The 72,089-nt window shown below is 41.3% G+C and overlaps 1 protein-coding gene across 1 annotated transcript; it reads right to left on the bottom strand.

The window, feature by feature from the left end:
• Nucleotides 1-20,800: 20,800 nt before the first annotated feature.
• On the bottom strand, nt 20,801-53,818 carry tgfbr2b (transforming growth factor beta receptor 2b). Its single transcript, XM_012870402.3, has 7 exons — nt 53,519-53,818; nt 46,062-46,200; nt 43,306-43,499; nt 35,820-36,580; nt 33,777-33,918; nt 22,538-22,662; nt 20,801-21,267 (listed from the first exon to the last, which is right to left on the bottom strand). The coding sequence occupies exons 1-7, from the start codon at nt 53,598-53,600 to the stop codon at nt 21,088-21,090; spliced, it is 1,623 nt and encodes a 540-aa protein (XP_012725856.1). The 5' UTR covers nt 53,601-53,818; the 3' UTR covers nt 20,801-21,087.
• Nucleotides 53,819-72,089: the final 18,271 nt, after the last annotated feature.

Below are 72,089 nucleotides of genomic sequence, written 5' to 3'. Positions count from 1 at the left end.
CTTGAAGAGAACTGTAAGAATCCCAAAGCATCCGAGCGTTATGAACTATTTATTTACTCGTAGTCAACAGAGCTATGTGCATGCAGTCTGTTTAAACACTCTCTAAAAACTCAGTCTAAAAGTCAGCTTCAAAGAGGGTTTTGATTGTATCTTCTTTAATTAGCGAGCATAATGAGGAGGAAGCATAATGACCTGAGATAGGTTCAGCCTGATGATGGAGAGCTTCTCACCGAGTAGACCGGGTTACCTGTTCAGGCTCATCAGCGATATACAGCATTTCACACTGAGCACGCCTCATTTCCCTAACAGCAGGCCCGGCCCACCGAGATAGTTACATTTACTAGACGTGGATCCGGCTCGGTCCCCCTTTCACATATTTGCAGGATACTCCACAACTCTGCTCGACGTGTAAATCTTGGCTTTGATGGAGGGGGGGGTGCTGGCAAACGTTCAGACATTTCTGCTCCTGGGGTGTGACGGAACTGTTAATCTCCATCCGCCGCGATCATCGACGGCGCTGCATTATTCAGGTATTTCATATGCAAAATGCGCAGCCGAGCTACCAGACTACATCTTTAAAGTAATTTGTTTGTTGTGATGGAATGTGAGATGGCACAATGAGCTTCTGTATTTTGGTCCGTAACGAGGTGTGATCTATCATCCCAAAGATCACACAAGTTTTTGCTCATTTCATAAAGGCTGCGCCAGACTCCAGATGCTTATGCATTCATTGGATTCCTGTCGTTTTTCAAAGCTTAATAGAAGCTGCGTCTCCCTCGGAGGGTGTGAACTGCTGAGGCAGAGGCAGTTCAATTGATAATATCTTCTCATACCTTTTACACGATTACAAGAATACCTTAATCAACCAGACAGCCAGAGACGCTATGATGAAAGCAGTGTCAATGGGGGTAGTTTTACTCTTATTGAAAAGGTCTCTGTTCACATTTGAACAAGTGGCACACCTGTAAAGTGCATCGTTTTAACTTCTAACTACAATGTCTTACAAGGGTACTCATACCCCTTAAACTTTATCACATTTGGTCACAGCAACAACAAGATCTAGCATTCGACTAGGCCATTCTAACTAATGGATGACATTAATTTTATCTCGGGCTAATTTTTTAAAGAGTTTTAATCTTTTATTGGCAAAAAGGCTGTGTATTAAAAGCTGGGAGTGAAGAGTTGAGAGTCCCTGGTTAATTTTTTTTTTCTGGCGAACCAGAGTCCCTGGTTTGCCGCTGAATTAGCAGGTCTCTTGCACAGAAGAAATCAGCTTTGGGCAGCCGGGCAGAAAATCTGTTTCTGAATTTGATTGGATTGGTAACCAGTGTATTGCTACCACGAAGAAAGCTATACTGATTATTATTATTTGTCTTAGACTGCAAAATGTTTAAATAAACCAAATAAGTTTTGGCAACTTTGATTGCTCAGAGTTTCCCCGATCTGTATAGTCACATTTCCATCAATGTTTTTTTTGTGTATTTTTTTAAAGTATCTTATTAGAAAAAGTTGAAAAAATTTGAATCAACTCACTAAATTTCACCAAAAAGTTTTTATGCTCGCCTTAATTGATTTTTGACTTTTTTTTTTTTTAAAAAAAGTAAATGCGCCAAAGAGGAGATGGAAACACATATCTCAAATTCATTCGGACATAGCGAACATTTACCTCATGTGACTAATCAGCTGTTTTGCAGCATTTTCCCGGATGTTCCCACAAAGCTCAAAAACAGGACAGGAAGCAACAAAAGATATGGGTGGACCGACATAGACTCGTACATTTCTTATCCTCCTCCATGAATAAACATAATAATGAATCAACACATTCATTAAAACCTCGCTTCATTACCAGTCTGTGGTTCGTGCTAGTTAGCATCCTCTACGTCCTTTTTTTTTTTAAGCCAATTATCAATGTACGACGACGTTGCGTCGCCTGGTTAATTCGCTACAAACCAGTGGATGGAAACATGTCTGAGTTACATTTTCATTTTTGCGACATTTTAAAAGTTTGCTCAACCACTTAAGTGAATCGGATGGACAGGACAGGTTTTCTTCCAGGATAGTCCTATATTCAGTGTCATCTATCTTTCCATCAACTGGCAGGAAACCAATCCCACACCATGATGCTGCTGCCACAGGTTTTTACAGTGAGTTTGATGTGTTTAAAGTGATGTTCATTGTTAGTTTTATCTTAACTTTAGACTTGTTTTGCTCATGAGTGGCACACAAACCCTGTGTCTTTGTTTAGCTTGTCCCGAGACCTTGACTTACCTCTTGCTAGTTTCCCCTTGGCAGAAAATGTTCCCCATGCTCACTTCAGGGTCTCCATTGCTCCTTTTCCACTGCTTCTCCGCATTTCCAGAATCTTCTGGCCACTCCCCTGGTTCCCTCCTGGAACTCACAGCTCAGATTCTTAGACCAATCATCTATTGCCTGTTCACCCTCCATCGTTATTCCCTTACCACCCCCATAAAACTAGTGAAGGATTAAGAGAAATCCCTAACAACCCCATTCTTCAAAATTCTGCCAGCCTCAGTCTGGATATACTCACCTCCTACTTAGTTTTCCACTATTCGACCACCAGCAAGAACTTTTCCTCATGTACAGGTACGTCTAAAAAAGATTTGAATATCGGGAAAAATGAATAATTGTGAGTCAAATTTTGATTTCTGGTACTTTTGATGATTATAACTTGAAGATAATGAAAATCTACTGTCTCAGAAAATTTGAATAGTTTGAAAAAAGGAAAATATTAAAAACTTAATGTGTCAAACCTCAAAGGCGCTTCGCTTAAGTTCCAGGATATTTGCTGACGTGACGTCTGCCCCCCTCTGGTGGCAAGTTGAAACGACACCAGTGTTGTGCACACGCATGGGAGTACATCCATCCATCCTCTTCCGCTCATCCGGGGTCGGGTCGCGGGGGTATAGCAGCTTCAGTAGGGAGGCCCAGGCGTCCCTCTCCCCGGCCACTTGGGCCAGCTCCTCAGGAGGAATCCCAAGGCGTTCCCAGGCCAGCCGAGAGACATAGTCCCTCCAGCTTGTCCTGGGTCTTCCCCTGGGCCTCCTCCTGGTGGGACGTGCCCGGAACACCTCACCAGGGAGGCGTCCAGGAGGCATCCTGACCAGATGCCCGAGCCACCTCAACTGGCTCCTCTCAACGTGGAGGAGCAGCGGCTCTACTCTGAGTCCTCCCCGGATGACTGAGCTCCTCACCCTATCTCTAAAGGAGAGCCCAGACACACTCGTTCTTGTTCTTTTGGTCATGACCCAAAGCTCATGGTCTATGTTCATGAGCACATTGGAGTAGAGAAAAAAAAGCTAGCCGTTAGTACTCCACCGATTTTTTTATTTTATTTTTTTTAGAAGTGTAATGTCTTCTGAGGTAAGAAAGTTACACATATTATTTTGCTATTTAACATAATATAGAAATAATATTTTATTTTGAACGAAAATGTTTCATATTGAATCAATAGTCATTTGACTCGATATGAAACATCGAGTCCGGTCACTTCAGCAAAAGCAAAGGTTCGGGTCGCTCGTGATAGCCAAAACAAACCATGCCTTTTCAATTTAAAGAATAATGAAAATTTGTAAAAAGTTTATGGAAAATTTTGGCATGAGGAGACTTTACAAACATGAAAATCTAATTTTTAGCATTATTTCCCCTACACTGTTTCTGACCTGCCGACAGTAATGAAAACTCCAACAGCTTTGCCTCAAATCCTTTTGGCACGCTATGGAAAAAGGCACATACAAGACTTCTAACTGACAGAGAGAGAGAAAGAAAGAGAGAGAGAGATGGATAAGCAAACCCGAACTGTCTGCAGGCAGAATGCCAATCACAGAGAAGCTGTCTTATTTCTGCCTTTTCGGAATAACTGCTGCTTTATCGACATCTCTCCGGCTGCGGTGGGGTTTGAGCACCCTCTCTGCAGCACCAACGTCCTTTGAGGCATTTGCTGTTCAGATATGAGAAATGTAATGTGCGGAACATTTGTGAACTCGGTTGAAAAGAGAAAAAAAAATATTGACTCGTGTTGAAAGTGGAGACAAGCCTCTCTGTTTCCCAGCTGTCTCTGCTTGAGAAATGACCTTTCTGCCACTTTCCTGAGTGACCAACACGAGGTTTCTCAGTTCATAAGAGGGAAGGTTTTTCTGATATTACTTTGACTGCGATGAAGCCTCTGAGGAAAAAATTATAGCTGCAGCAGTCAAAGGCAGTGGTGGAGACGCATGACGTGAGCATTTGAAGCATTTCAGTACTTTTTGCTCATACAATGGGGATGAGCGTACAACTTCAAATTATATCTCCAACTATTTTAACTCTTGGATGTCATCTAAGCAAAAAATAATTCAAAATTTAACACCTTTTTGTATCTTTGTTTAAATAAAAGATCATTTCAAGTTATGTTTTATCAATACATTCTCTTTTTTAAGTTGTGCTCAGGGAATCTTTGCAACTGAAATTCAGTACCTCATGTTTTAAACAAAAACCTGCCAAGGCTTTTCCATGTGTTTTTTTTATGTGAAACATAATAAAGAATTCAGCATCTCAAGAGGTTCTTCTCCTCAGACATTGTTAACAGTTTCAGATGTTGACTTGACAAGTTTTACTCTAGTGTTTTTTTTATATTATTTATTTCGAGAGATGCTGTTGCATTAAAAGCTGTGCACCAACTGCAGAACCCCCATCAAGCTAAGTTCAGGTGTCCCCCAAGGTTGTGCGCTAAGCCCACTGCTGTTCACTTTGCTCGCCTGTGATTGAGATGCAGACACTGAATCCAACCTTGTCATCAAATTCACTTATGACAAAACAAAAGAGATGGCTGTTGATCTGCATTAATCGCCTTTCAACCATGGCCCTCTGTTCATCTGTGGGTTTCAAGTGGAGAGTCAGAACCAGTTTTTGGCTTTCAGTTACACTCATCAAACCCAGGTTTTATTACTGCCTGGCCAAAAGAATAATAAAAAAAAAACTTTAATTACAACTTGTTTGACACAATGGAGTAGGTTAAAATACTTAAAATACCAATATGAATATGAAGACATTTGCAAGCAGATTAACAAAGTTATTTACATACAACAGTCTGGGAATGGTAACAATGGTTTGGGGCTCCAGCAAACCACACTGAGAACCATTTCACACAAATGGAGAAAACGTGGACCATAGCAATCGGTTCCAGGACAAGCCAGGCTTCTAAAATCACTCTAAGACCATTTAAAGCACTACAGGCCTCAGTTTCGGTAAAGCTCAATGTTCATGATGCGACAATGATAGAGATACTAGACAGAAATAGCCTTCATGTGTGATTACCAAGATCAAAACCACTGCTGATTAAAATAAATAAATAAACAAAGAAATAAATATAAAAACTAAGGCTTATCCCACGTTTACCAAAAAACATCTAACCTTGCCTGCAAGCTGAATTCTCGTGGTATTTGTGCGTTAACAAACAACAACAATCCATCTTGTCCCACTCCCACCTCAACTGTCTGGGCCCCGAACCAAAAACTGTTCAGCCCAATCACGTTGCAGTATTCTGGTGTAAGGCGGGACATACAGCTGTTGAGGAAAACAAGAGCTGCTGACCCCCACAGCTGACCTAAAATAAACACGGCAACGCAGGAGGACGCACGCATAGCTGCTGCCGTCGCATCCGCTTCATAAGAATCCATGATTTCATCTTTGAAATTAGAACAGCAAGAAGTGCCTTGATCAGCGTAAGTTGTTGTGGTTTCTCATGACGCTTGCTTACATTTTCATTTGATACCATGATTGGCTAAAATCAACCAAAATATTCTCTGGACTGACGAGACAAAGGTGGAGCTTTTGGGAAGGTGAGCATCCCGTTACATCTGGTGTCAAACAAGAATCAAGAAGAATCAAGAATCAGGATGTACACCGATAACATGCAACAGGTAGACACAACAAGGCATAATGTTTCCACAGATTTCTTTAATTCAAACTTTTTAAATGGATGAAATCAACTGATTTGCACTGACCAACACACTTCCTAAAATTTAAAGCGTGCAAATATTTTTCACATAGGGGCAGGCTGGCTTTGATAGCGTTTTACTCTAAGAAAACTGAAAACTATGTTTTATAATCAGGTTGCCATTGTCTTATAGTTAAATTAGTTTGATATATGAAACATTTATGTGTGACAAACATCAAAACCAGAACAAGAAACTTGTGGGGGTAAATACTTTGTCAGAGCGCTACATATGTTATGTACTAATGTCCAGTCAGTTGTATTCGTTAGACGCATACAGAGCCCACACACCGAACATTTCTTTCAGTATTGCCCATGTTTAGTAGAACGATGAGAAAGTTGAGTCGAACTGAGGGTTTTTTTTCATTATTCCGCTAAGATACAATATGGCTTTATAATAAAAGACATGGCCTGAATGGCAGTATATACAACCAGTGTTGACCATCCATGTTGAATACAAATGTGAATTACAATAACAAGCCAAATTTCCTTTTTTTTTCCTTTTAGGCACTGAGAATTAAGCTTCTTTCATTTCTAAAGAATAATTTAAAATCTTCATTCACTTCTCTTCTTTTAGCCTCTTGCTTCAGTCCACCTTGGAAGACCTAAGTGGGGAGGGGGGCGGCTGTAAATTGGCCTTTGGCTAGAAGCCCCTGTGCACGCTACATCAGCTGCCTATGGGTGATAGTGTTTAGTTGTACTATCCCTGTACAAAATAAATAGATAAATATATGTTGGCCCAGAAAGGCTGGCAGCACATCTTAATCTCTTTTTTTTTCCTATCTCTGTGTTCCTCTTTTGATGGGAAACTTTTTATAATACGCATTTGGAAGCGCTGCCCGGTGTTTATTAGAAGCCTTCCTTCGCCCATGCTTTGATTTTAATGCAATCTTTTCTTATGCTTGACTTGGTTCCGCCTAAGGGCCTGTGGATTACACAAAATCAATGTTTCCTTTTTGTCCCATTGAGCTTTTTTAAGAACTCTGGATATCTATGAATGATAAAACTCCCTGCTTCTTTGCTATGTTAAAACAAAATATTATATTGAGCCATTTGTCGTCTTCCACAAAAGAAAGGGAAACAAACGTCATCTCATTGGACAATTTTATTAACCACCTACCAATTAACCTCGTTAGCTCCATTATATTCCACATTGAGCATTGCAGATCAATACTACTACGTTTTAACATTAGGAAAATCAAGGTTTGGCTGTTTTCACTCATTATTCTCCTAATTTAGGCAAAATTAGCATTTTTGTGGTGCATTTCCACCATGTAAACACTAAGCAGTTTTTCTGCTCTTTTACCTTAATGCTCTTTTGCACATAGCACAAATATTTCACAGTACAATCCAGCTCAGGTTTGGTTTTCCAACCCAGGTGCTCTACCTGAAGGCCGTCCAATGTCAAGTGGCTTCTCATTTGGAAGTGTGCATCTCTGGGCTCAGTCTGGGCCCCATCGATTTCTCTTCTGGTTGTCCTCGATCGGGCCATCCAACAGAGCTCTAGTCATACCACTCATTTAAAGTTAAACTTAACTGGCTGGTTAGATGTGCTCATCAGGAAGGCCAGCTCTGTCCTAGGATGCCCCCCTGATCCAGTGCAAGTGGTGGGAGATAGGAGGCTCCGAGCAAAAATAGCATCAACCTTGGACAATGCTCGCTGCATGCATGAAGTCTTTGCAGAGCTAGAGAGCTACAGCTGCATCCTAAATGGACAAAGAGGCATTATCGCAGATTTATCCTCCAAGCTTAAACCCCTGCTGTTATTTGCACAGTTTTTCCCCATTTCTAAATACTCTGTTGTTGTTTTTTTTAATGCTCAAATTTACATGCTAGGCGTGCTATGGTGTGGCGCAGTGGTTAGTGCACATGACCCATGTATGAAGGCTTTCGTCCTTCACATGGCCGACCTGGGTTCGACTCTGACCTGTGGTCCTGTGGTCTCTTGTACCCCTCTTCCTGTCAGCCTACTATACAAAAAATTAGCCACTAGTGCTGTAAAAACCTAAAAAGAACAATTTACATGCTATGGCTGGGTGCTATGTCTTAAAAACAGTCTCCATTCTTATTTTACCAAATCCAGTTAATCGATTCCCCCCCTGCTTTTAATTAAAAAAAAAAAGAAATTAAAGAAATTATTTTTAAACGTTTTATTTCAAGCACTTTGTCTGGGAGTTAACCTGAATTCAAAGTGCAACTAAATGAAAACTGCGCAACATGCTTGTAAAACAAGATGGCTGCACTGCCAAAGTAAACAATGAAAATATAAGAAAATATGTGCTGCTAGTGGTAATACACAACGAGCTCAGAACAGGCTTCACTTCACTTATTTACTGTTTTTTTAAGTTAGTTTAAAGTTACACAAGTAAATCAAAGGACCCTTGTGTTATGTTAATATAAAGCTTTCTCTTAGCAGCAATCTTAAAATATCTTTTCCCTGAACATATACAGCATTGCATGCTATTCTTTTCAAGAAAATGAAATCCTGATTTTCCAAAAAGTAAATCTTAAGTAATTGTAAAATCAAATTATCGCCCAGCCCCAATACATGCACATGTTGGGCATTTTTAAGACGATTTTTCTTTTTTTTTTTTTTGAATCTGAAGATGCTATGTTCAATAATTTCGCAATATTTTTTTCCCTTATCTCCTAACCCTACTTTCTTATAACCTCTTACTTCCCAACTTAGAAGCCCCCATAGCAATAATGGTGGCAGCACCATGCTGTGAGGATGTTTTGCTGATAGCGTCTTTCCACAAGGTGGACAAAAAGCTGTGTGCAGGGGTTGAGCCTTTCTGCATTAGGAAGCCTGTACATATAGTGTAAAGCTGCTTTGGTGACAATCTACTGCCGTTTTGTGCAAACTGGATTCAGGTGAGGCTTAAAAACACAATACCAGCTGCTTAGCATGTGGGTGGCAGTCATGCTGCTGAACCATCTTGCTGCTAGTGGTACTTGTACGTTGCATAAGCAAAGGTTTTCAAACTTAAGAAGTCTGTACCAAATCGAGAGCTTTTGTGGAAAATTCTTACTTCATCCGTATGGAAAACTTTTTTTGCACTATGCTTAAAGCTAGGAGGCCAACCCGTTTAAACAACTCTACCAGTTCTGCCGGGATAAAGCAGTAAAATATGCAGCCAGAAGCTTGTTAGAGGCTACAGCGGGTGAATAGTCTAGCTGAACTTGATAAAGGCGTTAAACCAAAAAAGTAGAGGCGGCGTGTTTGCATACGAGCCCGGATGGATCATTTTCTTTTTAAATCTTGTGTGGGATAAATAAATAATCCGCCACGAGTGAACTGAATTTCCACGCCGTGTGATCATTCCGCTTAAAACGAAAACAACAAAAAACAAAACGATTCCAGCTTCGGTTGGAACTAAATCCCCGCATGAGCGGCGAGCGCTGTGAGGAACAGACAACACGACGACGGGTTCTTCCAGGAGGAACACCTTCATCTCCAACATAATGCCGTTTGTGACACAGCTGTGTTTGCCCTTCAGATGCTGTTCTTTTCTTCTTTTTTTCTTCTCCATTAAGCACTCTGAGAAGCTTATAGCTGTGAACGTAATGACTCAATAGTTCATCCAGGCATAAAAGAAATTAAAGCAAGATCGGAACCATCAAGCCCATTGCCGTGAAACAGAACTATCCGAGAGGACAGCGGGGGTAATGGCTCCTGATGCTCCGGCAGCCTCATCTCTTCATCTCTCCATCTCTCTGCCTGCTGCTCTTATCTTGGCAGGCGCATCATCCCTCTGGACAATTGCAGCGTACAATTTGCAGCTCAAAGCCTGACATTTTCCTCAAGAATTGGGGCTCCTGCTGCTGCCACTATTGATGGCAATCTCAAAGTTGCACGCCCAGAAAAAGAAAAAAAATAGAAGGAAAAAAAACCCTTAAAACCTGCGTGTTAGATGTCAAGTGAGCATCCAAAATCATACAAGGTAGAGAGGAAATGGATCTGTGGAAGGCCGAGGGGGAGGCCGCTGGTGGGATCTGGACCCCGAGAGGCCCGAGAAGATCTCCCATCGGGGTGAGGCGCGATTTGTCTTCCTCGCCATCTCCTTACTGGAGCCTAAAATGTTGTTTATAGGTTTCATCAAGCAACGCACTTCCCCCGGCAGCTTTGATTGATGCAGGAGACCTCACCATGGCAACGAGCGTGCTGGCGGGATGAGCGAATTTGGCAGGAGAGCATCTCCTTCTGGATTACCAGGACCACCTCACGGCTGTGTGAGCGTTTGCCTCTTCGCCAGCACCAGGGAGCGGAGACGAGTCGGAGGTTTTTTCTTTTTCTTTTTTTTTTGGCCGACCGCTTGGGCAGCCGACGCTGCCACCCACTCGAAGGGTTAATCAGGTTTGGCAGCGTGGAGCTGACAAGGACCCACAGGTGCGGGAATCTAAGCCGAACACCTCTGCAGGCTGAAGCTTGCCATGTCTGATGCGTTTTCACGGGTCAGTGACCATTACAAAATGAATTTACACGCACACCTTAAATAACAATATCAGAAAGCTGTGAATGTGGTTTTTCATGGCTTATGAATAACCTAAATTATAGAATGTTACATAAGACCAATAAAGTAAAACGCTTCTAATACAAAAAATGTCTGCTTGCAGAAGCCATATGTCCCAACATTGGGTAAATGCGTATGTATTGAATCCAGTAAATGCACTCAATACATGGTCAGGCTCCTTCTGTTTATGCATTTGTATGAATCACGGCATCAATGCAGCGCGGCACGGAGGTGGTCGACCTCTGGCTCTGCTGAGGTGAGGGAAGCCAACGGTGCTTTTATAGCAGCCTTCAGAGCATCTGCATTGTTTGCCCCTTTCTTTCTCTTGAGAATTCTCCACAGATTTTCTGTCGTGTTTAGGTCAGGCCATTTTAAGGATAAGGATAAGGTGCTTTATTTGTCACACATACAACCTCCATACAACATAATTTTGTAGATCAGATGGAGGGTTAGTGGGTTTTTCTCTGGTCAATCCAGTGAAAAACAATTGGCAGGTGTTGGTACTTTTAGCAGGGGGAGAGAATAATAACCAAGAGAGCAAGAGAAGCATGGAGTTTACTAACTTTTCCACTGTCTGGATAGAAAACGCAGTGAACCGACATCGGTAGATGACGTGGAGGTGTGAACTGGAGTAAAAACTTAGCAGGAATCAAACCTGATGCTTTTATTATAAAGTTGTTGTTTTTTCTCGCTTTACGTTTAATGGCTTCCTACACCTCTCTCTCAAACCATCTGTCCTCTCTGTCCAAGATGTGAACATTTTGGTCCTCAAACGAGCGTCCTTTGTCTGATTCCTGCCCAGTTTCACCCCAGTTCACACCTTCACACATATGACCACAACATTTCTCCTGTGAGCCGGGCTAACGACGAGCCTAACCAATCTCAAATTGTGAGGGGCGATCAGTTCCAGGTGAATTTAGACGTAAATCTAAATTCTAACGAGGCCAGCAGGTCTACAAAGCTGGGAACTCCACACTACTCCAGACATTTTGAATTTAAATGTCTTCAGCTTCAGAATAGAAGGCCAGTTGTTTTTATTTTTTTTTAACCATTCAATTGCAACTACCCACTTTTGCCAAAAGTCCTCTAAACTCTTTGACAATCCTCTCAAGGCTTTTCTACCACGTTTGTCCTTCCACTGAACTTTCCACACATGTGATTGGACACAGCACTGTGAAGAGTCTGCTTCTTTAGCAAAGGCCATTTGTTAGTCACCGTCTGCTGGACAACTGAAAGGCTGGCAGTCCTCCACATGATTGTATAAGCCATAACCTACATTTCAATATTGATAATCTTTTTTTGTTATAATTGGTCTTATGTGATATGCTAATTTTCCAAGAAACATAATTGTGTTTCCACTTGCCCGAAGCCACGATTATTAAAATTAACAGAAGCAAACAAAAAGATCAGTCTTGGTGTTATGCATGAATAAAAGTTGTGATGATATAGTAACAGTGAGATGCAGCTGCAGCTTCGGCCAGTCAGCTCTAGGGCTTCAGCTCAAAACATAAATGTTAGCTCTGAAGATCATGCACGTCCCAATTTCAAACTCCAGCTGAAGAAGACACGACTGAAGACACATTTTCTGCACACAGCGTCCAGAAGAACCACTACTCCCTCTACTGGTAAGAATACTAACTGCAGGCAGATTAAGACGCATCTGAATTCTCTGCAGCCTTTGTTCAAGCAACATCACTGGCAAAGATTTCCAATTGCTGACTGTTTTGCTTTTTGTCATCAGAAATTACGTAGTTTTTTTTTTAAATAATAATTTAAATTATGCAGAAATGTGGTTTGAAACATTCAGAATTAATTTCCCCCATACTGTCACCAAACTGCAGCTAAGAATATACTCTTCTCTTTTAAGTCGGTGTAAAGTTAAGTTTTCCACAGGGTACCTGGAGGCCTTTCCTGTTATCTCTATCTCCCCAGTGAGTGTCTGTGTTTTGTTTGAAAACTTGTTATTCGACGGTGAAGAATTATAAGAAAAACGCTCTCTTTGAGTCTCCTATGGTAATCCGCTTATAATGCAAAGATTATACGCCATCCATCACCAGTTTACATGTGACAACCTCGGCAGCGTCTGTGGTGTATATTTGGTGCAAACCCACGCGATGAATGCCTGTGGCACAGTTTATGTAAATAGAGCATTTGAACTGTGGGAAGGGGCAATCAAAGAAACTCCCTGTGAGACAGCAAGTCAGCTCACTGAAGCTGAAAAGAAAAAAAAAAAAAAAACGAAAAGAGAGAGAAAACTTTCCAACTGTTCCCAAGTGCATTTTTTCCACCGTTGGTGGATTTTCAATCCTCAAGAAACGCTGCCTTGATTCGGAGGCTTTGTATCAAACAAAGAGCATTTTTGATTGAACCGAATGAGTCTTGGAAAGTACAGCTTAGCGAAGAGAAGGAAACGTTCAGTACAAGTCTGGAGCGACGCCTCCATTCTTTAAACCTTCCTTCCAAGCAGCCAGGCTTTCTGCTGATCTCTCAGAGCGGCCTTATTTGAAAAGTCTGTCGGGCTTTCTTGGGGGCCTTAAATTCTTTTCTTTGGGTTTAATTTACTTTTTAACCCATGCCCATTTACCGGAGGGATGTTTTTGGTTTGCAAGTTAGCTCTAGCAGTGAATTATTTGGGGGGGGTAAAATAAAGGCGGTTAAAACCCAAAAGGATGGGTTACCTGTCACAAAGATGATAATAGCTAATAGCATTTGGCGTAGATTCATCTCACAGATCTTTTTTCAGGTCTTCACTGAATGTTTCCCTACTTTCTTAATCCGGTTAAATAAAGAAATGTGTCACTTTTGATACGCACATTTCTGTCCCCGTATTTCTTTAACAAAGTTGGCCATTTCCTGAAAAAGACCCAATCAAATAATGTTAAATCCTATACTTGTCTCATGGTGGCAAATTGTCGTTGTGCACATAAATCCAAGATGGCGGCGCACCCTTCAAAGATGCTGGTGTTAGACTTTGACTCGGACAACTTTGTTTGTCATTTTGTATGCACAGAGTGCGTACAGAACGAAATTTCGTTGCATACAGCTTGTAAATTGCAGTAAGATTAAATTACAGTATAAGGTGCAGCGGTGATTTAAAAGTAAACAATTTAAATGTAGACAATGCAGGAGAAGTCACAGTGTACAGGTGAGTATTTTTAAAACCATTTGTATGTGCAGAGGGCATTTGTGCAAGAATGCAGCTTTTAAATTATGGTACATTTAAAATACAGTTTAAATCTACTGTAAAATAGGGCTATATTCAATAGGGCTGGTGTCCTGCAAGTTCTACATGTGTCTCCACTTCAACACCTCTGAATGAAATGATTAATTCATTAGAAGACTGCCTGCTGAGGAGGTAGCTCAGCCTTTTGATTCAGGCGTGTTGAACCAGAGACAACCTGAAAAGGTGACAGGGCGATGACGACTTGGCAATCTTTTTTTCCCTCCCGCAGGCGTGCTGCTGCGATCTGTAATAGTAATATAGTAATAGTAATATCATCTTTATTGTCACATTACCATGAAATTTATTCTCTGCTTTTAACCCATCCCCTAGGGGAGCAGTAGGCTGCCATGTGCGGCGCCCGGGGAGTAATCTGGGGTTAAGGGTCTTGCTCAGGGACCCAGAGTGCCGGCGCTGGGGATCGAACCGTGTACTTGCATCCTTCTCTGAGTGCAAGCACACTGCTCTACCCACTAGGCCAACACTCCCCCAAATCTGGGGACTCCGCACCCATCAATGCAATTAGAAACAGTGAAATCAAACCATAACTCTATGATTGTTTCACAGCATTTGTGGTTTAAATACAACATTCTGACACTCAGAGTGGTATGGAAATTTATTGATTGAGTGGATTTTAAATGAACTGCGCCAAACCCAACCACCACTGCATATTCTCCACTGCAGGACAAAGTTCCCGGATTAGATTCAGCTAACTAAAGGCGCGATTTATGAACGTGTCACAGCAGTTAAACGCTGAAGTCAAATTAAAACTTTGAACCCGTGGATTTAAGGTCCACAGATCTTCAATAATTAAAGCCTGTGAGATGTGTTTCCTAGGAAGGAAAGTATCTCAGAGCATAAAAGCTGTAGAATATTTGAACTTTACCGGTTGAAATAATAATAAAAAAAGGCTTCTTATAGTCGGTGCCAGTCAGTGCAAAAAGCTGAATGTGTTTCCATGACCCAGCGGCAAACCAATTTTAAGTGAAACAAAACAAATCCCAGTGCAGTGAAAGCTCCACTGAGTGAAACGTATTACATTAACCCTGATAGAAAATAATGTAAAAACTGGATTGTCTGATGTATTTGAATGTGTAATTACAAATTCAATCACAATATTACATTAATAAATCATACATTATATATATATACATTATATATACACATTATATATATATATATATATATATATATATATATATATATATATATATATATATATATATATATATATTGTAAGAAAATGATTTTATAGTACATAAAAACTTTTCTGAGAATGTGTGTTCAGCTAACTTGGACTATTTAGTACGACTGGCCAATAATATGTGTCTGCAAATGGTTCCCGACTGGCACTAGCCATCTGCAGTACTAATATTCTCCACCAGAGGGAATAAAACAAGTGTAGGATTGATGAATCTGGTTTTTGAGGAATTAACTTTTTGAAAAAGAATTCTGAGGCAGAAGTCTCATAAAAATACGTTACAAGACTTTACAAGGTAACGTCCCAAAAAACACTTCCGATCTAACCAAATATATCGCCCTGATTCTGAACACTTTCGGCTGCCTTTTTCACCTAACCCATAAAATGCAGGCATGGTAAAACAAAAAAAAACAAGAAAGAAATGTATTTTTAAAAATCCCCAAAAGCAACAACATTGAAATTTCTTCAGGAATGCTAGAGAACCGTTAGTCCACTGCAAGACTTCAAAAAAAGAAATATGTCTCTCTAAGCATAAAAATATTAAAGGTGGATTCAACCTTGTAAACAGCAGCCTGCTGTATGACTTTCAGACTTTCAATCAGACAGAAACCATCTCAGTTCCACTCTTGATCCGAGCACCAAGTCACAGTTTGCAGGTCAGCTTGTGCCGAGTGCTAAAAGCAAATATAGGGGAAGTTCTGGCACGCAGTCAGTGATTTAAAAGCCTGCAGATTTTGGCAGATGGAAGATCTGGAGAAACTGCCAAACGGTGGCTCACAGATATGGGCATAGGCAGAAACAGCTTGTGATATGGGGTCAGAGGAGAAAATGTCTGTCAAACACCGCAGACGGCATCATAGCCAACACTGAGTGGACCCACCGTATCTTAGCTCCAGCTTATTCAGATCGCCGTCGGTGTAAAAACGCACGGCCCAGTCTGTCCAACATCAGAGGAACTGACACTTAAAGGCAGCTCTGGGATGTGCTATATGTGGGCTAACGGTTGCAAACGTAATTTGTCTTTGGGTGCGTGTGAATAAAAGTAACGTGAGCGTTAGATGTGTTGTGCTGGCTCTACTTTTACAGCCATGCTCAATCAACAAGTAGTAATCTTTGTTCCCAACATTTCAGGCCAGGTTTATTCAGTCTAGCTTATATGTTAGACGTGTTTAGAAGTGAGGTAGTGTGTTGGCTCTACTTTGTTACCAATAAGTGAATAAGATTAGTTTTTATGAGGATTTACGCCTAAACTGTGGGCAAGAGTCACGGGTTTTTAAAATTTTGTTTGTCTTCCTTCCCACATTTTGATATATTTAATTAAAATGCATGTCATAATTATGTAGTTTTCTCCATTAGCTTCCTCCAGAGAGGAAGAATCTATTTCCAGTAAGATGTTTACATAGACTCACGTCACGGGTATGAAGATCATTCATTTTGGGCTTCCAAAGACGTATCCGATCTGCTCGGTTTTTATGATAGAACGGTTAAACAAATTCAATAACTTTAAATCAACAAGTTAGAATTTTTCATGGGTTTTCTGTACTGTACAGGAGGATATTTACACTTCCAGAGTAGAATAGATACATACACCCCCAATCATATTGGTTTAAATGTCTCTAAATAAGGTTGCATCTCAACCGCTCACTTTTCAAACCCATGGAGGCAACTTTTAATTGAGGTTAGAGCTTTGGAGACGCCTAATGTTAGCCTGCTTTATCCGTCATTGTCCTGCGGATACCTTGGATGGTCCAAATTCAGACATCTGGCCATTCAGGCCCACAGCATGATCCTGCCGCCACTGTGCTTTACAGTTAGTGCTGTGCTGTTTCACAGCTTTACCTTTAGTCCGTCAAACATGACCTTTTGCTATCATGGCCCAAAGATCTCAATATTGGAATTGTCTGAGCATGGAACCTTTCCCCCTCGAGCATTAGAAGAAGAAGAAATCTTTATTTGTCATTGCAATTGTACATTCCAAAGAAATTTGTCTTCTGCCTTCAACCCATCGCTTAGGGAGCAGTGGGCAGCTATCGCCATAAGCGCTGTGATGTCTGCTGTTTTCATTTTTAGTATCTTGACCATTTTCCTGACTTTGCAGATTGACATAGGTTACAACTTGGACAAAACTCGGGGTTCCAACAGTATAATGATCTAAAAAAAAACCAAACATTTAAACTAGTTTTGGAACGCATAAAGCAGGCCAACCTTATCTTGCTGGAACTTCCAAAAACCTCGATTGTACTGAAAACTGGCCGACTATCCTGAAGAGCGGGGTCCGTGTCTGCAAAGCAATTTAAATAAGGCAATTAGCAAAACATTAGCAGGGATCTATGTCAACGTATAATTTTGAACCTGTGTGGAATAGAGAAAATCCACAATAAATTGACAGAGCTAATGCTTGTTTTAAAAATGACTAAAGCTCTTTAATATTATTACCATCCCTCCCTGGGAAAAGAATGGTTTTAAATAAATAATGAAAGAGACTAGATCTGAAATGACTTTCATGCCCCCAAGAAGTGGATATAAACTGTTCATCATACCAAAGGAAAAAAACTTTACATTTATTCCTTGTATTCTTACAAATGTTACTTAGACACAAGTTTAGGATTTAACAATTTGTATTGCAATACGTTGAGAAATCTGCACAAAGTGTAGCTCTGAGACGTTAGATTAGAAATCACAGCAACACACAGTATGAAATAAAGAAAATTTTATATTGACTTTACACTTTTATACAAAAAGCGGATACAAAATATTTCTGGAGACGCTGCTTCTCTGTATGAAAAAAAGGCTCATTGGCCAAAAAACAAAATCAAACCCCCCCCCCCCCCCCCCCCCCCCCCGACATGTTTAGCTTTTATAAAATACAGAAAAGAAGGCTTCTCCTCCAGTTTAGCTTCCTTGAGACGTTACATTGATTTCCTTATTATTCCTGGGCGGAATAAACAGATCTCTGACACACACACACACACACACACACACACCCACACACACACGGTAAATACCAACATAGTACTGTAAAAAAAACAACAACTCCTGAACCACTTTTTTCCCCAAATTTCCAATGGTCTTTTAAAATGGGCTTCACCGATAGTTCTGAAGGCGCTAGAAAAGGTTTTTTCCTCAGGACACTGGTGACGTATTTTGTGTCCAGGTGTTATTCGAGGAATTGGTAGAAAATAGAAACATAAAACAGATAAAGTGCTGCAGATGCCTTTTTTTGTGTCATAACAGACACAAAGATGCGTCTCATTACTAATTTCTTTGGTTGAACGTGTAACATTTGCATAAAATATCGAGGCCAACTTAAGGACGAGGCTTTTCTCAGGGCTTTTACCGATTGTGAAGGATGCTCTCATTCAGATACTACTACTTATCAACAGAGCTAGAGCTCAGACTTTTTTTGGCCCTCCTAGTAAAGTATGAAGAACATGAAAAAACTCTTGCTGCCCCATAATCTCCCACTGATCATTTTAGAAAACTCCACCACCGTCCTGCAAAGTTACGGTGAGATGCTTTCTTGCTCCAGCGCGCCTGGCTCAGTTCGGCTGGATTACCTCCTCAGTATCAAACCAACTTCTTCATTTGATTCAGCTAAGTTGGAACATGGGGGGCATCCGGTAAAAGTTATAGGGTGGTGGCTCTGGAGTCCCCTGCTTTAATCTGAGCACATTTATCCAGCGAGGAATAAAGCTCATAACAAGGAATAATTGATTTTGAGAAAATAACGGGTCCACAATAATAAGCACCCTTAACAATTCTGATTAGGTATATGCAGCAATAACTTTATGCAACAATATCTGGAACTGTAAAAATCAAGGCTGATAGATGAGACATGTGGTGGGTTATGGTGAAGCTGCTGTAGTCTTGCCATGGATGCTGGCATATAAAAAAAAAAAAAAAAAAGTGTGTTATGTAGGTCTCGACATGCACATCGCAGTGTTCTGCCGCGTCATGACCAGGTATCTTACTTTTGCCGTCTTGTTTTATTTATTTAATTTTTCATATTTAAAGATTAACGGACCGTCTGGGAAGAAAATTTGTATATTATCAGAAGTAATCAAAACGTAGGTCATGGCATCAGTTAAACGTTCAGTTGCAACGCATCCAGCATGCTGGGGCAAGTACATTTAAATCAGTGTAGAGTGAGATGAAGTTAGATTTTTTTTAATCATGGCTGTTGTATTTGAGTCACAGTTGGGTCGATTTTGTAGCGGCGGCACACAATGTACAATAAATGCTGTATGAGAGAGTCTGCAATACGAATCTTTGGTAGCCTGGCTTATCTACTTGTGAAAATTGTGTACACTACAGAGCGAAATATATAGAGCCTGTACAGTTTTGAAAATACTTATTATGCATAGAGATATTTATTTTATGGTTAAATAAAAATAAATCTTAGCTCCTTTTTAAAGTTTTTGAAACAAAGAAGTATGTCAGTGAAAATATTTTCTTGAATAGAACAAATTGGTCTGTGTGAAAATACATGGAAAACCAAAAAAATAAAAAAAATAACTTGGTGCTAGAGTTTGAACAGGACTCAACATATCTTTGGTCCTTTTTTGTGGTACTTAAAGCTCAAAGTGATTAAATGTGTTTTTAGCTTTGTGTGGTCCAATATCAGGTCAGCCTAGGCAAACAAATAACTGACATATCTACTAGTTTCAGTTGTGCAAACCTTTCTACAAAATCTTTAAAGTAAAGGGTCCTTCGATGGATCGAGGCCAGAATGGCAGACCTACTTGTCCTACAGCTTCAATGTTTTTAATATAATTTTTTTTTAAATTAGCAGGGTCAACAAACAGCAGCAGCATCATTTAATGTTCAACCACCTGTCATGGCGTCAGAACTCCAAACGCACCAGAAAATGCACCGACTGCCATTCAAACCACACGCACATCTTATTCCCGAAAGGGATGTTTGAATGCATCCAAAAAGGGTATATAGGACGTAAAAAAATTTTAAAAAATAGTCAACGCTTCCTCTAAGACAACTGCAGCAAAGAGCATTACATTAGTAACACAATGTCTCCAATACGACTCATTTTAAGGCTTTAACACATCATTTATTAACTAACTAGTCCAGTCCCTGCATATAGTTGTAAAGTCACACCCTGCCTCCATGTTTTGGTTGAACGCTCCTTTAGTAAACACCACGCTGGCAGCAAAAGAATATTTTATGCTTTCACAGAAGTTAACTTTGGCATTTTTGCAGCTACAAGCAAAAGAAACGAGCACAAACGACGTGACCCGATCAGGTTGCAGTATAAAACCGGTCCGTGTGAGTTTTAATGCCTTCCATTGGAGGGAGTCAGAAAAGCACTATCCACTGCGGATTCCTTTAAAAGTCTGAGCATAACCGAGCTGAAATAAACGGGCGACGACCTTCTGAAGACGAGGGAGACGCTTCGGTTGAAGCCACGTTATAAAACCAAAAGGAAACTGGGAGTGGGTCAGGAGTTTTGTACAGACGTGCATCATCCTCTCCTCCTCTATCCGGTTGCATTTATTAAAAAGCTCATAGTCCTTGTGATGTTCTAACTCTCCTCGCACATTACATCCCCTGCATAGATTTTCATTTTTCCGTGAGTCTCACTTTACACACACAGAAATCCACGTTGCATATTTCGTAATGACATTCGTCTAAAAACCACACGTGCGACGTGAAAAACAATTTAGGCACTTGAATACAAAGTAAGCAGTATATTAGTGTATTTAATTTCTCTGTAATTTACATAGCCTCCTTCTTGCCTCCTCTTGAAAAAAAAAAAGAAAATGTGTGCAGTCCCTTTATTTGCTACACTTGAAATTCCTAGCTGAAACTGAATGTTCTATCCACTTTGGTTTGTATATATATATATATATATATATATATATATATATATATATATATATATATATATATATTCCTTTTTATAAAGTGCAAATAGTACTTGGTGAAAAATGATGAATCATTCGATCTCCCGGTTTGTTCCTTGTTGACTTGATCCTGATAATTTCTCTGGCGACAAATCCCTGTCATGTAGGCCACCTTCCAGTGCGACTCCTGTGTCACCCATCTAATGGAGCTAATAACTCATCCGCTGAGAGTCCTTCCTTTCCAGGCTCTTTGGTTGCAATGCCTCGGCCGCCCTGGTGGGGGCGGACGCTCTGCTGAGAGGTTACTTCTCATCCACGACGATGATTTCCTCCAGGATCTTCTCCTCCGAGTCGGAGCAGTCCGACAGCTTGTCCAGGTACTCGATGTCGTCGAAGCGCTCGGCGACGCAGTGCGCCGTGAGCCGGGCCTCTGGGTCGTGGTCCCAGCACTCCTCTATGGAGCCGCACACGATCTGGATGCCCTGCAAGGGGGGGGACAACGGTGGCGGTGAGTCAAAGAAAGGGAGCGGAGCGAGCTTGCAGTGTCGTCACACAACCCCCCCCCCGGCAGGTACAGACTGCTCAAGTCACCCACCTGACATGCCTGCCTGTTTCTACGTACAATAGAAAATATTTAGAACACCGACATTAACCCAGAACACCGCAGAAACGGATCTAAAAATAAGTAAAATGTTCTTAAAGTTAGTGTATTTGTCCTTGATTTGAGCAGGTAAATAAGTTCTTTTGCCAATGGAATTAATATTTTGACCCCTAAAATAAGATATTTTGACATTCTGCACTTGAAATAAGATGATGGAGATGAGTTGTTCCTATTTTAAGTGCAAAAATCTTATTCCATTGGCAAATCATGTTATTTACCTGCTCAAATCAAGGACAAACACACTCATTTTAAGAACATTTTACTTATTTTAAGTTTCATTTTTGCAGTGAAGCTACTGTTTTCCAGAGATGAAACCCAGTAGACAAAATTAGTGTCTGTAACTGACAAAGTTTAGCTGTACTTTTACTGAAGAAACGAGACAAATCAATTCTTTCTGTTCTTGGAAACGTTTGGAGGTGCTGATCGAGACGGAAACCGACCCTTTGCCTGTACAAGAGGCTGATCTCCAGTTTTTGAAAAGGAGAAAAAATACATTAATAACAACAATAATACATTGTTGGTTTTCGGCCACATATAGGCCAAAAAGTCAGACGGAGGTGCTATCTGACCAGAGCCCCTCGTTCCACATGTTTCCTGTGTTCCTTACATTGTGGGAAACCTTAAACGGCGCTTTAGTTTCTTTCAACAGTGGATTTCTTCTTCCCATTCCTCCCTGAATAATGTCCGTTTAGCTGGACGGCCAAGTCAAACATCTCACAGTGCAGTGCTCTGTGAGATGTTTGAAGCTCTTGTATGACCTTAACCTGGGTTAGACTTCTCTCAACTGTCCGCTGTGTTCCTCGGTCTTGGTTATGATGTTTGTTCGTTAATGCTCTCTAACAAACCTCTGAGGCCTTCAGAGACCAGCTGCATGTATTCTGAAAATATATCACACACAGATGGACTCCGTTTAGTAATCACGTAACGTCAGAAGATTGATTAAATCCCACTAAAAGGCCCTGAAGGTTGTGGCTGTAATGTGGCTAAACGTGGAGGGGTGTGAATACTTTTGTTGCTGTTTTAGAAAAGAACCAAAACGAGAAGCAGGCAGGCGTCGGTGCACGGCGTGCTGAAAGCGCGGCGCCTCTTACTGTGTGGCTCATCCAGCTGTTGGGGATCTCGGGTCTTCCTCTGTCTCGGAGAACGCTGTCCTTCATGCTCTCGACACACGGGTGTTCCCTCAGGTTCCCAAACGGGGGCTTGTACTCCTGCACCTCTGCATGAAAGATCACCAAAAACAAGGTAAAGGATCAAAAACTTCACTTCAAAATTATTTCGTTTTTTGTTGGTTCATTAATCCAAGCAGTAAACTAAAAAAAAAAAAAAAAAAAAAAAATTGTAGTGACACCACCAACAAATGTTTAAATGGGTAAGATAAACTTTATTTGACTTAGTGGGCGTTTTGACCCCCATCTACAATGTTTACACAACAGTAGTATAATTTTGGGCTCTTTTTTTCTGATTTAACCACAGAAGATTTAGGCTAGGGGATTATGCTGCATGCTACATTTTGAGCATGTGAAATATTCAGAAACCTTTGCATTTAAACTACTTTTATACCCAGCATTCCTCTTCTATAAATACATTTTACGTCTCAAAACATGTTTGGTAGCTTTTAGTTAATGTGTCTGCCACACAGGACTTACACTTTTCTTTTAAAAGACCTCAGAGTGCAGAGGACACACCCAGCTTTAATCCCCTGCCCTTTTATTTAAGGTCTGTTTTTTTCTTCTTCTTCAAAACCTAAAGTTAATAGTCTCTTCAACTTGAAATATTTGTAACAGCATTGTAGACGTATAAAAATTACCGCGTAGCTACTTGGTGCTTCCAACTACAGTCCAACTACATTTTAGTGAAGATCAACAAACATCTGGCTGACTGGAACGGCATGTTCTCTTTCCAGCTTTTTCAAAGGCGGCTAAGATAAACAGGCCTCTGCGTTACGTCGTATTTTTACCTCAGTGAAACAGCAAGTCGTGGGCTTTAGTTCCATTCACTTTAAATTAATTGTCTGGGTTTAGTGAGAGTAGCGATTAAAAAAATATTAAAATGTGTGAAAGGATAAATGCGATCAACTAAACATTAGATTGGAAAATACAAACAGGATTTGCTTCTCTCAGATAAATTTAGCACATGGCTTTACACACAGTGTTCAAGAGGAGATACTAAGTATTTAGGCTGCTATAAGAAAAACAATTCAAACTATTAGATGCGATTATCTTTTAGGCCCAAACAAAACAGAAGGCAAGCTCCACACAGTATTCTGATGTCTGATTTAGTCTAAAGAGAGCAGTAAGTCTGATCGCCGCTGATCAGCAAAAGATAAAACTCAATCCATCTCTGGACTCAGAAATGCAACCAAAAACATTTTTAAGAGGACACTTAAGTATTTATTTTTCAAAATTCAGACACCTGTACTGTTTCACAAAAGCTGGGACGTTTTCCCCTTCTTCAGGTTTTATTTCTGGGACATTTGTCAGAAACGTCTCCACGTCTGCTGGAAACTCGGCTGCCTTTTCCCTAAAACCCCAGCTTTCTCTTTGTTTACCGATTAACGCTGCCCTGATAACTTCCCTTTCTCTGCTCTCCCGCGAATTCATATTGAGTCTATAAATTCTTAAGAACGCCAATCCAGCCAGGTTTCTAGCATGAACACAGAGATCATCTTGTCTTCGGAGCCCTGACTAATCCACTGGCTGGCTTTCATTAGACTGTGGTGGCACCGACGCTGTGAAAGTCACTTGTATGCACGTTAGCAGAGCTTACTTTGGAACACATGGCACCGACCCAATCAACCCTTAACTATTACTTCCACAGGCCCCAACCCCAATAAAGACAACAACGCCACTTCAATGAAACCAGACCGGGTAGGCTAATTTATTTCCTTCACTTTCACAGACTGAGCGGTTGCAAGAGCAAAACTTTTAACCCCGACTGTGGAGCAGGGCAGCTGGATCCCCCACAGCCCCCACCCCCCCCGATCTCTCCGCTCAAACAGATATACACACACACGCAGCGCCGTTAGCCGCCGCAGTTCCACGGATCTTCTTGTTCTGGCATCTGGAAAGCAGCTGCCCGTAACCTCTCCGCCTACTCTCTAGTCCGAGCCAGCTCCATCTCCCTCTGGGGGACGAAAGCATTTCTCCGTCTGTAGCTCCACGTCCCGCCTCGCTCTGCTATTATCTCCCCGCTTCGCCCCACCCGGCTGAGGAACGCCATTGCACTCGTTTTCGAGCCCTAAATCCGGACCTTCTAAATTACACAGCGTAGAAACAGACATGGGGAAATAATAGACCTAAGCTTTGGCTCCATCTTTTCCCTTTTCTTGGGGTTCTGTTGAGCTCCCCCCCGCCCGACTTTATAGTCTTAGAAGACAAACAGACAGCAAAGTGATGACTAATGCCCGACTGGCTGGTTCTGTGAGCGGACAGCGCTGTTCTCCTCGCCTGTCAGATCTCAGATCAGACCGCGGCTGCAGGAGAGATGTGGAAGCACTGATAACGTACAAGCAAGGGGCCTCACAGACAAAACGTACGAGCTTCACAGACAGCCGCTATAATAAAACTCTCAGACATGCCTTTCTGAGCTCGGACGTTTTCTCGCTCACATTATTTTTTTTTTGTCCTAAGTGAGTTGAGTCACGGGTGACTCGTTCACCACTTGCGGCAATTTCAGAGAAACAAGACGCGGAGCGTGAAAGCATTCTAGGCTTTTTTTTTATTGCACCCTGTACACAGTTTAACGCTCATGTACCTCTGATTCAGGAATAAATACAGTATATGGTAGCATACCAGCTGTGCAAAGATTTACAGCTGGCAGTAAAAAAGAGAAAATGACTTCAATGTTATTTCTTAAAGCGACAGCACAGATTTAGTAAAGCTGGGATTCGGTGGAGTTACTGACGGCGGTCTGTTTTACTTACAGCAGGGAGGCAGGGAAAGAGAAAGGTGTTTGGAGGGCGTAGCCGGTTAAACTGGGGGCACATTCTGATAACATTTCTTGTCCCATAAACTATGTTCACATGTAGCCATTTTCTACCAATGCTTTTACTTTTTCAGACAGAATCTAGCCAAGTTGTGCCAATTTTCTACCTAATTTTAGGGAATAAATATACATAGTTACCTACGCAATTACTGCAGATATTTCTACAGATGTCCGACAGCCGGCCAGCACACCATTTCCTGTTTTTGTTCTTGCTATGGTATATCTTAAAACACATAAATAAGACTGTACTTTTCCTTTTTTAGAAAACAAAAAACAAAAAAACGGCAGGTTTTAAAATATGCTAATCAAATGTGGTAATATGGGATTGAGATGCGAGTCTGAAACGAAGCAAAGAGAGCAGCAAAAGCAGCCGACGTGTCCCGCGTGATCTTCCAGAGTCCATTTGATCTGAGAAATGCTACGCTCAGCAGAATCTGCAGCAGTTTAAAACATGTTGAGGATGGTGCACAAGAACTTTGCTTAAGAAAAAACCGAATGGATTAGAAAAGTCTGCATGAGGACTGTGGCACAAATGCAGAGCTTTGGCAACTTCCTCATGGGCAAGCCTTGGACAAGATTAAGATGGACCCCCACATAGCATTCTATAACGGGTAGAAAATTCATTCTACCCTTTCAGTACATGATTGCTTCTGCTTCCATGTTCTCCCTTACTCTGCCCTTCCCTTCTTGTCCCTCCTATCTGGTTTCCATACTTTAGATTCTTTGATTTTCATGTTTAGAGCAGTTGCCAGACTACGTTCCTGTTGTAGGAAGCCAGCAGTGACGCACATCTCAGAAACAGTTACATTATTAAATTGTTATGGTGCCAGGGTTCAGGGTTTGTGGGTCTGTTTTTAGTGGGTTTTTTTTTGCTCTTCCTTGGAGCTGCAGGTGGGCGGGGGGTAAGCCAGGTAGAGCTGCACACCTGCATTCCATTTGTCCCATCGACTGGAGAATAAGAAGAGCTGACAACCGACCAGCCGACGCCTAAGTGTCATCTATTGTTGTGCCTCTAGCCTTAATCTCCTTGCCTCCTTGTTACTCTTTGCTACAACTAATGTTCGACTTCTCGCCTCTTCAAGGTTTTAGTCTGAGCGCCTTGCTGAGACCTACCAACCTCAGAAGCTTCTGCATTTCCTGCACCAGATCCACTGTGCCGTGTACGTTGCTCACAGTGTACACGGCACAGTGGGTGGATCGATCGATCTATCTATCTCTCTCTCTATCTCTCTCTCTCTCTATATATATATATATATATATATATATATATATATATATATATATATATATATATATATATATATATATATATATATAAGGGCTGGATAATATAGAAAAAAAGCATATAGATAAAATAGAAATCATATTGGATTGATATCGATGATTATAAGCAAATTCAAAATATAGATTTTAAGTGCTGCCCTGGCCATTTTATGCAGTTGCTTAGCGACCTATATTTAGATACAGAACTCACAAACACTGAATTCAAACTCAACCCTTTATTCAACAACTATTTACCAAAACTACAAGTTTTTCAAAAAGAGAAAAGAACGCCTGAACTCTGAACTCATTGACGGGGGCGGAGCTTGGTGACGGAGATTCCTGGGTCTGCGTTTGTGATTGGTTGGGAGGATGTAATGATTGTAATATTAACCTACAAGGCTAAAATGGTTAAGGAAGGAAAACTTTGATTCTATTGACCCTTTTTTCTACTATCGATATACGTCTATCGATTGATATATATCGTTATTGAATTATCGTCCAGCCCTAATATTTATTCTCCAATATGTTTTTAAGGTCTTGATTTACTACTCAATGCAAAGATTAAATTGGGGAAATCTAATAAAATTTGAATCAAATATATGGCAAAATAGCAAATGTAAAGAGAAAATTACTTTTTTGCTTCCTGTGCTAAAGTACATGAAATATTTACCAACTGCTGATGTGTCTCATAAAAGAAACCCTAACGTCTGACTGGTTAAGATGCGTAGTAACTCAGCTGAAGTCCGCCTTATAAATCAAAATCACACACACTACTATAGAAAAGGCAGGGCCAGCCCCTCTGAATGGCCACTGCAAGGACATTTAGAAAGAGATAAATGAAAAGGGATTTTTGTTCTTAAATTGGCCTATGTTTTTATTCACAAATACACCTATTAAAAAAAAGTACTCTAGCCTATAACGTGATAGTTGGATGGCCCAGTTCTGCCCCTCCAATCGCTTCATACAAGGAGGAAATTGACTTTGATACCAATTCGCTTTCAAAGACATTTAACGTACATAGTACAAAAATGGTAAATAGTATTCTTCTTTTAAATATGAATATACGGATTTATAGCAAAAGAGGAAGACATGGTTGGACAGTTTGTGCATCAGATGTCTGGGGTTTGTGGAGATGTTAGCTGACCTTTATCCGACCCTGGACCTGTGCAAGTCCTGGATGGAGGGAGTCAGCCCTGGTGATCCCCTCTAATCCTCTCTCAGCTGGGACTCAGCTTAAAACCACAGTCAGAGTGTGCGTTCTCTAGAGAACGCAGATCCTAACCTTAACGCAGATTCCAGAAAGGATGTCAAGATCTCCAAATCCAGCATGCTTTACAACAGAGGGTTAAAAAAACAAACAAATTAGCTGTACTCCAATCGAGCTTCCTGCTATCTGGTGAAAATGGTGCTTCGTTGCTGCCTGAGTGAGCTGCAGATATCTCCCAACGCCTTAAATGGTAAACGGGCTGAAAGTCACACTGCCCACTCAAACGTTACCAGTCTTGTTCATCCAGCGGCACTCGCAAGTCTCCCACAATCATACCCCGATACGCTAGATTTAGCTGGCATATTTGGCTCGAGTGCTTTGCCCGTGCTGAGACAGTGGTGTTTGTAAAACTGAAACAGCATTAGCAGAGTTGTCACCATGACCTGGTGGTTTCTAGCACTTCTAACAGCTAGGTCACCAGTCCGAGCCACAACTCAAGCTGAAAAACATCCGATGCTGGTCATCAGTCAGCTTTTTATTTGGGCTAGTAGAAACCAAGCTTGCATAGCGGTCAAGCTAACGTACTTTATTTATTGTTTTATTTTATTTGGTTGCCATCTTTTTCAGGAGCTCAGTGATGCCCTGGTCAGGATCTAGAAGAAAACACTTCAGGACACCATCAGTCATTTCATACGGAGATTGCGCCAACGTTGTCAGGCGCGTGACTTAGCACCACTTCGAGTTGCTACAATGATATTTGAGGAAATTTGACAAAGCCCGTTAGCATATGTTTTTCAGTTTCACTCTCTCTATGACTTCAGATAAAGTCCTCTGGGTTGATCATTTTCCTCTTCATCAAATGATGTGGCAGCCTTTTGTTCCCAACACATGAACCAATACATATCAGCAAGGATATCAAGTGTGATTTATTCTTTCACAATTGAAATCTGATGTTTTTAAAACAGTGTTCCCTTTTGTGATTTTCTATTTTTAGCTGCATATATTGCCCATCCCTTATTCGCAAAGATTTCATCTTCAGCACAAAAATGTTTACTCTGATTGTAGCCCTGCTGCCCGTCTCGGAGAGTTCAAGGTCTGGAAAAATGGGAACAGATATACAGTATCCAAAAGGAAGGAAAAACACATAAACTGCCCAAGCCGCTTCTATCTTTAGCTTGTAGGTGGGACGGGAACTCCTGCACTTCCCCTGTGAAGAAAATCCACCACAGCAGCCCGTCTGCTTGTTGCTGAACTACAGAAGTAATATGGTTGATCAGCGTTGCGCTGGACATTTTTATTTAGATGAGGAAAAGATGCAAAGAAAGGTGAAACCCTCGAGGCTAAATCGAGGTAACGGCAAAAAGGATTACATTTGCTGATACCAGATGTTTGTAGACTCAGCTATCAAGAGTTTCTATAACTTTATGGTCATCATAAAATAGAAAAAAAAATCACCTTGAAGTTATGGCAAATATTTGTAGAGTTGAGAAAGTAAGGAAGGCTAGAAGGGTGAAACAGTGGTAGGACACAAAAATGGAGGGAAAGACCAGGAAGGGAAGAAGGGGAGATACAAGGAAGGAGGAGATGAAGGAAGGGCACAAATAAGGAAGTAAGGAAGAAACAAGGACACGGCGGGGCAGATTAAGAGAAGGGGAGAATGTAAGCACAAGAAGGAAGGGAAGATGATTCATCAAAGGAAGGTCACAAAGTGAAGGACATAAAAGAGTGGTAGACACAAGAAGGAAGGAAGGAAGGAAGAACCACAGGCAAGGAAGCAAAGAACATAAAGGAGGGAGTGGTAAAAGAGGAAGAAAGGACACGAGGTATGGTAGGGGAAAATACAGAGGGACATTTAGATACAAAAGAGTTTGAAAAAGATACAAGCATGTTTTCCATTCTCTTATTTTCCTTTTTCCGTATTTATTCAGACCTGAGAAAGACTGAAACCAGCGCTCTGCAGAGAAGTTTATTCTTTAATCTCTGTCATTTTTCTCTACCTGTGCTGCTATCAAAACACATAGACCACAAAAACCCCCTAAGTAACGAACAGACTGATCCTAATTCTCAAACCTTTTCAAACCTCATCCCCAAAAGAAGCCTGCGCTGGAACTGTGCTCTCTCTCCAAAACAGGAAACGGGGTATTTTCCTTACAGATGCACACACAGGGTTCACATAATTCTTACAGCTACAAAAGGCAGAGGGAGTTCGGGTCACATGGGTCGCACACTCTTGGTCGGCGTAACCACATTAAAACAGTTCAGCAAGATCCCCCCCCCCCCTGAGATGGGCTGTGGGGGCAAAACAGGAAAGCACCAAAGCAGGAGCATTCATGCCCAAACGCGGCCCTCCATCATTGCTCTGACACAATGGAGACGGGAGCAGCGGCAGAAACGCAACGGGACCACAGAGACGTTGAAGGGAAAGTGAAAACAAATGGCCGAGCATGGACATGAACTTCAGCACAATGCTTCGCCCGCAGGTAATCACTCATTTCTGTTATTCACACACATCCTGACCTTGCTGTTCCTGCACCCTGACACACACACACAAGCAACGGCACATTAGCGCCGCAGAGGGCTGACCCCCCCCGACACCTCTGCCCCTCGCTGGACACTCTCCGACTTTGTTCCCATCGTGACTAATGGGTCGTTGATGGAGTTTTTGTTAGGCATCTTGTCATGAACGCATAGAGGCTGAACACTGATATCCCAATGAATCAAGTTAACACACTTTTTACTCTCTATAGGTGGACTTTTATCTTTAAAACGGGAGAACTTCCAAAGACTCCAAAGGGAATTTCATCAATCAGTACCTGTGCCGTTTTTAATGTTTAGCTAATCCGAGTTATTTTCTAATCTGCAAACAAAAACTGGCCACTGTGAATGAGTACAGCGAGCACAGAAGACAACAAGATACCCAGGCAGATTACAGACAAGGCCTACCTAGTATACTGTACATGCATTTGGACTAAAGGTGCACTGAAAATGTTTTAGGTACATTTTTCTCTCGAATTCCCCCGGAAATCAAATAAGACACCAAAAACAAACAACTCTTCATAGCATAAAAGCGAACTCTTCAAGCAATTTAATGGAACTTTTTAAACAAAACCGTCCTGAAAACACAAACCACAAACTTATTTTTCTTTTAATGTCATAATCCAACATGGAGTAGTGCATAATTAAAGACTTGGAGGAAAGGGTGCATTGTTTTTTCAAGTCTTTGAACTAATTGTACTCAGTCCCCCTTACCCATATACACCACAATAGACTGTTGTGCAACCACATGGCATCACAAGTCACATAGTAAGTCCATCTGTTCTGGGAAGGCCTCAGTTAGAGAACGTCGGTGAACAAAGAGCACCAAAAAAAGACCAAGGAAGACGGCAAACAGGTCAGGTAGAAAACGGAAAGAGGATGAACAGCTTCAAACCTACCAAGACATGGCCGTCCAGCTAAGCCGACAGCCTGGCAAAGGTCAGCATTAATCAGAAGAAGAAGCCAAAGAGACCCGTGGCAACTCTGGAGGAGCTGCAGAGAGCTGCAGCCCAGGTGGGACAATATGCTGATGTGTGTGGTGGACTCCACACAGCTAGTTTTTAGGGAAGAGAAGCAAGTAGAAACCCATTGCTCAAAGGAAGCATGTCAAGTCCTGACCGCAGCTCGTCGTGCCACGCAGAGGACACAGCACACATGTGGAAGAAGATATGAAAATATGAAGATACGGAAGATATGAATACATCACTATTTACTGACAAACAGTGCTATCAAACCTTTGAAAATAGATTTAACAAAATAAACTAGCATAATCGATACCTTTACGACAGGCTGATGGTAAAAAAAATATTATAATTGGTTCTTTGTTAAGCTGTCGGTCACATATAAGTCAACCCACCGGTTCATCCGATGAGTATAGGAACCCTTTTTATGCCTGAAGGATAAACAGGTCAGAAAAAAACTGCCTTAGCAAACAGACAAATATCTCTTTTTCACCAAACTTCATTGTTTTTGATATAAGAATAAGTTAATGTGCATATGCATGCATATTTATAAGCTTGGGGAAAATGTTTGTGCAAGATATGCGAGTGGACGGATTGGAATGTTTATTCTTTTTATTTATTTATGTGCCTTCTGTAGTTTTAGGAGCTTTAGAGAATCTTCTCTTAGGCGATGCCAGAGTGATTTTTTTTCTTTGTTTTAAAATTTAATGGTTCGTAAAGTTTCTTAATATTAACAGAAACAAAAAAAAAAAATATTAACAGAAACAAAATCAATATTAAAAACAAAACAATCCACTGAAAGTTATGGGAGGGAAAAAGAGAACAAAACCTTTGGAAACCCTGGAGAAACGCTCCTAAGGACCACATTAAAAGGTGACAAGGTGGTTTGGCTGCTTTGAGAGAAAACATGTGGGTCGTAAGACTTTAGCACCATGCTACACGCGCACGTAACACGCCGTTATCTGATGCGAGGAATTACTTTTAGATTTTGAGCGGCTCTTACATAGTTTCCATGTTCCCGTGAGTAAACACAAGCAGGAATAAAAAATCTATTTAAATGTTCTTAAAGAAGAGGAAGCAAATGCACTTCTGCTCTTTTAAATATCTTTTTTCCCCCCCTCCAACCCCTGGAAAACAGGAGACGCAATACATATTTACAGGAAATGTCTCGAACCAGACAGAACCAGCCAGCTGGGCCCTAATCCCAGAATCCTGTCCATACAAAACGAACAAGTTCATCCATTTCTGTTTGTGATTTCCCGGAGCGGTTTGGCAAGCCAGAGCCCACATCTGAAGCATTCCTTCTAAAAACTCAACTAAGCACATCCATATTGACTCCCATAATCGTCTACTAATGTTCTGCTGTAATAAATAATTCACATGAAAGCTTACATGTTGAGCTTGGTTAAAGATGCTCGACATGCGAGTGCAAATATTTTCTTGGTAAATTCAGGAGGGATTTTGATAACTCAAAGTGGAATTGCTGGCTTGGATCGGTGTTGGAAGAAGTAGCCAGGCAGCAGGAACCGTCAGCGCAAACCTTCAAGTTGAAATATTTATTTTGTTGTGCTAAAACTTTATGGTTTCTCTTTGAAACCCTAAATTCTTTTGATTTCCTCACCATTCATTTTCAGTATATTGCAGATGTCTTATTGGGAGATGAGTATTCGGTACCCAAAAGGTGCGGAGGTTTACATCCGCTCATCTCGGACATGAGCATCACTATCTTTGGTAATTTAATTAGTAATTTGGCGGCGGCAGCATCATGCTGAGGGTTGAAACATTTCTTTTAAAACTTCAACTCTCTCAGCTAGATATATGGTTTTGGAAAGGATAAAAAAAAAGAATAAACATTAAGATTCTGGATAGCCCGGACATCCACCCTATTAAAAATGTACAGTCGATGCTTTAAAAAGGCGGTGTCAGAGTCAGGAAACCAATCAACTAATTTAAACTCTACAGATTCTGCCAAGAAGAGTGGTCAATTATCCAGCCAAAAACTGCAGAAAGGCTTCGTCTGCATCTTGTTATGGGGCTTTTTCCTAAACACTAGCAGGGCTGTGTGTAAATATTTGAGCCAGTATGGGTAATTTTATCCTGATGCGTGTGTGCAGACTGTTGACTGGAACTGTATATTTCAGCAGAAAACAATTTGTGGAATCTTAAGATCCGGTTAGTCATAAATATGAAAAACCCACAATATGCAAAAGCCTGTTTTTTTTCACACTGTAGGGTAAAAAAAAAGCTTAATTTTATTTATTTTTTTAAACGAAGCATCTGTTCTCATACTTTTATGAACGTCTGGAGCATCTTGGCTTTCCTCGCTATGCGATAATTCCTAAAGGCGTCCGAGAGTTGCTGGATTTTCCGCCATCTTACCTCCGATGGCGCTGCACCTGGAGATGATCTCCCACAGAACCAGAGCCATGGAATAAACGTCTGCTTGTTTGAACGACTCGATGTTTTCCAGATTGATCCTGGACTCCAACACCTCAGGAGCCATGTATCTGGCCGTGCCCACCTGAGAGAGACAAGACAAACACGGAGATTTATACGTCTGAGAGTAATAATAATGATAAAAAAAAAAAAACACCTTTCTCTACTCAGACTTTAACGCCGTGTTGTTGAAGAACGCTCGTAGCGCAGCACACTTTCAGCTCCGGCTGCAGTAATTGTGTGACACGCGGTCACTCCGTGCCGGTGCATTTGTCGCAACACATTTGCTTGAATCCCAACATGATTGATGCGAGGAATAATTAGGAAGTAAATGTGTCCCTGAGCTCATCAACACAACGCTTCCCTTTAATAACCTTATTATCAAGTTGGAAAAGAGAATCCTCCAAATGCATTAAGAGCATTAAAATGCATTAGCTGTGCTGTGCAGCCTCTGATGAGGCCTTTTCAAGACGAGGCGCTTTAAAAAAAAAAAAAACAGAGTGAGCCATTACGTCAGGAAATTGGGTCCTATTAAGTTTCGGTCCTTGCGGCTATAAGAAAATAACCTGAGACTACTCATTAGGATATGAAAAGTTGATTGTCTTTCCTTAACCCACCTCGGTTGGTTTATACCCTTTGCACTTTTATGATGTTTTCATCGACACCACACTTGGTTTTTAATACGATCCGAAAAGTGTTTATGTGTTCAGACGCGCCGCGTCAACAATCGTTAAAACAATTACAGCTGCAGGTTTCTTGTGGGTATGTCTCTCTCAGTGAGCCACTGCTTTCTTAGGAAAGTGCCTTGAGACGACATGCATCATGAATTGGTGCTATATAAATAAATTGAATTTAATTTTCTGATTCTCATTTGGACTTTGGCCTGGACTTTGACTGGGCCATTCGAACACATGCATGCTTTGAGCTGAACTATTCTATCGTGGCTCTAGCTGGATGTTTAGGGTCGCTCTCCTGCTGGAAGGGGAATCTCAAGTCTTTTGCAGCCTCAAACAGGTTCCTTTCAGTGTTATCTCATATTTTCCCATCAGTCTGGACCAGCTTTAGAGATAATTTGATTGGCTGCTGAAAGCCTCTCAGCAGCTTATTACTGCCATCACCATGTTTTAGTGTGACCATGCCATATTCAGGGTAGAGTTTCAGTTTTTAGCCACGTTTTATTATTTACCTGTCAAGCAAAAATGGTTTTGTCTGCCCAGAGCTCCATCTTCCACATGGTTAACTGTGTGTCCGCTACATGGCTTGTGGCAAACTGCAAACATGACTACTTTTGGCTCTTCCATAAACACAAGAGTTGTGGACTTCACAAGCCGTAGCTGTTGTGATGGCAGATTATTTTTCCCGCTCTTCTAAAGTTAAGGTGGGCCTCCCAGTTTCTTCTCTCGTCATTGCTCTCCCTACCTGGATTTTCAGCGTAGGTGGACAGCCATGTTTTGGTTAGCTGCTGAGCCACCGTCTTTCCATTTTCAGATGGTGGACTGAAGGGAGCTCTGTGAGATGTCAAACCCTTGGATATTTTTTAACAATCAAACCCTGCTTTAAACATCTACACAATCTGCTGTGTTCGCCTTTTTTCGTTGACCAACGAGGGCCTTCATAGAGCAGCTGTATTTATAGTCATATACGGCAACTTCTGATCACTAGATGTTATTAAGGGTGAATGGAGTAAATGGAAATCAAATCAAGTCACACTTATCTCATTTATTTGCCTTCTTATTTTAAAGCTATGCATCATTTTCCTTTGCGCCAGTCCATAACAAGAAATCTCATTTAAATTTAAACCAAAACTCATGGTAGAAATGTAAAAAAAAAAACATAAAATAAATGAATTTAAGGAGGTGTGAGAACTTTTGCAGGACACTGTAAACACACTTGGCCCACAGGACACTCACGGTGCTTGAGGAAAAGGAACACATTTTAAGGCAGAACCCGAAATAAAACGAGGAATCTGGGATTGGAAGGTCTTACCTGCCCGCTGTTGGCCAGCTCGTCCACTGACAGGGTGTTGTCCAGCCGCAGCGCGAGACCAAAATCGCAAAGGCAGCAGGTCAGGTCCTTCTTCACCAGTATGTTGGAGCTCTTGATGTCCCTGTGAGCGATGGGCACCTTGCAGCGGCCGCAGGACGTGCGGTCGCTGTGGAGGTGCGCCACCACGCGGGCCAGCGAGCTCCCCAACATCCACAAGTCGTGCCAGGAGATGACGTTATTGGTCAGGTACTCTTGGAGGTTTCCGAGCGGGTGGTAAGCCGTGATCAGCCAGTACTGCCTCTGGGCCTTCCTCTCCTCCGCTGTCAGGAAGTGCAGCACGTTCTCGTGCCTCAGGTCGGCGTCCGAGAAAATCTCCTTCTCGCTCTTCCAGGAGGCGTACTCCTCGTACTGGAAGATCTTCACCGCCACCGTCTCGAAGCCGTGCTCCTCGCTGACCGACGAGCCTTGCTTCAGCTTGGCTTTGTAGACCTCGGCAAAGCGGCCCTTGCCCACCAGGACGTCCAGGTCGATGGGCAGTAGCTCGTTGTTGTGGTTCAGGTTGTTGGCGTGCGTGGAGCTGCTGTCCGAGCCCTCGTTGTCCATGATGGCCTGCTTGTCGCTGAAGTCGCGCGGCAGGCCCTTCTTGCGCGGGTTTCGCTGTTGGCTGTAGACCCGGTAACAGTAGAAGGAGGCGATGACGACGACGGCTATGACTAGAAGAGGCACCAGGCTGACCAGGATGACGGCGCCCACCTGAGAATCTGTGATGAAGACCGTGGGAATGAGGAGAAACGTGTCAATGCTGCAGACTGAGGCGTTACTAGCTAAAACTAACATTATCATGATTAATATTGTGTCAACATGTCCTTTAACACATCAATATGGGTTAAAACATATCCTGGATTTTATCATTGACAGATACATTCTCTATGCAGTTGATCCAGAAAGTGAACATGCCCCTGTTAAAAAATCCGGGTGTTTGCGATGTAAAACATGATGAGACTACGATAACTCGTGGTCTTAAGGGTTTCTGCTACTCTAATCTCCTCTATGGGTCATGACTAAGCAGTAGGCTGCAGGACAAACAAAAGAAAACAAAGCAAGTCTGACTAAAATGTTGTGGGCAAACATATCAGAAAGGGATGAAACCAAACTTAATTAAATTTTTGCCATAATTCCGAAAGGTGTGTTTGTCACAAACAAAACAGGACACACGACAAAAACCTCACAAAACCCACAGCAAAGCACGGTGGTGGCAGCATGGTGATGTGGGATATCTACTTTTCCTGATGGAACTGGGGGTTTTCTCAGTTATGAACTTATGAACAGTCGAAAACACGCCAGAAAGCTAGAGATGAAGAGGAAAACCAGGTACCCATCCAAATCATAGGGCTGGATGATATTAAAAAAAAGTATATGGATAAAATATAAATCATATTGATCGATATCGATAATTATCAACAAATTCATAAACATATTTTAAGTGGTGCCCTGGTCATTTTATGCTGCTGCTTAGCGACCTATTTTTAGATACAGAACACACAAACACTGAATTCAAATTCAACCGTTTATTCAACCATCTTTTTACCAAAACTACAAGTTTTAAAAAAGAAAAAAGAACGCCTGCTCTCTGAACTCTTTAAAGGGGGCGGAGCTTGGTGACTGGGCGTTCCCTGGTCTGTGTTTGTGATTGGTTGGGAGGATGTAATGACTGTAATATTACCCTACATGATAGGCTAGAATGTAAAAGGAAGGAAAATTTATATTCTATTGAACTTCTTATTGACCCTTTTTTCTATCATCGATATACGTCTATAAATCGATATATATTATTGAATTATCGTCCAGCCCTACCAAATCAACACACAACTTGATGAGAGGAAAATTAAAGATTTGACCTGGCTACACAACATTTGCAAGTAGATCCCAACATAAACTGTCCTCCATGCTTGAGGTAAAAAAAAACTTTAACTTTTAAATTTGGAGTGGAAACATATTACTTTTTGACTTAAGGACAAATCAACTGAGACTGAATTGAGTTTTTCTTAATCATCAAGAACTACGATCCTAATTCCCCGGCAGCTCTTATGAACACCATTTTCCTAACGCTTTGCAGCAGTTTCATGTTTGCATTGCATGGTTATTTACATAGAAGTGGGACGACGTTTTCTGGTATTCAAAGAGGTTTCCTTTTTGAAACATGACACTCAAGCTGTGGCTTAAAAAGTCAACGCAGTTTTCTTTACATAGCTTTGCATCAGATAGTTAATCTAGTTGGTTACTAAGCACATGTTTCTTACTGCAGTGCATGCTTTAGATCAGACAATGTGAAAAAACTAATGTATTTTAACCACAGACAATGCAATTCTTTTAAACGGTAATTTATGGCTCCCATTTACACAACAACTGCTTCTTCTGGTCATTCACACAGTTGTTTTGACATTTAAAAAAATAATTTGTTCATTAATTATAGACCCAGTTTTTTTTACAACATATTTTCCCACTAATTATTTAAAGATAATTACAGTATTCCTAAACAGATTATTTTTGTTCACTGATTACAGCAAATTACCGTTTTCCTAAAACAGCTTTCTGATCAGTTAATGAATCGAGGGAAAATCGAGGGTCTTTATAAAACACTGACCTTTCCTCTTATTCAGCGGTTTTTCTAGCACTCAGGTTGCGGTTATTGGTTTTTAAGTGCAGCTACAAAACTAATCTGTTTTGTCAACAAAAGATGTTCAGGGAGGCATCTCATGCAGGTAAGAGATGAACGGGTCGTAACCTTCAAGCAGAAACTTACTTAGAAAAATATCACTGCCTTTTAAAACTGCATGCTAGAGTTAACACACAAAAAAAGAGTTACAGTTATTGTAATGTAGAATGCATGTAAAATATCTGCATCTTTGTACAGATATTTGTCTTTAAATATAAGGTACAGTTTTCTTCGTTCACACAAAAGAGATAAAGAAGATATTCACCTGTACACATATTGTCAAACCATGATAACAGTTGTTACTGATGTCAGTTTAGCCAATTAAAGGCAGTGCCTTCATTGCAGCGTAGTTTCATTTTAGTAAACTTTTCAGTTTTGATGGACAAGATAATTGAAAAGCAAAGGGAATGAGGGCAAACTGTTTACATGGAGCTTTTTTGTGAGTTTGGTGTCCGCTTTAAGTCGCCTCAAATTGTAACCCGTTCTCTTTAATCTTTGAAACAAAGTTGATGCTAAACATCATAGAGGCTTTTTTGTTCAGAGGCTGATTGACTTTTGCTGAATTTCTTTCCAGTTTACCGGAGTATGCACGAGGAGCACCTGCTGCTGGGGCTTTTTGCTTTATGCGGTTGCAAGAATATTTGAAAACCAACCTACATATTACATTACTTTAGATAGTCATCAATATGGAAAACACCCTGTAAAGTTTCATCATGATGCATATTTCCTCCAAAACACTTGAAAGGATGGGCATTCAAGTAGCGGAAACTTAGGAGTTTGTCTTTGCAGCATTATAATTAGGATCTTAAAAGTTAACTTCCTCTTTTTCCCTTCTTATAGTATTTTATCCTTCTTAGTAGCTTCTGGTTACTTTAAACATACTTTTCTTTTAACCACAATTCTAATCTTTCTTTAACCAGTTTGAAGATTGCCTATTCAGATTAGTTTGCGGCAGTCCCATCTGTCCAGCAAACGGTTCAGTATTATTTTTAGGGCAACGAAGGAACAGCTTCTTCCTTGTGGAATGTCCATTTAAATTAACGTCTGGACCGCAGATCTAAAAACAACCCAAGCCCTGACCCAGTCGACCACATATTGTGCCTCTTTATAGAATTTGTTGTATATTTTAAAGTTAGTAGAGGGTGCGTCTGGAACCTGCTGCAGTTTTTGGCAAACGGCAGCAGCTCATGATTTCGCTGCGTTTATAGTATACGTTTTGAAGCTGCAGTCGTAAAAATGCGACCTAAAAAAAAAAAAGAAAACATATTACCACATGCGGTATACTAAGTAAAAACAACTTTTTTCCAGTTTGATTACGTTCTAACTTGCATTCAAGGCTTGTTATTAAGAGCTCCTCATATCTTATTTCCACCATTTCACCGCTTCAAACCTAAAGTGCAAAAACACGTGTTAACGTCTTCCATTTGTCAAAATAAAAGAGAAGAAAAGCCGCTGTGAGACAAAAGCCCAGAGTCAAAGTGAACAAGGTAGGGTGATGAATGTAAAAGCCATCTCGCCGACTGCCCAGACCAAGCCCTCTAGCTCTCTATAATTTTTTTTTCTCTTTTTTCTAAACAGGAAACCACATGTCTGAAATCCTCTGCAGGGCCCCAGACAGACAGTTTGTTTTGATTTTCGTAGAGTGAGAAGCTTTTCCTCAGAGCAACCTGTCACTGAGCCTCCCAACGCACACATTTAAAGCAAAACCCTCAAGTGGTTGTCTAGAAAGTTACAGGATCTGCAGTCCTGATGTTACTTGAGAGTTAATCAGTAAAAAGGCTGCCATAAACTTCTTATTTTACTATAAATTAAGAGCTCTTTATACATTAATGTAAAAGGCAATCCCTGTAAAAAGGAAGGTTTTTGAATAAAAAAATGTGACTTTTATGTGGAGATTTAGTGCAGTGAAGAAATTTCACACTCACATCTGTTAATACATGTTGTGTTTAAGGCAGAGGATGATTGAAAAAGTTTGAAGTAAAAAAAAAAGAAAAAGTGGGGAAATAAACCCTTTAGTACAAATATGTTACATGATCTAATATTAAACAATGCTAAAAAGGAAAATGCAATGAGTAAAACTTGAAAAAGCCATAAAAGAGACTTTAATGTCTTCCATGTACATGTAAATCTGGTTCAAAATTGAAAGGTAAATAAGGATTATATAAAAGTAAATGTGGTTGAAAATGTCATCTTGGTTGACAAGACAAGCCTGACATTCAAAGTCTTTGGTTAAGTTCAATATGGAGGGTAAAAATTTGCTAAAACATTACATTTTAAAACATATTTTTTGAAAGAATGACTCGCACCTTGAAAAACCAATAAAAAAAGAGACATCAATGGATGCATTTAGAGGGAAAATAGTGTATACATTCATCAGCCATAATGTAAACAAAAAAAACAAAATAACTTTTGATAGCAGCAAATTATCTAGGTCGGGCTGTGGTAAACTCGAATGTGCAACAGGCTGCAGCTGTATAACTTTTTCGGGGGGGATTGCATCTTTTGAATACCAACTACTTGCTGTAGGAGTAACCGACAAACAATTTAAGAAACATTAATCCTGGAAACTGCTGAACACAATACATTCCCAGCAATTATCCGCCCAAATAGCTTCGACATTGCACAAACAGCTGTGAGCTGAAAACTTGACATAAAGCGGATGAATTACTGGAGGGACGATGTTACTATGCAGTAACATACAGAAGTACTTCTGTCCTCCAATTGTCCCCTTTTCTTGTTTCCTAACCATCAAAATCGATGGTTTGTAGCAAACCAAAACTTAAGAAAAAAAGAAAATGTAGCCAAAATCTGGGAATAAAACAACAATCCTAGGCTACGTTCACACTGCAGGTCTTGATTCTCAATTCCGATTTTGTTGCCGAAATAGGATTTTTTTGAGGTGACCTTTCACTATGACATACTAGTACCAAGTAATGGTGAATGTAAGGGTTTCTAGAAGTGTTCAATAAAGTTTTGTTAACAGCACAGCTATTATCAACGGTCTTTTATGGAGCGCTAGCTGCTGCTACAGTGTGTAGACGTGTAGTGAGAGACAGGAGAGAGACGTGAAAGACTGATAAAATGCGACATGATCATTCAGACAGCGGACACTTTAAAAAATATCTGATATGGATCCGAATTAGTACTACATATGGAATCAGATTTTTTTTTTTTAGGGGTGAAAAGATCGGAAATGGCCGTTCACACTGCCATAAAAAATACGGATATGGGTCACATATGGGCAAAAAGATTGGATTTGAGTCGCATTTTTTCTGCAGTGTGAGCCATAGACATAGCCTTAGACTTCTGGAAAATCTGAAAAAAAAAAAAAAAAAATCAAGATCACTAAACGATGACGAGGAAATCCAAAGTTTGGGGAAGTAATATTTAGTTTTTAAACTTGGAGATGTTTTTAAAACAACAGTACCCAAAAGCTATTGTTCAGTTATGGTAAAACAAGGCTTTAAAAAGAACTGTGTTGTATGGATGTCTGATACAACTGGCCACTATAGTTAAAAAAAATGATGACAGATTGATAGGACTTTACTGGAATCACCCAAACAGCCTTCATTGCAGCACCTCCCGTCTTTACTTACTGAAAAATTACAGAGACTCCACAGACATTCTCAAGAGCATGCAAAGGCATTTCCATGACGTGGTTTGCACTCCACAGATGCTTTTAATTTGGCTCTGGCTTGTTCCGAGCCAGGTCTCGGAAATGTACCGCCGCGCTGCGACTGCAGGGATGATGTAGTCGAAATACGAGGAATGCCAGTGCTAAGAGCGTAACTGGAGTCAACGAAGGAACTGTCTATCCCGAAGCTGTTTGCAATCAGGGAAACGGAGAGCATCGCAGCGCGCACACGGAAACGTTCTGGCACGGCGTCTTACATCAGAGGCCAGTTGCTGTGATTGTTCTCAAATAACTACGCACAAATGCAAGACGAAGTTTCACTCTAGATCAAAAGCAAAGCTTAGACCAGCATTGCAAAGTAGATCCAGTAATACAGGTTTTTATAACTTTTAAAAAGACAAGTAACTTTTGAAGAGACCCCTTCTTCAAATTACTATAATGAATCTGCAAGGATGACGCCAGATGACTCATTATACCAATTTAATGTTATAACGTCTGCAGTTCTTAGCTTGTTGCATCTAATTGGTTTTACAGCTTACAGTTTTAATGTTTAGCTTTAATATCACTGCTTTCCTCAAAGGACTTTCAGCTACTTTGTGTAGCTACTTTCAGGTATCGAGCATCAGATTAGGAAGGAGGAGGATTTGAGAGACTTTGACCAACTCGTGCTGTTGGTGTCATTTCAGAAACTCCTGATCTGCTGAGATTTGTTTTTTTTTTTTTTACATATAACCGTCAATCAGCTTGATAGAGCATGCTCAAAAAAAAAGAGACGAATATCATCCCTAAACACGTAAGTCTTTGAACCCTGAAGCAGGTGGGCTTATCATACCAGATCCCACTCCTTTCAGTTAAGAACAGGAAACTTACTTAGCAAAAAAAAAAAAAAAAAAAAAAACAATTGGAAATGTGTTGCCTGGTCTGGAGGTTTCTCGATTTCAGCTGAAAAATTCAGATAGTATTTTTCTGAATATGATGCAGGCAATGTGAAGCCATGGAAATCATTCTCAAAATGTGTCCACGGAGCTGTAAAGAAATGCCACCAAAGAACAAGAACCTTAAAAGCATCAGGAGCCCCCACCTGCAATGCCATTAAAATACAAAAAGAAAAGGCCAAAAAAACCCGTCCAACTCACCTAGGTTAAAAAAGACGTTCCAGTTGCACTCTTCATTTTTGGAGCAGGAACAGATGAAGAACTTTGAGCCCATGCCCTTTTTCTCTTTCATAATGCACTTGGTGCTGTTGTAATCATCCAGCATCAGACCATACAGTGGATCAGCTGGATTGTGACACAACGTTTCAAATGTAACGTTGTCATCCTTCTTCCTCCTTGAAAAGAGAAATCAGAGGGGTATAAAAAATGCATTTACCGATTAGCTTTGATCTGCGAGTCCTAATCCCTTTACAACATGTTCACAATATCCCAAATGGGCCTTTTTCCACAACAGGAAAGTGACTTAGACATAGCTCCCAATGTCATGATACCGGCTCTTTTTTCTCTCCACGGCATAAACAGCAAGTCAGTAACCCTGAGGTTGCAGGTGTGGTGGAAGCTGAACCAAAAATATTAGTTCAAACGCATTTTCTTGTCCAGATCCCATCATTTTTAAAACTTAAAGCAGCCTGGTCACGTACTATGACGTTATGAATTTCTATGCCAGTAGCACACTCCGGTTGCACGCAAAGGTTTTCCGATTAAATTATTGCACCCCCTGTTGGCTTAATATATTTTATTTCTGCGTTTTACAATTTCTTTTTGCTCTGTCTGTCAGTAAATGAAGCACTTTTGTGTATATTTACCATAAAAAGACCACATGATGTAAAATACTGCACACATGCACGAGGAGAAGCAAGGTGTCGGCAACGCACAGCTGAGGTGCAAGTGACCCCAACCCTGTAGATTGGGTTGGCCTTTGAACATGCTGAGCTGGAACTTTACTGTGGCATTGCACTGGGTGTGGGTCTTATTTTCTGATGAAATCTGATTTTTTTTTATTTTGGCGTGGCCGTTAATACGGATAATAAATGCGACCGCCATCATACTGCTGTCTGAACGGTTCTAGACGGCAAAGCGACCCGCATGCGGTGATAACAGAAGGAGACGTCACACAGCAGCGCTCTGTTTACGGACGCAATGGTGTATGTAATAAGTGTTCAATAAAAAAGCAGCCCAGCTATTAACAATGGTTGTTTATGGAGCGCTAGCTGTTACTGCGGTGTGTGGATGTGCAGTGAGATCAAAGAGAGCGATGTAAAAAACAAAAAAAAATGGAAGTGCCGCAAATCAGATCTTCTTCTGTGAGAAAAGATCGGAACTGGGCCGTTCACACTGCCATGAAAAATACGAAAATATGGGTCGCATTTCGGCAAAAAGATCGGATTTGGGTCGGATTTGCCTGCAGTGTCACCGTAGCCTTAGAGTAGCTGCGTCAGTTGTCGCCATCTTGCTTTCTGATAGTTCTGCGGTTCTGCCAGCAGATGCTAATATAATGTTTATGTCTGGTGATTGCGGCCAAGTTATTTTCAGGCTCACAAAAGGACCAAGTAAACACTATCAGGACAAATGCTTGGTGTATTTTGTTTGTTTGAAAATGAATAAAAGTTTTTTTGTGGTTTCTTTTTATGGTGATCATGTGTGACTAGGCCCCTTTAAATTTCCATAATTCCCAGTTTTTAAGCTATTTTTTAAAGGTAACAGGTATAGTAGGAAAGGGATGGACAGACAGACGGATAAGCAGAATTGACAATTGGACGGATTGACTACCAAGTGTTTAAGAATTGTTCAGCCATGCTGAATAGTCCGTTAAAGCTCAACCAACAGCATCCCAGTTAGATATTAAGTCCAGACCTCTATGAAATGATAAATGGGCTAAATTTATATAGCACTTTTCTAGTCATACTGGTCACTCAAAGCGCTTTACACTAGAGCCACATTCACTCAATCGCCCTGACTAAACCCTCATTTTGTTTGGCAAAATCCTTTCCTTTAGGGTAAGAGCAGAATTCATGGTTCCATAAATTGTGCCCAGTTGTCCTGGTCTTGGTGCAGCAAAGCGGCCCCAAACCGTGACACTATCATTGCTGTCACTGTGATGGTTTTCTTTGGAAACATTCTGCATTATGGAAGAGTGTGCTACAAGGTAGGTAGGAAATTACCTCCAACTATCCGGATAACGATGACATTTTCACACGTAATGTTGTTCAGGACATGTTTTTTATTTCATTGACTTACAAAATAAACTCATATTACGGATGCATATAAAACTAACAAAATGAAGATGCAAGTTAGTTTTATCACTCAAAAAAAAGGTTACATTTTCTCACCGAACCCCTTGATTTTCTCTTTTATGCACAGTGTGCGGCCCAATTTGCTGAAGAAGCCGGAATACGGAAGTGCACAAAACCATTCAACGACCTCACATCTGACTCTGGATGTGCAAAGCAGCAGGAAGCAGATTTATATTGGTGTTAAAAGCTTAAGGCCACCCTGCTGGATCTCATTATATTGCCAATGTAGTGGTCACAATATGAGCTGAGGTTAGCAGAAGGCTAATGGTACGTGGACTGCAGCGGCTCTTCAAATTGTCCTTGGGAACCCACAAATCCAGAACTGCTCAGCAGGATTTTAGAGTGGCAATATGTAGATTTGTCAAGCTTGATCCCCTCCACCCCCACCCCAAACTTTGTCTTTGCGGGTCTCCAGCACATTCTGGAGAAGTATGGAATTTACTGTGCTGTGTATTTTTCCCTCAACAGATTTCTTCTGTTTTTGTCACACTTACATGGTCCAGATTAAAAAACATTTCAATACCAGACAGAGATTACCTCAAGCATTGGGGAAAAGCAAGTTTTCAAAAATATGATTTAACGTGAAAAAAAAAAAGCACTTACCAAATACTGACACACACTTCTTCGTCCCTTTCGCAAATGCTGTTTCTATCACACTCCACCATGCAGGATCCCTTACCCTGGCAGCCGCTGGCCTGGACGTCACAAAACCTGCACAGCTGTCTTATCTTCATAACAGCAACTGGGAGGATAGGAGTAAAAAAAAAAAAAAGGATGGAGAAATACGGCTTTGTTATTGAATGACCCCGAAATAATCAATGACAACAGCGTTTATTCATTTAATAAGACCAAAAAACAAACGGACAATCAAAACAAAACAACATATTCTCCTCAGAGTTGAAGGGAATATATTCAAAGAGAGCTAGAAGAAAATCCGAAGAATTTCACAGCAGAGAGGCGGACGCATTTTTCTCCCCCCCCCCCAGACCTCTGTTGGTCTTGTTCAGGCTTGACTTCCCCAGCAGGCACGCTCAGATCAGTCAGACAGACTGGGTCGTGTGATGAGGGCCTGCGGGCTTGATAATCACCTAAGACCTGAGACAACTGCCAGACGGGCAAGTACAACAAACAGAGGAGAAAAAAAACAAAAAACCTAAACACATCTGCTGGCTGAGAAGCCTTTAATTTGTCATCCCGATGAGGCTACCCCATTGAAATATATGTTGTGCCAACAACTATAAATAAAGAAAGAAGAATGCAATTGGCGATTAGGAATGATTAGAAGAAGGAAGAAACACTTTGATTTATATAGCGATTACATTTACATGTCTTTCATGGGCAACCGCTGCTAAAAAAAACCTTTGAGTAATTTTATTCATAGGGGAGCAAAAATAATATTTTATTTTTTTTAGATATTTCTGCTGCCACTAGTAGTTGCAGCACTTACAATTCATATATAATACAATTTAGAGATACTTTTTTAAAATAGAGTTTTAAAGACTTCTAGTAGATAAACTATGACTTTAAGTTCACCTGATATATAAATCTGAGACGACACGAAGGCCTATTTCTCCTCAAAATGGACAAGACAAGAGATCATGCCAATCGAGCAAGGAACATGTTGTTTAATTCTCATAAAGGGTTAGCATAGCAACACGCATACTTGTCTATACTGTAACTCAAAGCGCTGAAACATTTACAATCACCAGGCTGTGTGGGGAGATTAAAGAATCTCCTCCAAAAATCACCACTAGAGAACTGCAGACAAGCATTCAGAGTGAGTTTGTACCACTATATTAACTAAAGGTTAAGGGCAACAAATATGGTGTTTTACACACATTTTCTCATCTTAGAATCTATGTGATCGGGTGCCTTGTAAAAGTATTCAAACCGCTTTGTCAAATTACAGCCATTCGTTTCAGTGGATTTCATTGGGATATTAGGAGATATGCTTTTTCTTTGTGTTGGCCTATTTGTGAAGTGGCAGAAAAAAAAAATCCATTGCTTTCGAAACTTGGGTTTGACAGCCACAAGCCTCATAGAGGTCAGAGCAATCATGTGGAAGTAGGTGATGTGGGTCAGATGACAGCAACATTTAACTTTTAGACTTTTAAAAGTGCTTTGCCATCACTCTGTGGGTTGATTCAGCCACAGACCAGGACAGGCTCAACCTGCAACGAGCAATCAGGTTCGCAGAGGATAGTCTTAGACTTAATTTCTTAGACTTAATTTCAGATAGTCGTAGCTACAGAGCGCTATTTAAATAAATAAATAAATAAATAAAATAAACAGCCGCTCTTAAGACAGCTTCTTCCCCCAGGCCATCTCTCTGACCGACATAACGAAACTCTTGCAGCCTGAACAGTCAGTTACTCTGTTGTGAGACAAAATGAATATATTTGCACCAATAAACATATCTTTGAGGATAGCATGAGAAACCGTAAAAGAAAACCTCGTTGGAAAGTACCTGCAATCGGGCCAGATGGTTATCTTCTAGAAAGACAAAGGCGTCAAAAATACAGCCGGAGCTAGTCCAGATATGAACCTATTTCTGAAGTGGTGGAATGACTAGAAAAATGTAAAAAAAAATGCTCTTCAGAAGCCAATTTTACTGAGCTTGAGCTGTTTTGCAAATAAAGAATAGGCATAAATCAGTCTCCAGACAAGCGAAGCTGATAGAGACATGCGGCATAAGACCTGTAAGCACAGCTGTATAGACTCAATGAGGTATTGACTTAGAATACTGCAACGCTTACTTCTAGATTTGCAACTGGAAACCATGCATCATTTTCTGCCCAAATCAAGCACTCCTTTGGGTTGGTCTACCACACCAAAGCAAAAGAATAAAATATCTTGAAGTTCATGGTTGAAACATGACCGAACGTAACTTTTTTAAAAGGGTGTAAATACTTTTTGCAAGGCGCTGCAGTCTCAATAAAGAGGCAAGGGAAAGGGTGAAGAGTAGCTTCTGAGACAATGGTAAGCTTCAACGTCGGCGTCCTGGTGTCTATCCTGGGAAGTAAAATGCAATTAAATTTCAAAAACCAAAGCAAGAAGGCCTCAAGCATGTGACAGCACTATGTGACAAAAGGAAACCCACGCAACCACACCTCCGCTGTGTGCTGGCTATGTGCACAGGAAGCTCAACCTGCTCCTGAACCAAAAGTCAGACGGTTCTGCACGTCAACGTGCTCGTTTTCAAGAGCATCGCTGAAACTTTGCGCAGCTCGTCACGTGACCAAAACCTCAGATGTTTTTTTTCAGACAGGGAAGTGTAAGCGAAAGCATGCTTCTTGGCAGCCAAGGCATCTTCACACCGATTTCAGGACGTCCTCCTGAACCCTGGTACAAAAACCTTTCTGTGTCGGCTTAGCTGTGGTGCAGCGCTAGCTTGTAGAGCTTCTGCAAAAAACATGCAGGGGAGATCAGTAGGTTGTACAGTGAAATGCACCCAGACACCCAGCGTCTGCATCTCAAAAAGAAACCCATCTCAGGAAATAGCGGGAGACGTTGTTTTCCGTCCCTGCCTGTTAAAACTCCCAAAGTCAAAAGGCATCACTTGAACTCCAGACTAAATGTAATGCTAAAGCAATTTTAAGTTCGGCCCGAGGGCTCGAGAAGCGTTTTTTTGAAGTGAATCAGCAAAAAGGGAGGGGGGGGGGGTGTTAGTCCATGCCTGAGTAGTAGGAAGGTGGCTGAGCTGGAGTAATTATATCATTAGAGTAGCTCCTCTCAAAGAGCATGTCATTTTAACCCAGGAGGCGGGCTATGGAAGGGATGAATGGTGGTAATTGTCACCCAGGGCTGCGTATAATTGCAGAGTAGTGGGGGGAAAGGGGATTAGTAGCAGCCAAAGCTACTTGGTGCCGCTGGGACTGAGTCTGAGACGGATGAAGGTAAAGTTTCCTGGCAGCAGGGTGACTTGGTCAAAGATAAGACAGGTGGAACGATAAAGAGGGGAAGAAAGGCTTTGAGAAACATTTCATCTCAAATGGAGCAAGGCTCAGAAACAGAAATACACACGGTTAGGTAGGGTGAACGTAGCTATGGGAGGACATTAAGCGATTAGGGACATGACGGGAAAAGAGCATTTTACCCTTGTCTTGAAAATTGTATAGCAGATGTTAGCTTGGCAGCACATCACATGACACAACGGACGTCCCATCACACAGGGCTGGGCGATATAGATTAAAAAAATAAATCTCCGATTTTATCATACCAAATCCGAATAATCGATTTGTTCCTCCTTTTTGTTTCATAAAAAGAAATTAAAGAAATTATTTTAAAACCTTGCTTTTATGTCAAGCATTTCGTCAGGGAGTTGACCTGAATGCAACTAAAAACAAGCTGTGAAACAGGGTTGTAAAACAAGATGGCAGCCGTGCCATTATAAACAATGAAAATATAACAAAACATTTGCTGCTAGTGGTATTACACATTGAGCTAAGAACAGGCTTCACTGCACTTGTGAACTTCAAACTAAGTAAAAAAAAAAGTAAATAAGTAAATGAAGTACCTCGTATTATGGTAAAAAAAGTTTCTACTTAACAATATTTTGACAATACATTTGTCTAAACATATATTCAGCATCACATGCTGTTCTCTTCATGGAAACCCAATGAGTGTATTGGCAAAATAAATCCAGATTTTCCAAAAATGAAATCTTAAAGAATTGTAAATTCGAATTAATCAATTAAATCGATTTATCGCCCAGCCCTAATCACACAGCGGGCTGTGGTCAGAATCAAAGCCAGAGCTGACTGCTGATTAATTTACCAGATAGCATTAACACGCGTATAGGATCACACAGGTTAATGAACGGGAAAATTATGCTAAAAATGTTCAAATTAGCACATTTAGTTCTGTTTTCTGATTACCAGATGAGATGCACGGAGTACACTATGAAATCTGTCAATTTCATAGCTCGCCAGGCGCCAAATGCGAGTAACTTTTATGTTTGGTTAGTAAATTTAAGAGGGCTAGCTGCCACATGGCGAGTAAATATTTGTACTAAATAAGTCGTGTTTTTCAGTCATCTTTAAAGCGGATACTTCTTTATGTTTCTCTGCGTTTAGCTCGTATGACAACAAACGCACACGTACACAAACACTCGCACATGTGACGCAAGAACTACACCAACTTCATCATGTTCGTTGGCTAACAGCTAGCGGTTAGCTCAGGCTAGTTACGTAGCGGGATTATGTGGAGATATTTAGCAGGGGTCGGTCACAATTAATATTTTGGCTGGAAAAAACATATGCTTGGACGTGAAACCTGACCGAAAGCTGGAAATTTTGAAATATTACGCAAAACTTCACAGAAATGTACATTACAGCATTTGTAGAGTGCTTTCACTTTTATCATGCATTTCTAATATAACAAAATACTACAGTAGTTTTAATATAGCAAGACTGTAACTAGCATGCTAATCTTTAAACATACTTAAGAGTATAACTTATGATTAGTCAGGCTGCAAATATAATTGAGAATATCAAACTTTAAGCTATCTAGGAATATTTATCTTTCACTTGGAGTGCCTTTAGTGGCACTTAAAATAACTTGTGGTATTTGTCATTTCCAAGGAAAATGCAAACCAACAGCCTGCAACGTAGTGGAGAGCAGTGACCCAGGAACAAACGCTTGGTGGCTTCTTATCCTGTGCACCACGTCAAAATGCCTTAATTTGTCTCCCTTGGGATAAATTCCTTCTGGGCAGTGGAAAGCTGCAGCAACAACAACAACAACAACAAGCAGCAGGAATCCCACTCCATGTCGCCAGCAGCGCAGCGCCACATCATCCTTATCTCTGAACGTGGAAATCTTGGAATGACATCAAACGCAAAGTAACCTTGTTCCAGTTCCAACTTTGAAAACCTGTTGGGTCTGCCAATTAACATGCTGAGTGATAACGTTAACTACTGTTTGTATTACAAGCTAACAACACATTCTTGCATTTTGTGCTTCTGAAGTTGTACGCCTATGATTTGAAAAAAAAAAATGCAAATCGTCAAACAACTCTATAAACAGTGGTTTTTAGTGGGGAAATCACTAGGTTTACTAAGCAATGTGGTCATATTGTACTTTCTCACTTTAAAAATGTCCCCTTAAAGTTGGAACATTCTGACAAAAATGGGACACACAATTAAAGCACATCTTTCAACCAATGAAAGACAGTTTTTTTTCTCTGTATAATATTTTTTTTATCTTTGTATGTTTTTCTTGTTCAAGTCCTACAAGTTTTTTTTTTTGTGTGTGTGTCGTGTCTGGCAATAAGACTTGCTGTCTGGATGCCAAAAAGAGCCCAACAGATTTTACTTTCACAAATGGAGCCTTACTGTTTTCGCCGTAGTGCTCCGCTTGATTTATATATATGCAATAAGCTTTATTAGAATTAATGCTGGGACAATTTCATGTTAAATGGACACTGAAACAGGAAGGTAGAAGAGGGGGAAAAAAAGGAGAGAAACAGATGAAACAAAATGCCGATGGGAAAAAAAAGGTGAAAGAGAAAGACACTAATGTTTGAAAGTGTCTGTCATACACCAACTTTGTCTGTTATACCAACTAGCATTAAACAGCAAGTTGGTATAAAATGTATTAGAGCTACTGCAATGAGTAATCAAGTTTGCAGAAGATAGTCAGAACTTGTACAGGTCTAGAGTTGTGTGAAGAACCCGCTAACATCTCTGCATACTTCCCAAGTCAGGGACAGTAGGGTTTTAGACTTTTATCTTTGCATCGTTGGAGCTACAGAATGTTATTTGCAAAAAAAAAAAAAGAAGAAGAAGAAGAAGAAGAAGACGAAAAGCAGCTCTTAAGACAGTTTGTTACCCAAGGCCGTCTCTCTGATCGACTGACAGTTACTCTGTTGTCAAACAAAATTAATATATTTGCCTGCAACGTAGTGGAGAGCAGTGACCCAGGAACAGACAATTGGTGGCTTCTTATCCTGTGCTCCATGTCAAAATGCCTTAATTTGTCTCCCATGGGATAAATTCTTTCTGGGCAGTGGAAAGCTGCAGCATCAACAACAACAACAAGGAGCAGGAATCCCACTCGTGTGAACAGGACACACACTAGTCGTGTACTCTACAAACCTGGCCACGTATAAGAGTAATAAGACGAGAACGCCGTGGGGCAACAGTCAGACTACACAGCTGGAATAAGCCATGCAGGAAGACACGGCAAACATGTGGAAGATAGGCAGCTCCAGTCAGGAATTTCTGGTCTATGTTAAAACCTTACGCTGAACATACCATCCCAATAGGGGAACAGTAGTGGTGGCATCATGCTGTGGGGATGCTATTTTTTCAGCAGGGACAGGGAAGCGGGTCAACGTTGATGGAGATATTTACAGAGCAATACATGAAAGAAAAAAAAAAAACCTGGACAGGTTGTTTTTTTTTCAGCACAGCAACAACCTTAAAACATATAATGAGAGCTACAAGGGTACGTTTTAAATCAAAGCATAATTATGTTATAATTGATATCAGCTTAACTTAAAATCTACTGTTAGCAGAATAAATGTTGCTCTTTTGTCAGGAAAATAAAGATATTAGACCATAACTTACAAGTTTTTGCTGTTAAACTGTATCAGTGTGGGACTCTCATACTGGACTGTGATTGGTTGCAGCTCTTTGAAGCTTATTTACTTTTCTCTTGATCTATTTGTAAAAAGATCTGTTCTCATATTAACTGTATATATATATATATATCATAAATTTGCCACAATAATTTCTTTTTTTAACTTCGATTATGAAGGACCCTGAAGACACGAACTTTACGAACCACCAGACCGCACCAAACGTGCCAAACGTGTCCCAGAACGCACTGTTTGTGTTTACCTAAGTTTTTTTTTTTTTTTCTGATTTCATTTACACCGGGGTGAGGGAGAACTTTAAACACGCGCCGACCTGCACATTTCACGTCACGTTTCCCCCCTTCGTCTCTCTCTCTTTTTTTTTTTTTTAGAAAACGAGGAAGTTTCTCTCGCCGAAACTTTTGCGTCGACTCGCCTCTTCCACAACCAAACAAAGTTCTAAAGACGAAGAGCAACTCACGCGGCTCCGCGGGCAGCTGCGACAGGACGCCGCCGAACGCGGTCGCTCCCCAGCAGAAAACGGCGAACCGAAGCAGCTCCATTCAGAACCGGACCGCACGCCCCCCTCTCTCTCTCTTTCTCATTAATTAAGCCGGGGCGCAGGAGGCGAAGTATCCGAGTTCCGTGTGGGTTTTTTTTTTTTTTTTTTTTTTTTTTGCAGTCAGCCGCCTGTTGCTCCTTCCACAAAGAGCGACTTCTCAGCGCAGCGCTGAAGCAGAGTAAACACCAGGCAGGACTTGCCCTATATGACTCACAGTATGTGCGCCTTTCCTGAGACAGGAAATCTTCACAGGGGCTGGACTCTCTCTCTCTATCGCTCTCTCTCTCTCTCTCTCTTCTCCTCCTTCTTCTTCTTTTTTCTTCTCAGTCATGCCTATGTGGCTCACAAGAGTTTTGAAGCATGTCATTAAGAAGCTCAGGGCCAGCAGAGCAAAGGCTTGAAATTACATGCCGTGTGATTGCTTAATCAGAAGGCAGCACTTTTAGGCTACATGTATATACAAACAGATTTATTCAAGAGAACTCATAGTTTTTATTTAGTGGTGTTAGAGTGACGTATTTTCACAACAAAAAAGTAATATCTACCCCCCTCCAAGCCAATGAACAGGGTCGGCCCAAAGTTAGATGAGGGTCTGGGCGTATTCGTTTGGGAGGGCCCCCCGATCCCAGTTGAAAAGATAGAATAGAATTCAACTCTATTGTCATTGCACTGTCACAAGTACAAAGCAACGAAATGTGTTTTCTGCTTTTAACCCATCGCCTTGGGGAGCAGTGGGCTGCCACTGTGCGGCGCCCAGGGAGAAATCTGGGGTTAAGGGTCTTGCTCAGGGACCCAGAGTGCCGGTGCTGGGATTGAACCAGGTACTTGCATCCTTCTCTGAGTGCCTAACCACTAGGCCAACACATAGGGTGCTTATAAAGTTTTTGAGGCAAGATTCTATAAGACAATATATAATACAGGGTACAGATAAGACCTTTACATTTTTTTGGGTGGGGAAAGCCCAAGAATGCCCGCCCCCGCCCTCTCTCATTAACTTTTTTATTTTATTTTGTTTTGTCGCTCTAGTGACCTTTATTTGACAGTGAGCTGACAGGAAATGGGGTTGACAGAGAGGGGGAAGACAGAGAGGGGGAAGACATGCTGCAAAACCTGAGACGGCCGCATCAAAGACAGGTTTCCGAACGTGGGTCACATACTCCACCCCGGCCCCACAACCCACTCCACCCCACCTTGCTCGCTCCTAAATCTTTCCGCCGACTATCCAAAAACGGGCCGAAACTTCTTCAGTGCTCGCGAAGAAACACTGAATGAGCTTAAGAGTGTCACCCTGACACTGATGGCTAGTCTTTACACGGCAAAACGACTTGACATCTCGCTTCAAAATAAGAGCATCAAACATAGATGCCGGCGGGCTTAAGCTAGAAGCATTCAGCTTCATATCCTGGGTTCATAATAAAGGGTCGGGCATGAAAACAGATAGCATTTTAGACGTTTTTTTTTTTTTAGTGAAGCCTAGTTTTTTTAAACAGCTTCCTCACCTGTGCTCTAAGTATAAATAATAATGGCAGCAACATTTTAAATGCTTTCGCTACGCTGGACAAAGCAGGCAGGCCACAAAATACGATAGCCGTGTGTCCGGCTGGTTAATTATGTAACTAGGATTTTTTTCCTATGTGTTGTTATAGTTAGTATGTTTTTCTGTTTGTTTTTAAACCTAAATAGCCACGTTTTGGATCACATAATACATGTGTGATCCAATACAGACTATTTTAGTCTCCTTAATGAGCACAGCATAAGTTCCAGGATTTTTAGCAGACGTCTGCCCCCTCTGACGATAAGTTGAAATGACACCAGGTGTATAGGAGAAGAGGAAATGTATCTACCATTGCGACTGCACAGGGCTTTTGTTTAGAGGCGTAATGTCTTCTGAGGTAAGAACGTGATAAATATTGCAGTTAGCCTTGGAAGAAAATTCAAAAGCCGGCTAATTTTTTGACAAAAGGTAACAGCAAATTTTCAATTTACAGATCAAGGGGCCCCTTTTGACCTCTTCGATATGTCAGTTCGCATTGATATGACCAGGACTCAACTGATCAGAACTGAACTAACCAGGACTGAGATAGACCAAATTGGGATCAAAACTAATAGGAATAGGAACAGGCTTTAAAAGATTAAGTAAAACCAAATTGAATTATGTGAGATTTGAACACCTTTATGACTCTTATTAAATAAAATATGTATATACCTTAAAAACTGAACTAGCATGTCAGATGCTTTTGACCAAAGATCTGTCAAAATACAGTATCTGCGTTTTTTAAAATTATTCCATTAACACATTATAAACGGACAATCTACAAAAAAAACCAAATGACCAATTCTAACAAAAATATATTTCTTCCAGTATATATTCAAGTAAAGTAGGGGTGTCCGGCTTTAATCCTTAGGAGCTGATGTTCCCACAACTGGTTTAAATGAATGGTTCGTTACCAGGCCTCTGCAGAGCTTGATGACATACTGAGCAGGTAAAACCAGCCTTTAATTCAGCCAAAGCATACGGGACATGAGCTCTAAACTGCTGTTGGACACCCTTGTTCTAAAGTAGTTTTTGCACAATATGTAAATGATTTTGTATTATGACTATACTACAGACAACCCGGTTTTGTACGCTTTGCCATCCTTTCGTCTGTCGTTTATACTTGCTTATCCTTGCAGGATCATGGTAAAAAAAAAGGACTCAATGACAACTGAGAGGGAGCTCGCAGTCATCTTGGACTTTTGAATGCAAATGGTATGTTCTAGTTGAAGTACTTAGATCCTAACCTGACCCTAGCCAGATGTATTTCGCTCCGCCTAGCTCCACTCATCCATCTCGAACAGATCCATAGGAATGGCGTTTCAGAAGGCTGGGCCTTATCAAAAATCCTTGCATAGGATTGGATAAGCCACTTGTCTGTCATCTTTATCGACGTGCTATTTCAACCACTCACACCGAAGCTAACCCGTGACGCTGATGAGAGCGACGCAGGAAAAAACAAACTTTTTTTGTTTTATGTGTTTGCGGCTCTAGTGGCACGCGTTTTATTGACAGTGAGCTGACAGGAAGAGGGGGGAAGACAGGCGGCAAAGCGCCGCAGGTCAGAGTCGATCCCGGGCCGACCGTGTCGAGGACTAAAGGCCTCCTAACATGGTTCGCGCTAACCGCTCCGCCACGGGCGCACCCCCGAAAACAAAACTTGCCAAATGCGGTCGGGAAAAGTGCTAAAACATCGTTTCCACCAACAAAAGCCTTCAGAGCCGTTCTCTGATGTTCTTTAATGAAACAATATTAGGTAGATTGGACAACACGGAAGAAATAGCAGCATCAATGTTAACGCTTGCTTCCTCGATGCGAGCCGCCATTGTTGTCTGAATCAAAACAGTCTCATGGTCGCTTCTCCACTACGTCACATCTATGAAACTCCAGCCCTGCGTCCTGATTGGCTGGACAATAAAATTGGTTGAAGAAATCACTCTCTATGGGCGAGGTCCCAGATGGATGTGAGTGAAGCTAGGCGGAGCGATATCAATCTGGCTAGGGTCAGGTTACTTACATCCTCCACCAGAAGCATAAACTGCCCTACTAGAGGTAGAAATATCAAACACGTGTATCAAAAATTGTATGTTTTGTGTCACAGACTTAATCGTGAAGATATCAAACCACAAGGAACAAACCAATACGCAAACGTTTAAGTACAGAGGAAAGTGTGGGGTAAAGGGTACGGACGAAAGCAGAGAGGGAAGGCATGGAGCTGGCTTAGAGTACCAGCGCTGCCACCGAGTTCGTTTTTGCCTAGGGCCGGCTCTGCCCCTGAGTGTTCGCGTCACGTAAAAAAATGGCATTGTTGTGCTCGCATGGTCCAAGGCTGACATAAAGAAACGGAGTCTCTCCACCTCTCATCGGATTTTTGTTGTTTTAATTGAGGACACAGAGGGGTTTAGTCCACTGGAACAGTCAGGAGTTACTCATCTATCGCAGCTCAGGCATGTTTTCCGCTCTGCATACTCGCGCACTGATGTCAGGTTTCAGCTCTGACCCGTTGACCCCCTAAGCTCATAATTCTTTAGAAGAAAAAAAAAAAAAAACAACTGCTTCCTTAACCTCTTGTTCATCAGCTGTTGTTTTTTTTTTATGTCCACGCAGCGAAAAACTTGGATGTTGCTCAACTTAAAGAGGAACTGAACCACGATTGCTACGCATACTTGTGAATACTTTTACTTGTTTAAGTCTAACTGTACGTTTTGAAATACTTTTCAAATGCTCTGGGTGTGAATCTTCAGGAATGGCTTTACCGGCCTCGGTCATGTGCCCTTCCTTCTCTCTTGGCTCTCAGTCAGCGGGCGCGGACCGCCTTGTTTATGTTTGGGCCGTCTGTTTTAAGCATGCGCAGCCATCAGACACTGCGAGGTGGGCTTCAAGCCACGAGGTGGAGATCCGAAGAGCAACCGTGAGGCCCGAAACAGGCCGCTGACCTCAGCACCTGCGAGGGTTGCAACGTCCTGCTCCGACGACCGCGACATTCAAACAGAGCTTCCACATAAATATATCTAACTTTTACAGCTTTATCTGCTTCAGTAGAACAGGAAACCCCAGAGTCCTCAGGCGGCCTTATTTTAGTCCATGCGCCTTTTTCTTTTACTGTCAGCTTCCTCCTCCTACACAAGCTTCCCAGTGCTCCTTTGCCTTTGAACTACTTGTTTTTTTATAATTTTTTTTTACAGTGTTGCGCAAACACAGATAAACAAGTTCCAGGCAAACATCCTGAGCGGCATTATGCTCAATAGCAAGGTGCCTGGCTTTCCTGTAAACCGCTTTGGTCAAGTTGAGAGGCAAAAACAGCTCGAACTTTGTAATGCAACTCTGGACACATGCCTTGAGATAAGAGTGGCGGGAAACAAATGATGCATGCTATGTTAATGGTGTTTAAGGACGTCACTTTTCCAGCCCTTCCTCTCAGTATAATTACACTGCAGGTAATTACATCTTTATTTAGTGTCTCCGGGTGACTTTCTATAAGACTTATTTTTTACTTTTCACAATCATTTTGAAGCTTTGTCAGCTCGATTGTGAAACACCGAAGACGCTATCCATCCCTTTATGCAGGCTTTACATTCTAAGCCTCGTTTTTGTTACAGGAAATCTGGGCGTGTTACCCAGTGTTGGGCAAGTTACTTAAAAACCCAACTGGTTATAGTCACTAGTTTATTCCCCCTGAAAGGCAACAGCGTTACTAACTTGGTTAGTAATGAAATGAATTATTGACACATTTAGGTAAACTTAAAACTGTGCCCACTTAATGATCCTCTGGCAGTCATCCTGCGTTTGAATCTGTGATTTTGATTAAACCCATGTGTATCATGTTTTGTGAGGTGCACAGCCTTTTTAAATATTTTTTTTCTTCAATTTACTTTTTTTAATTATATATATATATATATATATATATATATATATATATATATATATATATATATATATATATATATATATATATATACATATATATATATATATATATATTATTTTATTCTATATAATTTTTTTACTGCTCTTGTTTATTTTTGAATTACCTTCAATTATCTACTCTTGCTGGATTGGTGTCAAATGTTCTTGGGATTGGGTTTAAAATATAAATGAGTATCAAGTCTCTTGTAATTGAAATTATATAATGTATTACTGATGCTCAATAAAAAAAGTATTAAAAAAAAGTAATGAAATGACTAGTTACTAGGCAATGTAACTAGGCAGTTACTTTTTTTTTAACGATTTAAAATACTAATGAATTTGGATGACTTTCCTGTTATCAGACCTTTAGATAAACCGATAAATGAAATTAGCTGCGGTTTTAAAACCGCTGGAATTCCCGTCTTCCCAATCTGATAGGCAGGGGAAGCACAGGATTACTCAGAGAAGCAGGTGAGTCGTGTGAACAGGACAACTGCTAGTCATGGACTCCACAAACCTGGCCACGGAGACGAGTAATAAAAAGAGAGCCATTGTTAGAGAGAACGCCGTGGGGCACAGTCAGACTACACAGCTGCAATAAGCCATGCAGGAAGACACAGCAAACATGGGGAAGAGGCAGCTCCAGTCAGACGGGACCAAAATGGAATTTCTGGCCTATGTGAAATATTTATATGGCATTAAACTGACGCCTGACTCTACGCTGAACATACCGTCCCAATAGAAAATGAGGATGTCATCTAGGTACTCATAGTGGGTGTCTTGGAGGCTGTTTTCCACCCGTCCCCCTCCCTGATGCAGACTAAATGGGAAGCATTAGTGCAGTGGTTTTCAAATTTTCTGTTGCGCCCCCCTTTGAAGAATGAAAAAAAGTTCAGGTGCCCCAACAAAATGGATCAGAAACAAAACTTTTATTGTTTTCTTTCTCGATGGATTGCAACTGTCACTCTGAAAATTACCTAATCACTTTTACATTTTTTATATAACAAAGTTTTTTAACTACTAGAATTTTTCAACATCGCCTTGTCAGATGAAATATTTGATATTAACAACATTCTAGAAGACTTTTAGCCTGACACATCCCATGAGTCAAAACAAATGATGAAACTAAACACAGCACCTTCTCTTTTTCTCTGGAGAGGCGATACGTGTTACTTTTAGGTAGGCAGGAACCATACTAATAAAATACACAGAAAATAGACGAGACGAAAATATGCCAAAAATAATGTAAAGCCATTAATATTAAAGATAAATTATTGTTACCTTAAGGTTTATACTCTTTCAGGAGTTTATTAATGTTATTCATCAACACATTTTCATAGCTACATTATCAAAAAAGTTAAGCTGTTGTGCTATGAGTAATATAAACCAATTCTGGTTGGAAGGATTGTTTAAAGCCCAGTGATTTCACACGTCATCATCATCTTTAGTATTTGATAACCCTCAAATAAACCCAAATGCAAACCACAAAGTTTGACCTCCACAATAAATCATATGAACACATAACCAAAGTTATACTGGATTTAAATCAGATATTATAACCACAAATGGTTTATTTCTTGAATACAGCGCTTAGCAAAAAGTAGTTTATTCAAGTGTCCTACGAGTATACTTATTTCATACTTAAAATGAGTCAGCGTACTTGAAGTTTACTTTTTATAAACTATATTTTATATACTTAAACGTATAGTGGAGTATACTTGACTTATACTGAAAAGTATAAAAAAGAAGTCTAAGTACATTAATACTAAGACTGAAGCTTGTACTTATACTTAAGTATATTTAATAAAATTAACTTCAAGTATACTACTTTTTGCAAAGCGTAGTATATAACACATCAGTTTCAAACAATACTGTTTAACACTGCTAGCATAATCATAACTAGGTGCTAATGTACAGAATAACCACAAAACCACAAAATGTTTTGCAAAAGCAACATGTTTCCGAGCTGTTTACAGTGTTCAAAATCAACTCACCGTGTTGGGCAATGTGTCGAAATGTAAGCGAGAAGTATTCGGTGTCAGCCAAACCACTTCTGGTTTCCGCCGATACGCTCAAATAAATGTAATTTAACAAATCTTAAAGCTCCCAAGGGACATGAATGGAGAGAATCCTACATATTGCTCTGAGAATTACTTACTATTAAGTAATCAGACAAATAATTTGTTCAACAGCATCTGATGTAGATAATTACATGTCAAGGAAGCCGCTCAACATTTTGTATTTGAAGCACTGAATGCAGCCAGAAAAAGTAAGTAAAGGGGAAACAACCAGCATATACTCTATGCATGGGGCTGATGATGGTGCGGATGAGTAAGAAGGCGTGCTCCGCTGGTTACGTGACCCTACATGGGTGTTTTGAAAGATCAAACAAGTTGGTGATCTTGGCAGAGCGACTTGTATTCTGTATTAAATGACAAGTAAGTGGGTTGGTTTGCATTTCGTTTTTGTAATACTATAATCTGAAACAGACTTGACAGCTTAATGCAATCTACTGCACTTAATGTACTGACTGCTAATAATTAACCCGAAGAACCCCATCTTTAAGGCCCTCTGCTATCCTGTTAAAGGTCATTCTTGTCTGTATACAAGGATGGGAAGTATCTATTTAATTTTGATTGTTAGTCACTTTTAAAGCAGGTTTATATAGAAAATATTAAAGATTTTCCTTCAATTCAATTCAATTCAATTTTATTTACATAGTGCCAATTCATGAAGCACGTCATCTCAAGGCACTTTACAGAGTCAAATTCAATCAGATTATACAGATTGGGTCAGATTATACAGATTGGTCAAACATTTCCTATATAAGGGAAACCAGTTGATTGCATCAAAGTCCCGACAAGCAGCATTCACTCCTGGAGAAGCGTAGAGCCACATGGGCATCTGCATCGTCCATGGCTTTGCAGCAATCCCTCATACTGAGCAAGCATGAAGCGACAGTGGAAAGAAAAACTCCCCATTAACGGGAAGGAAAACCTCCGGCAGAACCGGGCTCAGTATGAACGGTCATCCGCCTCGACCGACTGGGGTTACAGAAGACAGAGCAGAGACACAACAAGAGAAACAAAAAAGCACAGAAGCACACATTGATCCAGTAATCTGTTCTACATTAGATGGTAATAGTGGGTGATCTGTCTTCTCTGGATGATGTCTCAGATAACAGAACGTCAGACCAGGTGTATCTAGTATGAAGAAAAAAGAGAGAGAGAACAAAAAGTTAAAAGCTGAAATGACGACAAGCAATGCAAAACAGTAGACTTGAGAACAGTAGAACTCAGTAGAGTGAGAATAATAGGCCCTGATGTCCTCCAGTAGCCTAAGCCTATAGCAGCATAACTATAGAGGTAGCCCAGGGTAACATGAGCCACTCTAACTATAAGCTTTGTCAAAAAGGAAAGTTTTAACATTAGTCTTAAAAGTAGACAGGGTGTCTGCCTCACGGACCAAAACTGGGAGTTGGTTCCACAGGAGAGGAGCCTGATAGCTAAAGGATCTGCCTCCCATTCTACTTTTAGAGACTCCAGGAACCACCAGCAGACCTGCAGTCTGAGAGCGAAGTGCTCTGTTAGGAACATACAGGGTAATCAGAGCTCTGATATATGATGGAGCTTGATTATTAAGGGGTCCTTAACATCTTAACATTCATATGACCAGTTCTAGACCCATATAAGATAAAACAATTAGTTAACTGATCTTTGTTTGAACATCTGATGTGTATGACATGTTAATTTTGTAAAACCAGACAAAATTCACTTGTTCTTGTAAGGTCTGCCTGTATAGAATGAATATAGTTGCCTTTTTTAATGCTGTCGGAGGCCTCTCTTTGCCCTCACTGATGGTTCTCCTCTAAGATGTCAATCTGAAAAGTGAACGTGCCTCAGGATGTGCCTCTACAATCCTTCAGAACTAGCTTTTGCCCCAGAGAGCTTAACTTATCTCTCACCGTGTTAGAGTCAAACTGTTCAATACGCAGCACAGTGTACGGCTTTCAGGGGTCTTCTAAGGACTTAAGATGAGTCAGGAAAGTACAAAACAACTGTGAAAGGTGAAATCAAGCTGGGAGATGAGTACAGCAGAAACCGAGCAGAGCACATCTCATCGGGTGAAGCTTCTGCAGCAGTAATTGGCTCTGTCAGGGTTTGTAAATCTTTTGAGACCTTTAGCAGCATATCTCTAACAGGATGTGAGCTGCATGCTGGTCTTACTACAGCCAGGAGAAAGATCAAGTTCAGATTTTAGTGGCTAGGACATGACTTAGAAAAAAAAAGCTGTCACCAGATTTTAAATTTTGGTTAATAGAATCACAGAAGATGTCACGTTGTGCTGTCATTACATTAAAACTGGGAAAAATGTAGTTTTTTTTTCTTTTTTAAAACTTTAACTTGGAAAAAAATCTTCTATATATTGTCAAAGCAGCCTCCCACACACACTTATTGTAGAGGAACTTTGCTCCACCATGTACTAAAATAAAAGATCCAGATCTTTGATCTTTTCAGACCTTTCTTTAGGTATGCTGCTGTCATGTTGGATGAATCAATTAATAACAAACCCAAAATGCTTCAAACAGACTCATGGTAAAGGCATTAATGGTTTGATGCCGAGGCACCAAGAGTGGTTCCTGTAAAGTTCTCGTGTTTATGTTGATAGTTTTTAACCAGATTTGGTAGGATATTGTAGGATAAAAAAAAAAGACCTTGATGCTTCTTTTCGTTGTCATCTATTCTGTTTTAGATTTTCTCCTGTCACGTTGGATGAATCTAACAATGACCCAAAAATTGGTCATACATGACTTGCCCGACTAGTTAAAACTATGTTAAATGACGGTTTTACCAGAACGAGTGTGTTATTGTATGGTGATACACCTGTATGTTTGGTCTAAAACACAGAGAAACCTTGTAGTCTGTTCAGATTAGAGATGTGAAGCGTAACCATTTTGTACGGATTCGTTTACAGTAATAGTATAGTAATGGTAATAGTATAGTGATAGTAATAGTATAGTGTAATAGTAATAGTATAGTGATAGTGATAGTATAGTGATAGTAATAGTATAGTGATAGTAATAGTATAGTGTAATAGTAATAGTAATAGTACAGGTGATGTGATGCAGTTTTTGGATCAAATCTGGATGTATTGGGTTTTTAAACGTTCTCTGAATAAAACCTGATCTAGGCCCGGTCCAAATACTCACACTACTCCCTTCGTCCCTCCGTAAAGTGTATAACTGGAGGAAGTGCACATAAGGGTTCGAGTGTGCAGGTTACAAGCTTGCGGAATTGGAGAATTGGGACAGTACGGGTTACGTCATTGACCTGCGCCTCTGTGTCATAACTGCGACACCAAAAATGATGGGACTCTCACTGTTTTTGCAATCTTTACTGCTAAATTGATTAAAATTGCAACAAGCAATCATTTTTAAGCGAAATAACGCACAGGAACCAAAATTTGAGAAGACCAGGCACAGCAGAGCGTGTATTGCCACATATGAAAAATGAGTGGAAAATAATATTGTTAAATCCATACCCAACATAAATCTAAAATAACTAAAAAATATATGTTCTGTGCCTTTAATTAATGACAACACACTTGTTGTGGCATTGTTTTCTTTTGTTACAGAAAATAAATAAAAAAGAATAAATAAACTTGATATATTTCCTACATTTTTGTTTATGTGTTGTTGTTTTATTTACTATTTCATCAACAGCTCCTGTGAGGTAAAAAAAAACAAAAATCAACACAACAGACAGGAAGCATAAGTGGTTGTTTACTTTTTCGGAAACGCACTTTCATATAAAACAAACTCAACAAATAGACACGCAAATCATCACTTGCTGCTTTCACACCTTTTAAAGCGCAAATACATTAAACAAATTCAACAAAGCAGATAGAATAAAAATAAACCCGCTGCTTACTATTTAGGGAACACTCTTTACTAGGTGACATGGTCAACAAGTCTCCCAAACAGATCTAGCATTTTATCTATTTGTCCCTGAGAATTGTCCAGCTAGGCTCTGTCCCACACCATTCCTGTAGGCCCTTTTCTGCACTCGCATCACTCTTTCTCTTCATTTTCCCTCCAGTTCCATCATTTGAATTTTTTTTCTCTGTAAGAGAAACTTATATATAAAATATTTATTTAAAACATATTGCTTTATGCATACCTAAAATATGTTTTTTTTTTTTTTTTTTTTTTTTTTTTTTTTACCCAGTGTCCTGTCTAGCAATGTGGCAATAAAAATTGATATCTTAATGCCAAATAGAGCTCGACAGATTTTACTTTCACAAGTGGAGCAAACAGCTTTCGCCATAATGCTCCGCTTGATTTGTGCGTGTAAATAGCTTTATTGTGATTCCTGCAGGGAGAATTTCAAATTATATGGACACTACAATGGGAAAGTAGGAGAGTAAAAGAAAAACAAGAAGAGAAAAAAAAAGAGAAAGAAGAGGTGAAAGAAAGAAGAGATAAAAGGAAGAGAATGATAAAACTTCCTCTGTCTGCTCCATCACCTGGAAAGAGACACAAAAAGAACAGCACAACCAACAGACATAAAGCAACAGATACAATCGTGTAACACCTTGATACCATTGCTAAATCATATGTATTATTATTTAAGCTGACATGTGTAATGTGATACCTAAAAAAAAAGGTAAAAGTAAATAAATTATAGCCTTTCTGTATATAAGTGAACATTTAATACCTGGGACCCAGCACCTGTGGGAGATTGTGAGAGTGCACTAGTTTAGGTGAAAATTATCCAGAAGGAAATGGCTTGATAGTGATTGTGGAGAACCGAAGACCCACCTTCCCCGAGCACAGAGGCAGGGGTCAGGGGACCCATAACCCCGGACTCCCAAAGGGGCCCCCAAAGCAGTGTGCCCGAGAGGGGCCTTCACAGGAAATGTACAACCCCCCCCTGAGGAAAGAGGAGAGACGACCCCGAGGAAATCCCCCAGCCACCGCAATGCCGACGCCCCCAAGAGCCGCGGGGACGAGCCCGTGGGCTCCGCCGGCAGCCGGCCCCGCTGAAGTGGTCCTGGCCATGGGCCCTGGGGGCCAGAGGCCCCAGGGGCGCCCCGCCCCCGCGGCAGGGGCCCCGGCCGCCCCCCGGGGGGCCAGGCCCCGCGAAGCCACCGCCGGGAATGGGCCGGCGCCCACCCGGGAACCCGCCCCAAACCCGAGGACCGTCAACGCACCAGAGGGTCAAGGCGCCCGCCAACGCAGCGGAGGAGGGCAGGACGTGGGGGGATGGGCTCCGCACCTAGCGGAGACTTGAGATGATCTTGGGAGAGGGAGTGGACCGAACCCAAACCTGGAAAAAACACTCATTCACACCATCCCTCCCTTGTGCCCCACTCGCCACACACAGACACCAAAAAAAATAAATAAATAAATAAATAAAATAAATAAATAAAATAAAAAATAAATAAAAAAAAGGACGCTTTACACACATTCTCACATAGCATTCACATCCAAAAAACCCAAAAACCCAAGTGGGGGGGGTCACCACAATTCAACAATACGACTGCCTGTGCCCGACCCCCGGCCCCGCCCCCGGACCAGGCGCCCCCCGGACCAGGCGCCCCCCGGACCAGGCCCCCCAAAGAGGGGGGGCCGACACGACCCGTACGGGCCATCCGACCAGAGCCCCCCATCACCCACTATATACCTAATAAACCCCCTCCCACCCCGACCTTACCCTAGCCACCCCTGCCCCCCATCCCTTCCTGGGGAGAGCAGAGGCGTCAGCCCCAGATCCGGTAAGCCGCCGGCCAGCCGCAACAGCCCCCCGCCAAGACCCCGTACCCAGTGGCCCGCACCTCCTCCAGGCCCCAGACTCCGTGCCGCGATCGGAGATCGGGGGTGTGCAAAAGACCCCCGATCCTCCCTACGCCCGCTCAGATGTTGTGTTGTTGCATGTTGTTCTCAGGTGTGTTTAAAACTGGGAGCACCGAAGGGGGTGCACGGCACAGCCACCCCCCCTCCGGAAGGGAGCTGGTGCCAGCGCCCCCCCTCCAAGCAACTACCCAGAAGAACCCTCAATGTCTAAATGCGAGAGGGGGTGAAGGGAGCCGCCCGGGGCGAGGCTCACACAACATAAGCCCCCCCCCAGACGTCTTCCCCCCCACCCCCCCCCATATCGTGGCCTACATGGATGTGCGTTGTGAAAATGTTTGGAGTGAAAGTGTCTAAAATGCATGATAAAATTGGGGAGAGGGACGTCACCAAAAGGTGGCAACCTCCAGTAACGCCCTCTCCCCAAGGACCTACATGTGTGGCGGCGTGATGGAGCAGGCAGAGGGAGGAGTCCGGGGATGGGGAGCAAAGGACTGGGGAGCCAACCCAGGGAGCCAGCTCCCCTACTGACTCCAATAGGCACCCCCGCTCCCCGAAAGCCCCACCCGGAGAAAGGGGCCCCTCCAGCGGCACCACCATAGCCCGGGGGCCGGGGAGAGGCCGCAGGGCCCGCCAGCCAACCACCCACCAGGACCAACACCTCTACCTCCCCCAGCCCACCCCCCATGCCTACTGTATTTAACCCCCCTCAAAAAAAAAAGATTATTAATAATAATAATAATAATAATAATAATAATAATAATATATAATTAAATAAATAAATTAATAAGATGGGGGACCCTGGCCAGCCAGCCCGCACGAGCCATCCCAAACCCCACCCCCCAGGTGAGACTCGCACCGGGAGACTACACGGACCAGGACCGGGACAGGGGGCCAGACACAAGCCCACCAGAACGTCCACCAAACCCCCCCCCCCCCCCCCCCCCCCACACACACACACACCACCCGTAGATTTAAACCCTCCCCAACACTAACATTCAAACATCTCACCATACATTCGACACTAGACATCCAGGCTGGGTAAGTCACTACTCCCCCTCCCTCCCCTCCCCCCACTAGCAGAATGCCAACCCAAAGAAGGGGAAGAGCATCTGCCCTGAGATACCTAAAATATGTTTAAATTGTTTACAGCTGCTCCCCATGATAGAGTTCTTACTGCTGACCCTCTGAAAGGTCAAGGAACAGGAGCTAGGAGCTATTATAAAGGGTATTCAGAAGGAGCATAGGTCTTTGTTGGGAAGCTTTTAACTCCTGCAGGACTCTTCTGCTGCCATCTTTGCTAAATCCTATCACTGTCCTCCACATTGACGTCTCGTGTTTGGGAAATTACGTGCACTGAGTCTGCCAACCTTTGACATTCAGATTTGCATCAACAAATACATACTGTATCTAGACGAGATTTTGTTGCATGGGCTCAGAAAAAGCGGCGAAACAAAACAGCAGGATCATTTTGTTCCTAAAATTAGTAAAATTGAAAAAAAAAAAAACTAACCCTAAAAACTATTTTTTTTTTTCAAAATCCAGTTTTAAGACCTAAACTTTCTCAGATTTTCCATGCTAGGCTTGATTTATAACTCTTAAATGACATAAAAGCTAACACCCTATAAGCCTCGCACAGCTCCGTGATACACCGATAATGACTGATTTTTTTAATGTAATTCATGCTTTGAAAACTGTCAGTGCGTTGACCAAAAGAAACACCAGACGACAATATTTTATGGGACTCAAACACTAATGAGAATGTTTCCCAGTGCAGCGTGCATGCAACTTCACAACCGCCAAAGCCCCAGACATGTTGGTTTCCACCAAAAATGACAGACTAGTGATGAATAAACTCTTACTTTGAATGCTGTTGCATGCACATTGCCACAAATTCCTAACGTACGCTTTTTATGAAGTTCCAAAGAAGTGGCCATATGTCCATTGCCCGGCAAAGTGTGTGTCACACTAACAGCGTTACAGACACACACACACACACACACACAACTGGAACCGTTATCTTAGGGCTACACCCGCCTTCCTCTTTCTTCCAAGCGTTCGTCTCAGTTAGACACTTTCCAAGGAAAAGCAGGGTTTGTTCTCAAAGCTACAGAGGCCACAACCTTTCGTGTTACAACTGATATCTATTGTTCTCAGGAAGAGTATAAATAGGTGTCCAAACACCATGCCAAGGCTTGTTTTGGAGAGATTGCATTGCAAGAGGAAGCAAACATCCAAACAAATACCACAACATTTGACTACTACTCCCCATTCCTTGTATGCTCATGGAGCTGTTGGTATACTATGTGAAACTGTTTCTTTAAACTTACCCACACCGACGAGCTACTTCCAACAAACCCGCCTCTTTGCACGCAGCGTGATCTCACAGATCAGCCGTTTTAGAGCTATACCGTATCGAGGCTCGCCCTGCTATTTGTCCTCGGCCTGTAACTACTTCTGTGGTTCAGCGGAGCGGCGAGAAGATGATGAAGATTATGGTCGTGCACTTCACCAAACCCAGATTACAGAGAGAGAGCAATTTAGGTAAAAAAAAAAAAAAGAAAAGAAAAGAAAAAAAGGGTGGTGGGAGATTTAGTTGGGTTGGCCCCCAATAAATACTTCAGTATGGCTCACTTAAAGCGGCCGAGGATACAGTCACGCATACGAGTAATGAAGTTCTCCGATGTTATGCGGGAACAAACGTTCGTAAATCACGGGATTTCATGCATACTAAACAGAGAAAAGTGATCCCGGCATTAATGAAAGCCGTGGGAAAGGGCATAACGCGTGGGCGCAGACATCGTATGTCACAAACGGTTGGCAGTCGCACAGAAACACGGAGGTGTGGAAAGTGACACCCAGATCTCAAATTGGGAAATAGAGAAAAAAAAATGTAAATCCTTCTTTTTTTGCAAATATAAACTAGTTTAGAAAAATGTTGGGTGACATTACACGCCATGCAGAAAGTATTTTTATATATGTACACGAGCTGGCAAGAATCCTCCCTGAGTTATTTGTAAATGAGTGGGTTCTTGTAAGAGATAATCTTTCTAAAGCTTCAAAGGCGGTCAAACAGGTGGCACTGTGGAAGATTTCAGCACACGTATCCTGAGTGTGCTATAGTGGTCAATTCCTGTTGTGAACCTGAGCCGAATGGTTGAATCCAAACAGCGATCAGGAAAAGGATCGACTGCACGGCTCAAAATAAACTGAAATGCTTTAATTAAAATGGAAACCGAAACCAGGAAGACCTGAAAACCCCAACGGAAAAGTAGCCTTCAAAAGTATCGAAGCATTTCTCCTCGTCTCTTCCGTACTATGTGTTGTTTTGTTGCTGAACTATATGACAATCTTTTCGTAATCATAATTAAGTTAAGTGGCTAACTAAAGCAAACCAAACAGAAAACATAAATAATGTTACACAACTGAGCTCCGTTTTTGCAGCACCAACCCAATAAGAACTTAAACAGACCTGACGCAACACTGTGCAAACGCTGCGTAAGAGCGGATACACATTTAAATGCAGGACGCTTGACACAGAAACGAAAACCGACGGCATGATCCACTTTCTAAATGAATGAGCTAAGAATGATCAAACAGTCGATCCTTGAATAAAAAGAACGTTTTAAAATGAGACGGCGTACCCAATTTACCCAATTTATGATGAACTTGAAGACATAATTTCAAACCAATAGGAATGCATCATTCACACGTAGAACACACGTTTCAAAAAAGTGTGACCAGATTTGAAGTTCTGCAAAATCCACCTAGTTTTTGTCACATTTAGAAACCCGTAAAGCGACAGCATACATGGCAAGATAGGAACCAGTGAGACAGAGAGAGAGAGGCTGCAGGATTATGGTCAACAATGAATGTAAAATTACCCATAATCAATCAGATAGGCTCGTCGATTAAGATAGTAAAAATAAAAAAAAATAAAAACTCAAGTTTGATGCAACGCCATAGGCCGCGCTCCAGAACACATCCACGGAGCGGGAGCCCAGTGATCATGGTTTCCAAAGAAACCCACTTCAATAAACGCTCGACATCAGAGTGTTTGGAGGGTGAGTCCTCCTGGGCCTTCACAGGCATGCGTGTGTATTTAGAAACATCTGCAGATCCCCAAAGATTCATCCGCGCACTTCCCATGGGAAAGCCTGAGCTGAGACGGAGATGAAACGACATCCCCAGACAAACAAGGAACACTAGGAACAGAAAATCGGCTGATGCTGAGCAGAATCCTACCCACCGAGGCCGTTACTCAGGAATTATTGCCGTCATTAGGCTATAAAACCAAATAATTTTCATTATTGCGTCGAAAATCAAATGGGGCCCCCGTGCTTTATTTGTATTGGCTCGAAGGCCTTAACTAAAAAAACTAACAGTACATTTTAGATCTGCCCACAAATTCCGAGCAGAAATGTGTTTCCACCTTTGCCGGCACGCCGCTCCCATCTTTGATCTTCAGGTATGCAGATGCATGAGTTAGTGGCTGAGAACCTGCAGTGTGAAAATTGGGCGCAGCTCCTCAACGTTCCCCCCGCGCCGCCCAGCGGAGTGGACGGGGGCCGTTGGATACACGCTGGGTGTGCCGGCACAGGAAGCAGCGCTCATCCTGTGCCACCTTCTGCTCTTGTTGCAAGCAGGAAATACCAACATTAGCCGACACTGATAAGAGCAGAGAGCTGAACCGTGGCCACGTGGTAAACACCGTGGCACAATAGTCGAGGCATGTATTCTCTGTTTATGTGGGCGCTCAGGAAAGAGAAGAGAGAGGGAGACCGACTCAACTGGATATCTGAGCAATGCCGGTAACGCTATACGTTTTACAACGCGTACGGAGGGAGGAGGAGAGTCTGGGACGGCAGAAGTGGGATTTGTGTGCGGTGCCTCGCAAAGTGTTCACACCGTTTGAAGTTTTACACATTTATTCTGAATTACATTCTAGAGGATTCGAACAAAAATCAAAGAGATCCCTTACCTTTAAGGAATTGGTGGCTGAGCCTGCACGAACCCAAGCCTTTAAAAGCTATCTGTGCTGGCGCTGCAGTCGATCCCTGCAGACATCAGGCCAGAGTCGAGCTTAAGCCTGCAGAGGTTGTCGGTCAATTACAGAGACAACACAGAAACACATGGGATGAACAACTACAACTATTTACTTATGCTGTCATAGGGGGACATCGGGATCTATTTTTCTC

Source organism: Fundulus heteroclitus, chromosome 13 (genome assembly GCF_011125445.2).
Source record: "Fundulus heteroclitus isolate FHET01 chromosome 13, MU-UCD_Fhet_4.1, whole genome shotgun sequence".
Classification (NCBI taxonomy): Eukaryota; Metazoa; Chordata; class Actinopteri; order Cyprinodontiformes; family Fundulidae; genus Fundulus; species Fundulus heteroclitus.
This window is presented reverse-complemented; position numbering and strand designations above follow the sequence as displayed.

What these genes read in the sequence shown, in the direction of transcription:
- tgfbr2b (XM_012870402.3), bottom strand. Translation starts at nt 53,600, where the DNA reads ATGGAGCTGCTTCGGTTCGCCGTTTTCTGCTGGGGAGCGACCGCGTTC. An exon ending in GAAGTGTGTGTCAGTATTTG is followed by an intron (nt 43,500 to 46,061) that starts GTAAGTGCTTTT and finishes TCTCTTTTCAAG; the next exon opens with GAGGAAGAAGGATGACAACG. An exon ending in CAGGTGCAGCGCCATCGGAG is followed by an intron (nt 22,663 to 33,776) that starts GTAAGATGGCGG and finishes TCTTTCATGCAG; the next exon opens with AGGTGCAGGAGTACAAGCCC.